Source organism: Gopherus flavomarginatus, chromosome 5, assembly GCF_025201925.1.
Source record: "Gopherus flavomarginatus isolate rGopFla2 chromosome 5, rGopFla2.mat.asm, whole genome shotgun sequence".
NCBI classification, from domain to species: domain Eukaryota; kingdom Metazoa; phylum Chordata; order Testudines; family Testudinidae; genus Gopherus; species Gopherus flavomarginatus.
Window position 1 is genome coordinate 38,588,295 of NC_066621.1, and position 64,560 is coordinate 38,652,854.

General features: G+C 49.1%; 2 protein-coding genes and 1 long non-coding RNA gene across 4 annotated transcripts in view; 2 read left to right on the plus strand and 1 right to left on the minus strand.

The window, feature by feature from the left end:
- The first annotated feature begins 369 nt into the window (after positions 1 to 369).
- Positions 370 to 27,258, plus strand: CD6 (CD6 molecule). The gene is made up of 13 exons (XM_050956169.1): positions 370 to 595; positions 15,190 to 15,267; positions 16,148 to 16,504; positions 17,150 to 17,458; positions 18,007 to 18,306; positions 18,739 to 18,807; positions 19,462 to 19,602; positions 20,504 to 20,623; positions 22,249 to 22,353; positions 23,002 to 23,127; positions 23,500 to 23,661; positions 24,236 to 24,337; positions 25,866 to 27,258. Exons 1-13 carry the CDS (start codon positions 373 to 375, stop codon positions 25,961 to 25,963), a joined length of 2,190 nt encoding a protein of 729 aa, XP_050812126.1. The 5' UTR covers positions 370 to 372; the 3' UTR covers positions 25,964 to 27,258.
- An 11,189-nt stretch (positions 27,259 to 38,447) lies between these two features.
- Positions 38,448 to 50,182, minus strand: LOC127052674 (uncharacterized). Its single transcript, XR_007774855.1, has 3 exons — positions 50,056 to 50,182; positions 40,304 to 40,374; positions 38,448 to 39,311 (listed from the first exon to the last, which is right to left on the minus strand). It is a non-coding gene; the product is annotated as an uncharacterized LOC127052674 (long non-coding RNA).
- A 3,131-nt stretch (positions 50,183 to 53,313) lies between these two features.
- Positions 53,314 to 64,560, plus strand: part of CD5 (CD5 molecule) — a 32,621-nt gene continuing 21,374 nt past the window's right edge. For both annotated transcript variants that reach the window (XM_050956273.1, XM_050956274.1), the window contains exon 1: positions 53,314 to 53,465. In XM_050956273.1, coding sequence (XP_050812230.1) covers positions 53,414 to 53,465 — 52 coding nt within the window. In that variant the 5' untranslated portion in view covers positions 53,314 to 53,413. The remainder of the gene's footprint in view (positions 53,466 to 64,560) is intronic.

Consider the following 64,560-nt stretch of genomic DNA (forward strand, 5'->3'; position numbering starts at 1 on the left):
CTGACAAGCAGCCTGTAAGGGAGTCCCTGGGCATCCCGGGGCCAATCCAGACACATAATCTGGGCGCAGGGTCTTTGGGGATCCTAGTTCAAATTCTGGGCATGGGTCTTTGGGGATGCTGGTGCGAATCTTGGTGCACAGCCTGTGTGGGGAATCCCTGGGGATCCAGACTGATCCTGACATGTGGTCTGGGTATTAGGTCCCTGCGAATCCTGGGGTCAGCTCCTGACACGCGGCCTGCAACCCATTTCCACTAGCTAGTTTTGCTTTTGCCCGGCCCAATTGCTTTCAGGCTTGCTGTACTTTGCAGAGGTGTCGGCCGCCGCTGCTGCCTTTCAGCACCAGGCTGGGGGCTCCTTCCCCACCCCTGAGATGCTGAGTTGGCTTCCTGGAGACTGCAACCACAAGCCAGAAAACAAGAGCGAGAGATTCTTGTGTGGGAGCCACACAGCAGATAGAGAGAGAGCGAAGGAGTCTGGTTTTGGCCCTCCCTTCCCAGCTTACAATGCAATCACGCTGCAGCCTGTGCCAGTGACAGCGATGGACATGCTGTGGGTATCCCTGTTGGCTGTTTTCCTGATGGCGCCCAGACAAGGTACCCAGCCCTCTCTCCATCCCCCCTTCATTCCCTTCTCTCTGGGCCAGGATCCCCGTGGGTTGAGCCTCTCGGCCGAGCTCTCCAGTCAAAGCACTGTTGTAGGATCCAGCCCTTCCTCTCAGCCTTCTGCATTGCACACTCTCTGGACCAGGCCCTCAGCTGGGTTAGGTCTGGGGACTGAAGTCTTCCCTTCTCCCACATCATGGGCACAGCGGGGAGAAGGTCTCTAAGCTGCCGTCAGGTGGGCAAGATGCGAGGCCCCATCTCTTCTTCTTCACCCACTTCCTCATCCCCTCCGCCCCCTCCCAGGACACATGGCATGCTGCAGAGCCAGCCCTCTCATCCCTTCCCAGCAAACACCCCAGCAAGGGCTGGTAGGAGGGAAGAGACCTGGTCGGGGACGTTCTGTTCTCTCCCGCCTGCAGAAATGCTGTCCAGCCCAGCTTAGCGTGTTACTTAACCCTGACCCGTGTAGGGCAGCCAGTCCAGATAAGCTCCTGTCCCGCCCCCATTCCTGGAGACAGAGCTGGGATAGGGAAGAGTGACCATGGGGTCCTGAGGTGAAACGGGGGGGATCCGTCTGGCACAGAGGGAGGTGAGACTGAATGTAGAGCCATGCCAGAGAGGCTAAGAGCCCGGGCATGGTTACCCGGGCAGAGGGACAGGCTTGGAGTGGGGATTGCCAGAGAGATGTGGCTCTAGAAATGACCGTTCTTATGCAGAGGGACACTTTCCAGAGGACTCGGGCAAGGTGCAGAGGTGTTACGTTAGTGCTATGCTCTGCTGTGGGGGTCTCCCTATCAATATCAGAGCAGCCCCGGGAACAGCCATCGCCCTTTCTTCTCCAGACACCACCTAAGCTTAGAACAGCAGCCCCCCCCCTTCCCCGTAGCGCAATCCAGTGAGGACAAGGCACCTGAGCGATTTCTACTGGGGGTCCCAGTGCAGAGCTGATTGCTTCAGGGAAGCCCTTCCTGCTCCCACACATTGCAGTCCCTTTGGGCATCCTTCAGGCCGAGAGGATGAAGGGTTTTCCAGATGAAGGGCCAGGCACGCAGCTGATGTAAATCAGCATAGCTCTATCGAAGAGCTGGCACCACGGCCATTTACGCTAGCTGGGGATCTGGCCCCTAATTAAATTAATCAAAGCACCATATAGCACCAGCGTCATCATTTATTGTTCACCCAGCCCCACAAATGCGTGTGGCACTTTATACAAAACAGATCTCCGCCCAACCAGCATATAAATCCGCTTGTTCTGACTGTTATTATTGACTGACCTATTATTGTGGTACCGTTTGTTTCCTGTGTAACTGTGACAGCTGCCACGGCCTGTTTATTTCTCAATCGGTTTCTTGGCTGCTCGCTGCAGCCCTGTGTGTAATTGGGGGCATGGTGCCTTTTCTTAGAGCAGTCTCCTCTTAAAGTGATCTGCAGGCAGGGCCCTGGGAAATGAATGTTGATGATGATTTTATGTGAAATGAAATTTATTTTTTTTGGACGGGGGGCAGAGGGAGAGTCTCATCTGACTTCTCAGTGAGACGATTTCCATTTCACAACCTACTCCCCTCTTGCCCCATCACAACTGCTGCTGGTTGTCCCCCTCGGTCAGTAGGGAGAGACCTAGGATGGAAAGAAGCCTGGACTTCCATAGCCCTAAAGATCAGCACTGAGCCCTATTGCTGGTCTCTACAGCCATCCTTCCTGAACCTTCATAACTAGACAAATTCAGTCTCCAGGACTGTCCATTTAGAGCCTTTTCCCAGCACTGAATTCACAATTAATTAATTATTATTAATAGCCCAACTTTAACCCCCACCCCAGATCACCATGTGCCTGTTGAGTTCTGTCCTTTATTCTTAATCACTTAATCACTGGAGACCATTCAGAAGAAAACAATGCGGGAAATTGTTGCTAGAATCCAGTCCTATTGTTATTTCTTAACTATCCTGCAATGGCTTTATTGATGCAGTAAAGTCTCAAGGGACCAAATCCTCTTACGGTGTAAACTGATCTCACTCCATTGAGTGTGTTGATTTACACCTGCTAAGGATCAAGCTCGTTATACTGTCTCAGCAAAGCTATGATCGGATATTTAAGAACTAATAATAGGACTCAGTTCTGGCAACACTTCCCTCATTATTTTCTTCTGATCATCCGTTTCCATGAAATCATCTCAGAGTAAGAACCTGCTGGCCATGTCTGACCTATTGACTTTGGCGCACTCGATGAAGGTATCCCGATGTAAACATGGCATCACTCATTTAACAAAATCAATACATCAACAATTGGATTAATAAGCGCTTCGGGGCAGGGATATTCGTCATATAAAACTCCTGCGCTGTGGAAAAGATTAGCAGCAATAATACTTGCTCTCTTTCCTCAAATCATTATTAAACTAAATATGACACCGTGAGATTAACGCCAGACGTGATGTCCATTTTAGTCATTTGTAGAAAAATCACCTACCCTCTCCTGTTTCTGTGTAATTGATGTTGTTGAGTTGGGTATTATATTTGGCAAGAGAAGGATTAATTCTATCTTTTAAATGCATTTTATATCCCTAACAACATACACTTGGTAACACGCAGGGCTAGGTTTTTATGGTGTTTAAGCACCTAATTCCCATGGACCTTAGCCTTATTACATCCTCTTCAAAGTGCTTAGAAACAATGACTAATAACAAATATCATATTATAAAACAATACTATGTAGCTATATTTCAATATATATTGGTCTATATGGAAAGGCTCTTGCATTCTGGAATACAGTTAGTACATAATGCATTTTCTGCACAATCTCTCAAATTAACAGCAGGTTATAGAAACCTCTTGAAGTCAACAGTTGTACCAGGGATCCAGTTTTTCTTTGACCTTTACATGCAATAGCTTGCTGTTCTTGACGATTGCGTTATGAAAACGTTCCCTCTAATCCGTCCATTGGTGCCATCTTAGCACGAGAGCAGAAATATGTCACCATATTATACAGAAGGTGCTGAATGCTGAATGTGTTCCTCTGGCTGACAGTTAGGGTGACCAGATGTCCCGATTTTATAGGGACAGTCCCAATTTTTGAGTCTTTTTCTTATATAGGCTCCTATTACCCCCCACCCCTGTCCTGATTTTTGACATTTGCTGTTTGGTTACCCTAATGACAGTTACAGGGAAGGTGGATTAAATATGTATATATGGCTCTCATCACCATAGCATCTGGATACTTCACTATCATTAATATATTTATTCCCACAGACACCTCAGGAAGTAGGGATGTGCTATTGTACCCATTTTGCAGAGGGGAATGGAGAGTCAAAGTGACCTATTCCAGGTTATTGAGGGAGCTTGTGGCAGAATAAGAAATTGAACCAGTGTTTCTTAAGTCACAGGCTAGTAGCCTAAGCCCTGGGCCATCCTGACATGGGTAACATGGAGTGGTAATAAGGGGATAAGTATCAGATCAGATTTGCTGTGTGCATTCCATTTCAGACACTGGGCATGGGCAGGCAATTCTTCTGCGTTGTGTTCTTTCCCTGGCCAAAGAAAACCCTTTCATTCCCCGTCGCAGTGGAATTACCCTGACTTTAGCCATCAACCTACATCCCCTGCAGTGAGGAGGTAGAATAATTAATTCAGACAGCGTAGAATTTCTAGTGATAAACATCAAAGCATTCACAGGCAGAGAGTCTGCAGCTCAGCCAGACTGTCTTCTCCCTGCTAAAAACCCTCCATAAAATGCTCGGTTGGTATATGTTATATCAACAAAGATCCTGGGAAAGCCAGCAAGGTTAGAGTGAAGGAAACAAAACTAAAATGATACAAGGCCCCAGGGGCATAGCTTACCCAGAGGGAATGAGATAAGAGTGTTTAGCCTAAAATAAAGCGATGTTAACAATGAGATCTATTAAGCTGTGGCATTGCCTCCCAGGGGGAAGTCCTGTTGCTTGGAATAATTGGAGTGAACAGAGCACTCAGGGAAGCAGAGGCTAGTCCTGTGCTGTCTAGAAATGGATGAAGTGACCTGATTTTTTAAAACCAGCCTTGCTGGTGGCGCTGTCAGTTTTTCATGCACCATCAGTTGCAGGCACGAATTAGAGCAGCTGCCTGCAAACCAAAAGGCAACTGGGCATCCTCCTGCCATTTTCTAAGGGCACAGTCTGTCGGCATCGGTGTATTTAATAATTAGGTGCGCAAGGGCTCTTCCATCTCTGATTCTGACAGCTGCAGAAGTGGCTGCTACATACTCTGTTTTTGGGCACCCAGCTGGGCGCCTCTTAGGCCTGTTGTTTGGAACTGTTGAGCCCAGACGACCCTTGGAGCTATGGCGGCTAAGACACAGCCTTACACTGGGCACTCAGTGTCAGTGGCTGCTTTTGAAATTTTGTGTCTATGGGCCAGATCGTCAGCTGGTATGAACTGAACTTTGCTTGAGGGGTAACTGCAAAGTCGAACAGATCTCGCCTGCAGCAGGCAATTTCCTGCTCGCTAGCCTAGCTTTTGCTTTGCTGTGTTTGGTCCCGTCTCACCTGGTTACAACCAAAGCCCCTGCTTGCATCCCAGGGTTCCGCTGTCCCGGCATTCACCCCATTGCTCCAGAATCACGGCTGGCATTTAAAAAGAAGAGTGTTTCTAACCCTTCAAGTCATGAGAATAACACCAGCGATGGGAACTGAGTGTCACCAGTGCTGAAATTCCTGCCTGAGGGTACGTCTACACTGCAAAAAAAGACCCGAGGCAACTGACTCAGGCTCACAGGGCTCAACACTACATGGTCAACTGATTTGGAATTATGCTTCAGGGCTAAAAATTGGCATGTGGACATTCCCGCTTGGGCTGGAATCCAGGCTCTGAAACCCAGAGAGGAGGGAGGTTCTCAAAGCCTGGGATGCAGCCCGAAGTGGAACATTTACACTGCAATTTTTAGCCCCCTAACGTGAGACCAACTCAGTTGACCTGAGCTCTGAGACTTGTGGCTGCTGGGGTTTTTTGCAGTGTGACGTACTCACTACAGTTACTGCACAGATGGACATTACTGTCTGGTATCCTTTTAGTTCTTCTATCAGTCTGCTTTTGCCAGTCAGTTTCCTTGCTTGACAGTATCTCTTGGGATTCTCTATGGCTGGTGATTGATCCCCTCCACTGCTCTGTCATCTGAGGCTACTGGCAACAGCTTAAGTCAGAACTAAAGACTGGATGGCTCTGGAGAAAAGAAACGGCATATGAAGGCTTTACCTGAGTGTACCGAGAGCCTGAAAAAATAGCTCTGCGAGGTGTGAGCTGCCCTGTCCTTCTCAGCCCGGCCTTGGGGATTCTGGAGTTCAGCATTTCCTCTGTGCTGTCGGCCATTTTGTTGCAGCCATGCACCCGGCATTTTGTTTTCTGGCTCCCTGACCAGCTGGGACCTGCCAGCAGCTACCTGTTGCTCGGCAGCTCTCCCAACAAGGGGGAATTAACTGGGTGACAGGATGGGATCCATGGAGCCAAGCAGCAGGGGGTCAGAGATCCAGAGTCCAGGAGTAGCCAGGGAGAGGGGCAGCCAGAAGTATAGGTCAGAGACCATGATGTCTCTCTGTGTGGGGGCAGGGAATGGGAACCCCAGGTGTCCCATGGTGGTCGACTACATTAATATTGCTGCAGGGCACAGAGGTTGTTGCCACAGGTTCTGGTCCTTTTGTGTGAGGAGCAAATGTGACACTGATTATACCCCCCTGGATCCATGTCCGAAATGCCTCTCCTCCTGGAAACCCGTCGGCAGACAGAGCTGGGTCTTTGCACCTGATGCTGGGTAGGATGGGAGTCAGAGGAGGGAGTGGATAACCTAGGCAGTCTCTGACTGATGTGGGCCACTGGGGTAACCCCCTCTGTGCTTGGTCAGCTGGTTAGTTGCACTGCCCAGCTGACCTCACCATTCTAAAGTCTGTTTTGCTTTTATAGCCGTAGCTGCAATGTCTCCTTTCTCAATGGCAGGCCGTAACTCCTTGTCTTAGCACAGCTGACTTCTGGAAGCAATCTCTCCCACTCCCTCATCTCCCATCCACGGGACCCCTTGTCCATCCTTCCAAACTCTTATCGCGTCATTAGCCCATATCTAAGACAATGTCCCTGAACAGGGGGGCCAGGCTACACAGGACTGTGCCACTACCCCATTTGGGACTGTCACCCGAGGGCGTTTTAAATGAGGGGCGCCTGGCTGCCCAGTTCACTCTTCAGCCCTGGCTGCGGTGGCACGAGGAGCTTGCATCGCTTACTGACATGTTTGTGTCACTGGGTTATTGTAGCCACTCTCCCTGATGAGTGACTCACTGGGTTAGTGCTTGTGATTCCCCGAGGAGGAGGACTAAACTGAACTCACTGGAGAGTCTCACTCTGCTTCCCAGCAGGGGCTCCAGTGTGGTTCCAGAATGTGTCTGTAGCCTGGTGCACAAATTGCCTTGTGTGGATGCAATCCATGCAGCCCCCATGCTGGGTTATTGGAGCCCCTCCATGTGGCTTTGCCTGCGTGGGCCAGAGCTGCAGCTGGTGTAAACCAAAGAAAGCTGATGCACACCAGCGGAAGATGAGGCCCCTAAATACCTTGGGAGTTTGGTTGATGCGAATTAGGAACCTAAATACCTGTTTTCTTTGTCCTCCCCCTGGCAAACACACTCTGAGCATGAAGGGCAATTCAGTCACAACGAACCAGGCACCAATTCTGCAAACACTTAGGCACTCGCTTAACTTTAAGCTTGTGAGTTGTCCCATGTTTAATGTGAAGCCCATACCTAAGTGTTTGTGGGATCAGGGCCTGTGGCGTGTCAGTTATTTGATCACTTTTATTACACAGGGCAGTAGAGCAGAGAAAATGCAAGGAACCCCAACACCTAGTCTATATAGTGATGGTCCAAGTGTAGCTATCTGCATGCCAGGGCAGCTTACCACCAGATGCAGAGGTTCTCCGCCTGTGAGACACCCTCCGGAAGTGGGTCATGGTCCATCCTAACTGGGTTGGGGCTAGAACTGAGTGGAAAATTCTGATTTTGACAAAAGATGGATGAGTGCTGGTCGGAAAATGGAGACACTGTCCCTGCTTGGAAATTTTCAACAGTTCGATGAAAGACGGAAGAAAGTCATCCATGGATTCCCCCTTCCCCAACATCTCTAGTGGCATTTAAGTGAAAGGAATTGACAACCTAACGAATATATGTAAGGTCAGATCCTCAGATGGTTTTCACCAACTTCAACAGAGCTATGCATATCAACACCACAACAGAGGATCTGACCCAATGTGCCTCGTCGACATGAATAAATTCAGGCCAGAATTTAGAAGGTTTCTGACCATCAGAGGGGTATTGTTCGGAACAGCCTCCCCATTGGAGTTGTGGGGGCAAACCTCTTAATTCATTTTAAGAGAGAGATGGCCTAATGTATGAGTGTGATTGTTTGACAGGGTTGCCTGTGGTTGAGGGGACTGGGCTCCAGAGCTCCGGCTCTCACTTCAGTTTATGTCTTTTCCTACTAAAACTCATGCTTCAGGGTTTCAGCCAGCCACCTACAGGGGACAGAAAGGATCCCACCACAGTGTGTTCTGGAAGGTTTTGTATCTCCTTCCTCTGAAGCATTTGGGATGGTCATAGCTGGAGATGGAACGTTGGGTTCAGAGAGATATGAGCTGTGGCACCTACCATTCTCTCTCTCAAGTGCATGGCTGGCTCGTGCTTGCTCATGTGCTCAGGGTCTGACTGATCACCACCTGTGGGTTTGGGAATGAGTCTTCCTCCAGGTCAGATTGGCAGTGATGTGGAGATTTCAACTTCTTCTGCAACACGTGGGTGGGGGTCACTTGCCAGGATTATCTGGGTGTATCTCACTTCATCATTTCCCTGCCACTGCGGGGGCCTTGGACACTGGGGCACCTTGGTCCTTCCTATTCTCTGCCTGTGGCACATAACAGTCTAGTCTCCGGTGAGCTGTAAGACTTTGGTCCAATTCCAGTTGCTGGGTTTAATGTGCAAGTGGTAGGGGTGATGGTGGCTTGTGATCCACAGGAGGACAGACTAGATAATCTGGTGGTCCCTTCTGGCCTTAAACTCTATGGTTCTAGTGAGGTTGTCAGTTCTCATGATTTGATTGCCAGTCTTGCAAAATTAGTTGTTTTTCTTCAACTCTGAGCTCCTAGAGTCATGTTATTTGGGGAGAATCTCAGCTTTCATTCCAAAATAAGTTGCTAATGCTCACAGTTGAGGAGAAAAGCTTGAAAATGTGACCAAAAATTAATAAATGAGATAGCAAATCTAGAGAACCTAAAATGGATTTTTTTTTGAATCTCATGATTTTTATGCCAATTTCATGATGTGTGTGGGGAGGTGTTAATTTTTGAACACTTGCATTGGCCATGCTGCACCTATGGTTTGGTTAAAATCCAAGTCACAATCACTTTTGAAACACGGATTAATTTTCAGCTGTTTGGTGGGTCACAGATGCCGACCTCCCAAAAAAAAAATTTAATTTAGAGTTGCTGGTCTGGCATATCGAACAGGGACTGGATATCCAGAGTTCTTGATTCTGAACTCTGCCACTAATCTCTATGAGTCCTTGAGCAAGTCATTTAATCTCTGAACCTCTGTGTGCTCACCCATAAGAGTCAACTTCTACAGATGCTCCTGGCCCTACTCCCTCCCACCCTAAGTAAGACCCCTATTTGCCCCTGAATTGTGGAGCAGGTGGTTCTTTGCCACTGGGGGTTTCAGCACACTAGATAACTCTCCTAGCTTCTCCTTTAGGGCAAGTTCTGGCTTCTTTGCCTTGTCTGAACAGCACAGAGAAAAGGCCAGGGATCTGGCTCACAGCGTTCTAAACTGCTTGAGATGATAGTGCCACCATAAGCCAAAAATCATGAGGAGGAGTGGAGAGGTTATTTTACCTTTGTACTTAGTACTGGTGTGACCACTGCTGGAATGCTGTGCCCAGTTCATGTATCCACAATTCAAGAAGGATGTTGAAAAATTGGAGACAGTTCAGGGAAGAGCCACGAGAATGATTTAAGGATTAAAAAACATGCCTTACAGTGATACATTCAAGGAGCTCAATCTATTTAACTTAACAAAGAGAAGGTTAACAGGTGACTTGATCACAGTCTATAACAACAAATATTTAATAACAGACTCTTCAGTCTAGCAGAGAAAGCTAGAACACGGTCCAATGGCTGGAATTTGAAGCTTGGTAAATTGAGACTAGAACTAAGATGTTAATTTTTAACAGTGAGAGTAATTAACCATTGGAACAATTTACCAAGGGTCATGGTGGATTCTCCAGCACTGACAATTCTTTAGTCTAGGTTGGTTGTTTTGCTAAAAACTCTGCTCTAGGAATGATTTTGGGGAAGTTCTATGGCCTGTGTTACACAGGAGGTCGGACTAGACCATCATATTGGTCCCTTCTGGCCTTGGAGTCTACGAATCTATGAAATTTTCCCATGGAAAACTTTGATTTTTGTCAAAAAATGGAAAAATGGGTTTCGGCCAAAAAATAACAGTTTTCTGATGAAAAAATATTTTTTTTTTTAAAAAAAGGAAAGCAGAGACTTTCCATGCACACACAAATTAATCAGTCAGAAACCAAGATTTCCATTTGAAAAACATTTCGGTGGAAAATTTTCAATCGTCTGCAATAATAATAATAAATTATCATAATAATAATACAAAAATCTCAAAGCAATACACTAGCCTTAAGTGAAAAGGGTTATAGATGTGAGGCTAATGATGATAATGATCTGTTAGCTCCATGGGGCATATGCTGTAAACACGTCCACCCCTGCAGATGTTCGTCTGTGTGTGTCTATTTCGCTGACTTTTCTCTGGCAGTCATCAGATCCAAGCACATCATGAACATTAATGAATTAAGATCCCTTTTTTTCCATTCCCTGGACCTCTGTTTAGTCCACATCCCGCCTCCCACATCTGATCATGGGTCAAAGCCAAGCCGTGGTTTTTCTATGCCTGGCCCTGCTCCAGCTCCTGTAGATTCCTCTCAAAAGGGAGCCACTGTCTGTGCCTAGCTGATCTGTCACACAGAGCTCGAGGGGCCGTTATGCAGAGATGCAGGTGCAGAGAGATGAAGGCTTTGGAGAACTGAGGTGATATGGGGGAGGGCAGGGAAGTCAGCAGGAAACAGGATCCACTCTGGGCTGTGCTGCTAAGCTACAGAAAACAGGTAGCGTCTCATAGACTTACTCATGCTGAGTAGCACCTGTCTGCAGTCCTGTGGGCCAGATCCCCAGCTGATGCAAAGCTGTGTCACTCCATGGGAGTCAGTGGGCCAGATCCCAGCTGGTGCAAATGCTCCTTCAGTCCTCAGACTCTGCTGAGACGCCTTTCAGCACAAGGAGAAGCAGAATGGTCTGAATGAAAGCCCAGGCTTGGGAGTCAGGCTCGCTTGCAGTCAGGCCTTGGAATGATGGTCCTATGCTCGCTGGAGTCAATGGAAAGGCTCCCACTGACTGTAGTGAGCTTTGGAACGGGCCTTTAACCTCTCCACGCTTGTCTTCACGGCACAGTCAAAGTTCCCCTGAGCCAATGGCTCATCAGCCTGACCCAGTTAAAGCATGTCAATTTCACACACAAAGGAGTGATCACATCCAATTACCTTTGGCTGCCTTAACCCAATGGGCCAACCACCCATTTTGCAGCTCGGTGAACCGGAGGTGGCCTCTTGGAGTGAGATCAAGTGAGACTCGAACCCACATCCTTCAGGGTTGTAATCAAGCGCCTTAACCACTCAGTCTTGGCTTCTCTTAATTATTAACCAGTTAGTTAATTAGTGAGTTTATGTTCTTGTACCTGGCCTCCTGCCTGGGGATAATGACACTCATCTTAGCACGTGGAAGGACTTTATGCATTTGCGTTCTTAAAGATCTCTGCGTGATGAAAGTCCTAGCAAGGGAAAGTCTTGTTACGGGTGGGAATAACAAGGAGGGAAAGAAAATGAAAGACCCAGTACCCCCAGAATAAGCTAAGTGGAGCTGAAAAGAGAGATCAGTCGTCCCCAGCTATGAGGATTCAGGAAATTCTTGTGTGTGCAATGAATCGTCAGGCCTGGCGTGCGGAGAAAAAGAAGGCCAAGAATAGTTGTGCGCTCTATTTCCAAATTCTGCCCAAAGGGACACAGACAGACGAAGCCAATGCAAGGTCTCGGTTCCTCATCAGCGGAATCAGAACAATTTCCCGAGTCGCTGCCGTCTTTGTCCTCCTCTCCCCCCTGAGGTGAGGCACTAGGAGAGCCCTGCTTTTGTTTTAATTCTCAGAGATGTATTGGTGCTCACTCCCCTTTGCCGTGTGTGCACGCAACCCCCTGTTGAGTGCAGAGCCTTTCCCTGGAGGCAGGAGCAGATTCTGTTCCGTGCTGCAGAGTCAACTCAGAGAGGTCGGGAATCTCAAAGATTCAGAGATGATCATTTCCGCCTGGGTCGCTCGGGCTGCATTTGTGCAGGAACGATTCTTGTTCTATACAGGGCTGTTGAGTGAATGCAGTTCATGCCTTGCTGCCAGGAAACTCACTGCGTGATGCCAGGAAGCTGTATAATACGTTGCTGTTAGTTTTTGTGTTCTGTATCACCATTGTGTTCCTGCCCTGAAGAACTGACAGACTAGATGGGGAAAGGAAGGTTTTTATCCTCGTATTCCATCCTTTCTTCTCTAATAACAGTGTTCCTTAGAATGGTTTTCAGTGTCCTGAGCGCTGGTTTCCCAGAGCCTTTATCGTTAGTATGGTGGGGGAAGGAAGCACTTTCAGCTAAGAGATGATGCAGTGGAGAGTTACAAGAAAGCTGGCAGCAGATGCAAAGAAGAAGGCTCTCACTCTGAGATTGTGGGAGAGAAAATGAGGCATCCTGAACAGAGAGAACAAGCAGGGAAATGAAGCTACAGAATGTGGATGCAATTTAGAAATAAGGAAGATAACTTTGGCCCCGATTTTTAAACAAACAGAGTGCCAGAGCATTGAGATGGGAGAAAGGGGTAGAGGAACATAATTAAAATGCTAGAAATCAGGGAGAAGTCCTTCACAGGAAACTGAGTGTAATAGCAATAGATGCCAAACAGGAAGGCACGGACTGGATTTCCAGTCAGTGTGAAGATGGATTATTTCCCATAAACCCCAGAGCTCACCCACTACTTCATCTCCCTGGTACTTTTGCATCCTTTAAAGTCTAAACCCAGTTTGTCAGAAGGATTGTCTGAGGCAGAACAGCATCTGCAGTGCTGCTTGCTAGGATGAAATGATTTGAGGAGTGGGTCTCCATCCTCATGCTCCAGGGCACACACTGGTGACCAGCAGGGGTCAGGAACATAACTGGGTGAAATTATTCATCAGCAACTTTTTCTGGCATACAATGAAAATTCGGTAACTCCAAAACCTTTCATGAGTTCATGTTATTTTCACCAAATTGTTTTCAGTCAGGAAAAAAGTACGTTTTAAAAATTCAGAGAAAATTGAAACATTTCAATTTTGTGGTTCAAAATGACTTTTTCTTCCAACTTTCCTTTAATTTTATGTTTTTGAAAAAATATCAAAACCATTTGTAAATGATGCAGACATTTCATTCTACCCCAAACTGGCATTGTGTAAATCAAGATTGGATTATTTTTATTAATTATTATTACTATTATTATTATTATTTTATTTTAAATGCTCTAGGAATTATTTTAGGGCAGTTCTCTGGCCTGCATTACACAGGAGGTCAGACTAGATAATCATTGTGGTCTCCTCTGGCCTTGGAATCTATGAATCTATGAAAAATAGTTCTGTGTGAACACTTCGATTTGCAGAATATTTTTATTTTTGGTTCCAATTGAATCAACTCCCTTCCCGCCACCCCCTGCACCCAATTATTCAGAATTTCCAGCAAATCAAAAAATCCATTATTTGCCCACATCTGATTAAGAAGGCCCCTCCCTCCATGCTATAATTATTGTTATTTTGATTATTATTTGTGTTACCAGCACATAGGGGCCCTAATCATAGACCAGGTACCCATTGTGGTAGGTGCAGTACAAACAGGAGCAGGTGGACACTATCAGAGGTGGGGCAGCAAAAACAGATAACAAGGAGATGCTCTGCAGATCAGGAAATAGTCTGAAAAGGAAAGACTCTACCAGATTGTCTGTCATTGCATCGTCATAAAGTGGGCTGTTATGCTGATGGGATATTGACAGTTGCAGTTATTCCTCATGTTGCTTTCTTGCTGTGCAAGGCCCTTTCCAGACATGGCATGATCCCAACTCCAGAAAGCTTACAACTGAAATGGACAAAATTCAAATGGTTGGAGTGGATGGAGGAATGAAGGGATGGAATATCAAAGCAAAGGATTGGGTCCTGATGCCCTTACTCCCACTGGGACACTCTTGGTTCTACACGTTGTCAATGGGCCATCCAAGGTATGGCTCAGTGAGAATAAAGGGTACCACAGCCTGGTCTGAGATGTGGGGGTTGACAGGAGGTTTGCTAGAGCTGATATAGGGAGGAATCCCATTGTCCATTCACATGAACAGGTTTGTTTATGGTGAGATCACACCGGGAGCTCAGTCAAAGGGTGATGAGAGGAGTGAGGAGGATGGTGAGTGAGGGATGGGGCCAAAGGGAGAGGACTGGGAAGGGGGATTTGAAGGAGACCTTGGCTGCTGGGTGCATTGGAAAGGAGGAGGCTGTCCCAGCTGGAGGGAGCTATAAGGGGAAAGGGATGCCATGCCAAGTCCTCGTCTGGTGTGAATCATGACTGCTCTAGCGAAGTCCATGGCACTACGTTGATTTACACTGGCTTGGTGCCATCGGAGCGCAAGGGCAGAGGTGTAGATGTGTGGGCTGTGTCAGCACAGGGCTCGCTGTAGCATTTCTCAGGGAAGCCACATCGACCGACGTTTAGTGACTGAGTCTTTTCCGGGAGCTGGTTGCCATGTCACTACCCCTGTACCCCGGCCTGTGCCATTCGACTGCCGTGACTTTCCCAGCAGCTCAGAGCCTCAGTTGGGCTTTGTTGTTTTTTTCACCAACTCCCTACAACACATGCACAGAGGTGAGCCCTAACCAAGCTAACTCCCGTTACCAAGCTAAAGGATAGCCCAGGACTGACTTCATTAGCTTCAGAGAGCTCTGCTCTAGTGGAGCTTGGGAGCTTATCCATAGTTCTATGGAGTTTAGGAGCTCCTCAGGTGATCTGATCCCCATGTTCATCTGACGGCTTCAGATGTCCTCCAAGACCTTCAGCTAAAGGGGACTCATCAGACTGATGGATTCCGCCACAGTATTATCGGATCTTGATGTGTTTGGTTGTGTGGGACCTTCACATCTAACAAGAAAGAAACGATCAGCCTCTGAAAACATACATCAACATAGCTAAGACAGCGTTAGATCAATGGAAGAATTCTTCCATCAACCCAGCTATCACCTCTCCGGTAGGTGGATTAACTATAGCGACGGGAGAACCCTCCCACTGGCGTAGTGAGTGTTTACTCTAAAGCACTATGGTTGTGTATACCCTCAGACTGGCTCCACATTTGCAGCAATCTATTCTATCGCACTTGATTCTGTCTGTCCAGCCCATTCTAATAGTTTCCATGTTTGTTCCAGTCCAGGCAAATGCAACATCTTCTGCCATCCCCTGGAACATCACGCATAGTGGACATGGAAACACGTCTGCAGAGCCAGGTGAGGACACAGCGGGCAGGCTGGGGGAAGCCTCCTTTTGTTCAGTGTGTCCCTCTCCATATGGAAAGGACAGGACTTGGGGCAGCAGACAACAAGGGGCGGGGTCCTTACTCAAGGTGATAGACACAAAGATTCTGTAGTCTCCTGGATCTCTAGCACCCAGGCTGGGTCTGCCAAAGGAGAGATTGCTGACTCCATCATAGCGAGGAGATGGAGCAAAAGCTGTGATGGGTGAGCGGCTTCAGCAGCACTGGGAGATGGGGGTGCCCAAGTTAGGACATGCAGTAGCACAGTGACCCCCCTGATATTAAGGGAAAGCGGGGAGGTGAGGGTACCCAGGTTATGCATGACAGCCACCCAGCACTCCTTGTGCCTCGGTGGGTCTCCTCATTGCTGAGACCAGCTGGCCTGTAGGCGTAGCTCAGAGTTGTTTTTTTGAGGTCACCGTGGGGCGCTCACGCACTCATCTGTGACATTTGGGTTGAAGAGGAAGGAAGCAGCGTGGGCGGCAGCGTGTGGTGCACCTATCCCACCTGTAAAGAATTCAGTATCGCTTGTAAAGGGTGCGGGGTTAGTCATGTGGCTTAGTCCAGCCAACACCCTCTGCCGGAGCTGGGGATTTTTGCACCAGCTTCCACAGCGCTGCCCCATACCAGGCCCTTATGGGCTCCACGCCCAGCCCTTATGGGCTTCCCCCTTGCACTGCCTCACACCCAGCCTTTATGCCCCCCCGAGCGCTGCCCCATGCCTTTATGGGCAGCCAGCCCTCTGTCCCCCCCCCATTATAGGCAGCCACCCCGCTATGCAGGATCCCATATGGCTCTGACCCATCTTGCCCATCCCATGGATTATCTCTGAAATAACATGTGCTGCCCTGCAGGCCCCTCAGGAGAGGGATCCGTCCGTTTGGTGAATGGCAGCAGCCGCTGCAGTGGTGCCGTGGAGGTCCATCATCGTGGGCGGTGGATGCCAGTCTGCCAGGAAATGTGGGACAAGGAGGCCTCCCACGTGGTCTGCAGACAGCTGCACTGTGGGGAGGCAAAGGAGACAGCAGCTGAACCCACCCCCAGCCTTGTGTGCCCGCCCAGGTCAACACCCACAAAGGAAGCCACTCTGTCCTTTCAGAACCTCTGCCCTTCCCTGCACATCCACTGTGCGGGTCTGGAGAGCACTTGGAAGCAGTGCAATGTGTCAGAGCTGTGCTGTAAAGGGAAGCTGGCCAGCGTCACCTGCACAGGTAAGAAACAGATCCATCCCGTGTCTTGCAGAGCCCCGGTTAGCCATCAGCAGCTTCCAATGGGAAACCATCCATGCATGCTGGCTGCTCTCCTCTCACTGCTGCTGCCCTATCCCCATCAGCCATCCATACTCCATGGTGAGGCCAGTCCATCTCTCCCTGCCCATTGGCCAAACCCCAGCCCTCCTAGCTGCCGGTTTCTGGCCCATGAGGGAGTCTTGCCCCTCCACACCTTTCAGGTTAGAAAATTGAGGGGGCCAGCAGGTCCTTCCGCCTGTGAGCTCCATTGCAGCATGAGTGAGGTGAGTGCCCCTGAATGCTACGCTCCTGATATATAATTAAATGGCTGATGGAGCTGAGACCAGATCCATCCACCCATTCACTGAAACCAGCTCCCTGGATCCATCCATCCACCTCCGCATTCATTGACACCAGCTCCATCCATCCATCTATTGACACCAGCTCCATCCATCCATCCCCATACATAACCTATGATCCACTGAGAGCAGATCCATCCTCTATACACACCTCTTCATCCATCCATCCATCCTTTCTCTTTCTCCTTCTCTGTGCCTATCTCTCTCTCTGCCATTCCCAGAACCCCTCTCTGAGCTGTGCTCACTCCCACTTTGCCCTCTCTGCCAGGTTCCCATTCTGTGCGCCTGGTTGGCGGGGGAAGTTGCTGTGAGGGCCGTGTGGAAGTCGAGGCGGACGGTGTATGGGGCACAGTGTGTGACGACGCCTGGGACCTGGATGATGCCGGGGTGGTATGTCAGCAGCTGAAATGCGGCTGGGCCATCCAGGCTCCAGTGGCCTCCTCCTTCCACAAAGGGATGGGACCCATCCACCTGGATGAGGTGAGCTGTGCTGGGAACGAATCCCAACTGTGGGACTGTCCGGCTAAGAGGAGCCATGACTGCGGCCACAAGGAAGATGCTGGTGTGGTGTGCTCAGGTCTGTTCCTCTATCCGGAAGAGTGCACTTGTCCTTCTGTCTGTCTGGTGGAACATTACTGTCCATCTCTGTCCAGTGGAGGATTCCTGTCTGTCTGATGGAGAGCATCAGTCTGTCCACATGTCCATCTGAAGGAGTGCTCCTGTCTGTCTGTCAATCCACTGGAGAGCTCTTGTCTGTCTGTCTGTATGGTAGAATGCTCCTGTCTATCTGTGTGTCCATTGGAGAGCTCCTGTCTGTCTGTCAGAATACTCTTGTGTGTTTGTCCATCCAGTGGAGAGGGCCTCTCTGTCTGCCCACTACAGCACTCCTGTATGTCCATCTATCTGGTGGATTGTTCCTGTCTCTCTCTGTCTGGGATGGGCAGTGAAATTAGACTCTGGCAGCTTGGGGAAGAGGTAAATCCCTCCTGCCTCCAGCAGGCTCCAGATGTAGCAGGGTCTAAACTTCCATCGTGGGCAGCAACTTAATGTCTGTGTTGCATCAGAGTGGGGACCCCAGGCTGTTCCCTCTTTGCTGACCTGCTGCCCCTCCCCATTCCCGCACAGAGCACCAGAAGTGGCGCCTGTCGGGGGGCAAGGATGCCTGCGCCGGCCGCGTAGAAGTTTATTACCGGGGCGTGTGGAACACGGTGTGCGACGGGATCTGGTATGAGGAGGAGATGGGCGTGCTGTGCCGGTGGTTGGGGTGCAGCCCCTCTGGCAAGAAGCTGAGCTTCAACTACACACAAGAGGGCAGGATGAGCTACCTGTGCTCAGGGACCGAGGCCTCACTGTCCTGGTGCCAATGGCACTACAACAACTCTAATCTGTGCCACCAGTCCCAGGCTGCCGGCGTGATCTGCAACGGTAATGCTGCCTCATCACATACTGAACTCCCACCCAGACAGGCCCAAGCAGGGATCGAACCAGCAACTCTCAGGAGAAAAAAAACACACACTGCTAAGGCTTGAGCTAGAAAGAACAGAGTCACATTGCATTGTAATCTTTGAGACCGAGAGGGAGACATGTCCATACGTATGCCAGCGGCGCAGCAGGAAAGGGAGAAGAAAGCAGACATGAGGGGCGATAGAGGGGATGGATGGGGCAGTAGGACGGGGCAAAAGAGGTGGATGTGGGGGGTGATCCAGGGGACATGAGCAGGGTGGTAGGAGAGGGGAGGGAAGGAGGCGATCCAGGGTACGGGTGAGGTGATGAGAGAGGGGAGGGTCTCCACCCCAGAATGGGTCTGGCCCTCCAGCTTGCTGACTGTTCTTCTCCCTCTGTCTGTGGTGCCCCCAGGCTCACTGGGCTTGCTGAACATGTCTGACGTGCTCCCCACGCAGATGACGACTCCAGACTCCAGGAGAAGTGAGTGTCTGGGGGGCAGACCCTCCCCGCCCTCCTGCAGTGCCTCTCTCCGGATCCGAGGCAAGCTCTCCCCCACTGGAGCAGGAGGGGATGTTTGCCAGCCCTGCCTGTAGTGCATACCTCTCCCGGATCATTGCACCATGGGCAGCTTTCTTCTGGCGGCACCCATTCCCCAGAGGGGACAGCTAAAGAGGCCTCCGTCCCCTCAGCAGGATCCCCCCCAAGAGCCGGGAACTTGGCTTTGAGCTCCTCCTGTGTTCCTGCTGTCAGGGCACCAGGCGTTCTGCCCCACCCAGCACCCCCACCCCAGGCAGAGCCCTACACGGCATGCACTCTGAGACCTCCCCCCGCTACGGCAGAGCCGGCAAGGTCAGGGCTGCAGGGAGAGCTTCAAGGAGCTGGCCCTTCCACCCCCCTGTGACCTCCCCCATGCCAAGTTTGGGGAGCTAGGAAAGGGCTCATGAGTCAGCCCATGGCCTGCCTCAGAGAGCTTCCAAGCTAGGGGCCTGCACGATGCTGGGAACACCCCTGACATCAGCAGGGATGGAGCCCTATGCCAGGCCCTAGTGACAGTTCCCCTGTGTCGTGTGCCTCTCTGACTGTCTGTCTGTCCATCTGTCTGTCCCTCCCTCTCTCCCGCCACCCCATTGCCAGACACAGCTGAGCCACTGTGCTGGGAAGCCAAGGCCCTCTCGAACTGGACTCTCCTCCTCCTCTGTGTCGTCCTGGGCCTTCTCCTCTTGGTCACCGTGCTGGCCTTCACCGCCGCCCTTCTGAGGATGAGGAGGAAACACGGTATCTTTGCTGCTTGGGGCTTTGTCAGAGTGAGACTGGGCACTTGCGGGGCCAGGCAGAGCCATGGCCTGCTGTGAAGAGCCATCAGACAGGCCCTTCTGCATGGGGGAGTGACATCACGGGGGCTGCAGTGGGCCAAAGCACGGGTCCAGGGTGGGGCCATTGGCAGTACCTAGCAATGGGGTGACAGAAACAGGGCCAGATCCCTCGTTGGTGTCAATCGGTCATAACTCCATTGGTGTCCATGCACTGGTGTCAATTGGCTGTAGCTCCATTGGAATCAGTGGAGCTGCTCTGATCTACACCAGGATCTGGCCCTGGTTACCCACTCAGGGGCTCAGGATTGGTTCGCTGTGGTTGCTGTCCTGTCCCTGAATGCACAGGCAGCTCGCAAGGTGCCACGCATGCTCTGCAGAACAGTTCCCCAGAGCAATGGCAGCCTGCAGCATGAAAGGGGGAGCGAGCCCAGCAGGGCCGGCTCCAGGCCCCAGCATGCCAAACGCGTGCTTGGAGCGGCATGCCACAGGGGGCGCTCTGCCGGTTGCCGGGAGGGCGGCAGACGGCTCCGGTGGACCTCCCATAGGCATGCCTGTGGAGAGTCCGCTGGTCCCACGGCTCCGGTGGAGCATCTGCAGGCACGCCTGCGGGAGGTCCACTGGAGCTGCGGGACCGGCGAGCGGCAGAGCGCTCCCCACGGCGTGCCGCCGTGCTTGGGGCGGTGAAATGGCTAGAGCCGGCCCTGGAGCCCAGCACCAGAGCATAGGGCTAGATGGGACTGGCGGGGCATGCAGGACTAGTGCGGATCACCTCCCAGCCTAGGGTGGGCCCTGGCCTGGCTGTGCCAGGCCCTGTATGGCCTCACAGAGCAACCCGTCTCCTTTCTCTCCCTCTCTGTTTGCAGCCCACGCAGTGTCCTCTTCCTCATTAGCCACCCCAGTCCTGGTGAATCATAGTGCGCAGGGCCCAGAGACGCCTGCAGGGGGTGCCAATGACTACAGGAAAGCCCCCTCCAAAGCAGAAGGTATCAGCTGTTGCTTGGCCTGCCCCCACTGCCCCTCCTCCACAACCAACCTCTTTGCCCCCCACCTCCTCCATACCCTACTTCTCTGCCCCCACCCCACCTTCCCCTCTCCTCGCAGACCCTCCCATACACTCTGCCCCTCTCCCTCTGCTTCTCTGCCTGCCTCCCCTTCCCCTCCCATACTCCCTGCTCCTCTCCCAACACCCCTCCCTGCCTACCCCACATCCTGATTCTCCCCTACAACCTGACTTTCTCTGCCCCTCCCCTACACCACACCTCTCTCTGCTCCCTGCCTCTCAGCCCTTCCTGGTAGGGTTGTCAACTTTTTAATTGCACAAAATTGAACACCCTAGCCCCGCCCCTTCCCTGAGGCCCCTCCCCCATGCATTACATTTCCCCCTCGCTTGGTGGCTTCCCCCACCCTCAGTCACTTTCACTGGGCTGGGGCAGGGGATTGAGGTGAAGGAGGGGGTGAGGGCTCTTAATGGGGGTGTGGGCTCTGGGGTGGAGCCAGAAATGAGGGGTTCAGGGTATGGGATGGAGCTCCAGGATGGGGCAGGGAGTTGGGATGTGGGAGGGTGAGGGCTCTGTGCTGGGCGGTGCTGGCTCTGGGGTTGGGCAGAGGATGAGGAGTTTGGTTGCAGGAGGGGGCTCCAGGCTGGGAGGGTGGGGCCGAGGGATTTGGAGTGTGGGAGGGGGCTGCGGGTTGAGGCAGGGGTTTGGGGTGCAGGAGAGGGTGAGGGCTATGTGGTGGGGCCAGGGATGAGGGGTTCAGGGTGAGGGGGGGCTCTGGGCTGGGGCAGAGGGTTGGAGTGTGGGGGTGGATGAGGGCTTTGGGTTGTGGGTGCAGGCTCTCGTGTGCAGCAGGGGGCTCCGGGTTTGGGAGGTGTCAGGATTGCGGCATGGGCTTACCTCAGGCAGCTCCTGGTCAGGGCACAGCAGGGCTAAGGCAGGCTAGTCCCTACCTGTCTTAGGGCACTGCATTGTGCCCTGGAAGCAACCAGCAGATCCGGGTCTCAGGTGGGCAGAGTAGGAGGCTTCACAGCTCGCACTGCTCTCATCCATAGGCACCGCCCCTACAACTTCCATTGGCCAGTTCCCAGCCAATGGGAGTGCGGAGCCAGTGCTCGGGCAGTGCGTGAAGCCCTGTAGCCACCCCGCTTAGGAGCCGGACCTGCTGGCTGCTTCCGGGACACAGCAGAGTGCCCCAGAACAGGTAGGGACTAATCTGCCTTAGCACTGCCAACCGGGCTTTTAACTGCCCAGTTGGCAGTGCTGACCAGAGCCACCAAGGTCACCTGGTTGAAAATCAGACATCTGGTCACCCTATTTCCTGGCCACCGTCTCCCATCCTGGCTGAGTATTCGACTCACAGGCTCCCGATCCTTGGTCCATGGGGCACTTGCTGGTGGGCCAGGAGAGCTGACTGCTTACATGGCACCGGCCCCATCCCAGCACTGTTCCCAGTTGCTCCATTACACCCGAAGGCACTGAGGGCTCTGCGCTGGGAGCAATGGCTGTGTGGCCCCAGGGGGTTCTAGGAGGGCAGGCAGGCACTGCCCCACACTTGGCAAGCCCTGGTCCAGACAGGTCCCCTGGTAACCATTCCTTTCATGCCCCCCTAGCAGAGCCGCTGGCCGTGCCTGCTCCTGGCTCCGAGGACTCCGATTCCGACTATGAACACTATGATTTCAGCAGCAAGCCACCTGTGGCACTCTCCACCTTCTACAGTGAGCGACCCCCCCACCTGCACCATGAGGGCTCTTCGCAGCCTGGGGCTTCTGCCTCCCCACGGGGCCCTGCCTTCCCTCACACTGCCCTGTACTAGACGGGCTGCCTCCGCACACACAGCTCTGCCAATGCCCCCCATCCCAACCCGCAGGCACCGCTGCTCCAGCCCTGGGCTTCCCCCCACCCCCCAGATCTGCCAATGCTTCCCCATCCTGACCTGCAGCCCCTGCTGTCCCAGCCCTGAGATACCCACTCCACAGCTCTGCCAGTGCGCTTCCATCCTGATCCACAGCCCTTCTGCCCCAGCCTTGGGATCTCCACCCCACAGCTCCCCCAGAGCCCCTCAATCCTGACTAACAAGGATTGGGGACAGGGATGTATGGGGGTCGGGTCAGAGAGGGATCCGGGGGTGGGTGGGTAGCGGTCACAGGGGTTGGTTGGAGTCAGGAGGATTGCGGGGTCAGTGGGTACAGGGGTTGATTGGGCTCAGAGGGGCTCCAGGGATCAGGGAGTATGGGGTTGGCTGGGGTCGAGGGGAACTGGGGGAGGTCAGGTCAAGGGGTACTGTTAGTGGTGATCTGCCAGCTCACCCTGCTGTGATGCTGGGCCAGGCAAGGTTTGCTGGAACCCTTTGCCTCTGGTTGCAGATTCGCTTCGGCACCGAGCAGCGGACGAGACCCTCCCCGCGGGCGGCTTCCCCCCAGCACCTGGCCAGGAGGTGCTGAATGAGGGCCCGCAGCCCTGGGGCCAGCCACAGCAAAGGCCCTACGAGGGTGAGAGCTGGTGCTAATGACTGGGCGAGTGACAGAGATGGGAAGCACAGTACCAGGAACGGGGGCCCAAAGCCCCAGCTCCCCTGGTGTTCGCCTATCTGTCCTCAGTCCCCATCTGTCTGTCTATTCCAGCACATGGGGTGGAGCAGAGTTTGTGCTGATAGGCCCTCACTGGGGCAGAGCAAGGGTAGGCCATTTCCCAGCTCTCCCCACACCCCTGGCACTGGGGCTAGATCAGGCAGTGCTGCAAACCCTCCATCTAGCCAAGGGATTCTCTGTAGATTTGTAGCCCTTCTGGGTGGGGCAGGCTCGGGCATTGCCAGCACTGGCTGGTAGAAGGCTGCGCTGACGGAGAGGCCACTTCTCTTGCAGAGCCCCCTGCTGAGTCCAGCTCATCCTCAGAGGACAACTACTACAATAGCGGCAACACCAGGCAGCAACAGTGGGGCAACCCAGCCCCTCCTCCCACCAGCTGCTTCTTAATGCCAGCACCTCCTCCCCATGGCAACAGCGGCTCCCAGCTCTCCTTCCAAGGTTAGCAAGATGGACCAGCACCCGCTGGCTCTGATGGCCGGTGGGACCATCTCTGAGCATTGGCCCTTGAGGAGCAACCTCCCAGCACGTCCTCTCCTGCCCCAGGAGAGGGAAGGGGAGGGAAGTCTGGGCTGGACCCAAGGTTCAAGGCTGGAGAATCCAACCCCTTGTGTTTTTGGAAGGGAAAATCATCCCAGGAGCAATGATTCTGCCCCAACCTGCCCAGCAAGGCCTCCAAGTGCGCTGGGCCCTGGCCATCCCTCACAATCTCCACAGAGTAAGGCCTCCATGGACCCTCCAGTCTTTTCTCTGTGCATCGGTGGGACAGGGAAAGGTCATCCATGGGCCATTAAGTCTCTGACAATGCCCTGACCTGCGGGGCGGGGAACCTCGTCTCTGGGGATATCAGGGCTGATGACCTGGTCTGGACTGAGATAGCTGATGGGAGGCAACCTTTGTCCCCTTCCTGCTGGATTCCCAGTATGGATAGTCACTCCATCTCCCCTAACAGGAGCCTGGAAATGCTCCTCACCTTCTGCACCAGAAGGGTGAGCATGTCCGGGGTTGTCTCCAGCAGGGCCCGATGGAGCCGACAGCTCCAGCACCTCATCCGGAGAATGGTATGAAAACTTCCACAGCACAGCACACCAGGGAGACCAGCCGGGGAACATGCCGGGTGAGGAGAGCAGAGAATGGAGGGAGCATGGGGAGGGAGCTGCAGACCTACTGCTTGGGGAGCAGGCAGTGGCCCTGTGTTCCCAACAGTGCTGAGCCTAATTATGGGGGCTCATGGGAGATAAACTGATTCAGATCAGGTTACAGTCCACTCAGAAAGACAGAGAAAGAGACTGTAAAAGGGGAATGGGAAAGGGAATGGCTAGAGATCAATGGGGGATGGGAGATGGAAAAAGAGAGAGAGAGTGAGTAACCAAGGGAGGGAGAGATGCATGACTATGGGGATGGAGGGAGGGGTGAGAGGTGGTTGTGGGGAGGGAGGGAAGGAGGGAGGATGAGAGGTGGTTGTGGGAGTGGAGGGAGGGAGGGATGAGAGGTGGCTGTGGGGAGAGCGGGAAGGATGAGAGGTGGCTGTGGGGATGCAAGGAAGCAGGGATGATTGGTGGCTGTGGGGATATAGGGAGGAATGAGATGTGGCTGTGGGGATAGAGGGAGGGAGGAGAGGTGGTTGTGGGGGTGGAGGGAAGGAGGGCTGAGAGGGGGCTGAGGGGATAGAGAGAGGGAGGAGAAGTGGCTGTGGGGGTGGAGGGAAGGAGGGATGAGAGGTGGCTGTGGGAGTGGAGGGAAGGAGGGACGAGAGGTGGCTGTGGGGAGGGACAGAGGGAGAGAGGGTTGGGAGGAAGCTGTGGGAATGGAGGAGGGAAGGATGAGAGGTGGCTGTGGGGAGGTAGGGAAGGATGAGAGGTGGCTGTGGGGATGGATGGAGGGAGGGATGTGAGGTGGCTGTGGGGATAGAGGGAGGGAAGGATGAGAGGTGACTCGGAGTGAAGGGAGGGAGGGGTGAGAGATGGCTGTGGGGATGGAGGAGGCAGGGATGAGAGGTGGCTGTGGGGAGGGAGGGATGAGAGATGGCTCTGGGGATGCAGGGATGGAGGGATGAGAGGTGGCTGGGAGGAGGGAGGGAGGGAGGAATGAGAGGTGGATGTGGAGATGCAGGAAGGGAAGGATGGGAGGTGGCTCTGGGGATGGAGGAGGGAGGGATGAGAGGTAGCAGTGGGGATGCAGGGAAGGAGGGATGAGAAGTGGCTGTGGGGATGGAGGAGGGAGGGATGAGAGGTAGCTGTGGGGAGGGAGGAGGGAGGAATGAGAGGTGGCTTTGGGAGGGAGGGAGGCAGGGAGAGATGAGAGGTGGCTGTGAGTGTGGAGGGAGGGAGGAATGAGAGGTAGCTATGGGGATAGAAGGAGGGAGGGATGAAATGTAGCTGTGGGGAGGTAGGAGGGAGGGATGAGAGGTGGCTGTGGGGAGGTAGAAGGGAGGGATGAGAGGTGGCTGTGGGTATTGAAGGAGGGAGGGATGAGAGGTGGCTTTGGGGAGGGAAGGAGGGAGGGATGAGAGGTGGCTGTGGGGAGGTAGGAGGGAGGGATGAGAGGTGGCTGTGGGGAGGGAGGGAGGGAAGGATGAGAGGTGGCTGTGGGAATGGAAGGAGGCAGGGATGAACTATGGGAGTTGACGGGATCCGTTATTTCAGAGTGGCCGGCTCTCTCCCAGCCGTTGGGGAGCTGTGAGCCTGGGAGAGACGACTCGGAAGGCAGCGATTACGATGATGTCCAAGGCCTGGCGTACTAGGGCAGGGGCGTCACTGCAAATCTGTGCCTCCAACCTGCCCTCCTGCCTTCAACACAGTGACAGCAAATCAGTGGGTGATACCTGACCCCTCACGTCGTTGCCCTGAATGTGTTTGATTAGCACAAGGTCAAGCATGGGGGGAAGATTTGTCAGCAGGTCCCAGAGCCAGCCCTGGACTAACCAGTATTTCCCAGTGCAGACCCTGTGGCTCTGGAAGGGGCTGCACTCCTCTACCAACTGACAGCTCTGACCCTGAGAAATCCACTGAGACTTCCCAAGAACATCCCCTTCCCAGCCCATGTTCTCCGCTAATGCCCAGCTAGCCCTGACCACTCAGGCCCATAAGTGAACCCCCAGTGTTTGGGGTGTGTCTGGAACTCCATCCTCAGTGCTCAGGATACAGGCCAAGCTCTCCAGGATGGCTGCCAGGGCCATAAGCTCTATTCCCAGCCCGGAAAGGGGCTTGGACACATGATGATGGGAGCAGCACAGAGACCTAGCTGGAGCCCTAGGGATGGTAAGCTGGAGGTCAGAAGTCCTAGGGAAGCAGCCAGACTGCTTGGCTCCCTTTCCAACAGTGACTTAGGGGGCTGGGTTCAATCCTTGGTATGTAGATTCCCCATGGCAATAACCAGTCCCCAGTGATTAGCCTGCAGACAGGAACTAGGGTGCTCAGATTCAATGCACAGGAGGTAGCTCCTCCCTCAGGCCTTTGGCTTCATCCCCACTGGGCAGAAGCAGCTAGGAGGGGATATTCCATAGCTGGGTTCCAGCAATGGCTATCTCCTGTTGGGAGAGGGTCTGTACATCACAGGCCAAGCTGCCTATGAGATCCAAGCCCCTGACTTTGAGGGGAAGGTCAGCCTGTGGTTGAGGCAGTGCCTGACACTCAGGAGGGCTGGTTTGCATTCCCGGCCTTGCTGCTACCTCACTATTGGAGTGCGGCCAAGTCACCTCCCCTGTCCCTCAGTTTCCCTGTTGGAGATGGGGATCATGGTGCCCCGTGCAAGTCTGCATTAATGGAACGGCTTTGAGATCCTGAGATCTGAAGAACTGTGGGTGATGGATGAGGCCATGGAAGATGGTTCTTCCCTCTCCCCCAAGCAAGGGGCTGCTTGCAGTGCCAGCGGATTCATAGCTGCTGCCCATGCTGTACCCACCTGCAAAGCTGTCACTGGAGAGAAAAGGCTGGCTCCAACCTTCTAGGAAGGCTAAGGCTTTTAGGGATTTTTTTTCCCTTGGAAAGTGTAGGTGAAAACGGAAAAAAAAAATATTTCATTGACATTTTTCCCTGAGATCTTCCTGGGGTTTCATTGAACAGAATCATTATCTTTCCCCCCACAAAACCCCAAAACCTTTCAACAGAAGTGGCCTCTGCTGGGGTAAAGCCCTTTTTGCATCAAAAGAAACAAGCTGACAGGAGACTTCTGAGCAGCTGTAAGAGTGAGAATGAGAGGCCCTGGGATGCTTTCACTGGGGAACCCCGAGCGGCCAGAACTGTAAAGTTTCCCCACAGTCACTCATTGATCCTCCCCACGGCCCTGCCAGGTGGCTGAGGATTCCGATCTCCATTCTACACATGGGGAAATTGAGGCACAGCTAAATGAAATAACTTGATCAAGGCCACCCACCGAGTCAGTTGCAGCTCCTAGCCCTATGCTTGTTCCTCCAGCCCCCTGGGACACTGCTCCTGTGGCTTGCTCAGGGGGCATTTTATTTAGCTAACGATTCCCTACAACATGGACCTAGGACCCTGAACTGGAACCTTCCCCTTCGGTCTTGGAGCGGGGGCGGGGCAGGGTGGGGGGAGAGGAGGGCTGCATGGAAGGATGGCAATAATGAATGTATTTCCAGGATCTGGGAGCACAAGCACTGTGTAAATAGTGGAGCAGCATGTGTCTGCCGCATAGGGCTGTTCCCTCGCTCTCCCATGTGGTGGCACCATTGTGAGATTAAAAGGCTTTGACTAGAGGGGCTGGAAGGAGAATCTCTTTATTTAAGCTTTTAAGAATGGTGGCTGTGGGGTCAGAGTAAAATTCCAGGCCAGATCCCAGCTAGTGTAAACTGGGGTCTCTCCATTGGAATCCATGGGGCCAGATCCCCACATGAGCAGTGTTAATTGCCACCAGTGGAGGATCTGGCCCTTAGTGTGTTTGTGAGAGAGAGAAGCCTAATTTGTAGCCAGGCTGCCTGTCAGCCTGTGATACCCCAGGATCCTCACCCTGCACCAGACCCTGAAGCTCCTCCCAGATTCACTCTGGGTCAGCCCCCTGGGCCTGTGTCACTTTAGCATTGGGCTGTTAGATCATTGCACCAGGGATCGGGGTCGCAGAATGTAACTTTCATTCCTGAGCTGCACCCTGTCTGAGCAGGACTGGGACTGGGTAAGCTCTACCTCAGGGAAGATGCTCTTGTTTGCCATCCAATCACTCCAGGCTAAATCCACATCCCATTGGGAACAGGGCTTGATCTGTAAAAATAGCCTGTAGGGAGTAACAGAAAGGAGGGACTGTTATCCTAAAAGAGGCCCTTCAGCTCACCCAAGAAGCAACTCCCTTATCACCCCCTGCCTGACAGCAAATCCAGCAGTGACTAATACCAATGAGGTCATTCTGAAGTGCATCGGTTAATACTGAGCTTAGAATAAACACCAGATCCCACAGCTTCTCTCTGCTAATGGAGGCATCGGTGGTCCCACTAGCGTCACCAACTCTCAGGACTTCAGCCTCAGTCTCACAATATGTGTGTTTTCCTCCAAGCTCCTCGTGGACACAGGATTTTGGGGAGAGTCCCAGCTTTTCTTTACAAATAAAAGTAGGTATCTGGCCCTCATTGGTGTGGGGAAAACCTTAGAGGAATCCCACAGGCTCAGAAAGCAGAAGGCAAAGAAAAAGAAGCCAACATTTAATAGATTTTCTTTTAGATTTCATGATTTTTAAGCCAATCTTGTGATTATTTTTGGAGCCTGCCTCATGATGTGCTGAACACTTGGAGTTGGCCATGCTGTCTCTGCCAGAGGGAGATCTTGGCTTATCAAAGTTAAGGATTAAATAGTCCTGCTCATCATTATACACATTGTAGAGATATCCACTTGGGAACATCTGCTAGCTCTTACTTAGAGGTGGCCAGATGCCGACTCAGGTAATTACAGCTCTGCCTTGTTAATTTCTCCCTAGTGGTTTGAGCTACAGCAGTTGAACTCCTCCTGGGTGTATAGCCAACTCTCCCTAAAGAGAGAGAGAGAAAGAGGCCAAATATTCAAGTCCTTTCCTAAGCTCTCTGATTTGATCTGCTGCTTTAGCATCCTCAGGGAAGAATGATCCCTTCACAGGCAATATCCAGGCTACCAGATGTGCAGCTTTAGAAGTCTGCTAGAACAGGGAAAGTTTGCAAGCAAGATAGAAACCCAGTTTGCAGAGCTCACTCCCATCTCCTTTCCTCTCAATGTTGAGCCTCTGCAAAATAAATGTAAGAAGAGACTTCACCTTAGGTATAAATGATGTGACATGGGGACCCAGAGAAAGGGGTTTTAACAAACATGGGCTATCCTGCCACATGGGGCGTAGATCTCATCAATATGAACGTACCGTTTTTACATCATTGCTTCACAACAGAACTGCAAATCAAGTCACCTAGCAGAGAAAGCCCAGGCTCCAGGGGAGTGTCTACATGGGGCCAGACTGATATCGTACAGTACATCTCTCGCTTGTAGGACTTGTGCTGAATGTCAGCCAAAGGGGCTGTCCATCAGTTGAGTATGTTCAGCTGATGTGTGGGCAGGATCTGAATCTCTCCTATTCAGAATGAAGTACAGCAATGTGTGTGCAACAATGAGCCACACAATTAGAATTGGGTGTGGGGTTTTTTACAGGCTTTTTTTCAGCAAAAACACACATTTTTCAGGGTCCAAAACTATTCTTCAAATTCAACGAAAAGTTTCGACTGGGGAAGTTTCTTTTTGAATGCGTTGAAATGTTTTGTTTCACTCTTTTTGTGTTGAAACGACATTTCCAGTGTACAGTCAGCCAGTTTAAAAAAATAAAACTCAGAAAGGCTGACAAACATCTTGTGATATGGGTAATGGGGCCTAGGGGTTGCTCCACTCCCATGATAGAGAGTGGTCCTTTAAGATTTTGGGAGGTTTAAGGTAGACAAGGACCTAAGAGCTATTGATAGAGAGAAAGTAGTGTTTGGAAGGCAGGGTTGCTGCCTCTGAGGCACAGAAAAACTGGCCACTGGGTCTGCCCCACTTCCCCAGCCTGACCTCTCAGGCTCTGCCCCCCAGCAGTCTGACCATTCTTGCCCATGAACCCCTACACCCATCCCTGTCTCAGACTCAGTCCTTGAGGAAACCCCCCTACCATCCCTTCTCAGGAACCCCTGTGTTCTACAACACTCTCCGCCAGCAGGGAGAGCCTTGCCCATTTCCCAACTGATCCCCAACGCCAAGAGGCCTGGCATGCTGCACACATGGGCCGCCCAGAGGATTCAGGGGGTCTGGGGCAAAGCAATTTTGGGGGCCCCTTCCCTAAAAAAAATTTGCAATACTATAGAATACTATATTCTCCTGGGGGCCCCTGTGGGGCCTGGGACAAATTGCCCCACTTCCCCCCCCCCGGCCTTTAGGCAGCCCTGGCGTACGCAGAATGAGACCCAGGTGCTGGCTGGGCCAGGGCATGCCCCCAGCCATGACATGCATAGCCAATGGTTAAGACCACTGAGCACATGCCCACATGCACTCAGCAAGAAAACCAGCGCATTATATCTTTTGACTAGTGTGACATACCAGGATGCAATCCAGACTAATAAATTGCGGCGTTACACTTACCCTCTAGCCTGGAGTGCCCTTTACAATGCTTTACTGCAGTAGCCTCCATCTTGGACTGCTCACAAACAGCCTCCCTCATGCAAGTCACTCCAGCTATGGCTGTGTGTGTGCTACAGCCAACCAGTCACACCTTGGCTCTTACCAGCCTGGGTTATACTGCAGGGTGACCTCTAACTCATTCCCGGTCTTAGATTTCCCCCCAGTTGTATGTCCTGCACTGCCCAACCCTCTCCTGGACAATACAAGTTTATATAAGATTACATCTTGTTACAGCAAATAGAATTTCCCAAACACTTCAGTTTAAACACACTGGATTAGCTAAAACAATAAAACAAGTTTATTAACTACAAAGAGAGATTTTAAGTGAATATAAGTAATCAGGCATCAAAGTCAGAAATGGTTACATGAAAAATAAAGATGAAATGCAACAAATTATGTTAAACTCAAAGTAAAGTTTTCTTACCACATGCTCTGAGCTGTCTTACTGACCAAACTTCTTAGGAACTTCTCAGGACTCCTTCCTCAATTCAATGGCTGCTTTCTTTGCCACTTCTCGTGCCATGAATGCAATGGACAGGAAGAGAGATAAGGGATGTCTTGAGGTGTTTGTTCCTCCTTTTTATAGTGTCTGTCGAGTTTTAAAAAACATTTCCAGCTGAGTTTCAGGAGACAAAGAGTCTATAGGGAAGGATGTTCCCTGCTGCTTTTCCTCACCTGTTGGAGCATCTTGTTTCCCTTCCTGCTTGATTATTCTGTGTACTGCTTAAATACAAATTAAGCAGAGCACACTGTTTGAGACAGGCTTGTTTGCCAATCTCAGTTTGGAACGTGTTAAGAGCATCATCAAGTGGAATACTATAACTTCATGTACAATGTTGCCCTATACATTTTATGAGGACAATAATCACCAGCAAATTGTGAGTTTTCAAATGATACCTCATAAGGCATACTTTGTACGAATATTGTTACAATAGTGTGTAGGGTGGGGACACAGGGATACATTCTCTCACAACCAGAAACCATCAAAGCAGTTAAAAAACATCCAAGCTGGTCAAAAACTGGCCAGGTGGCACCCCTTTTAGCAGGAAATCCTGTTACTATTTCTTTAAGGGTCCAGGACCTTTCAGAGTGGGAGGGGCATAGCACCCCTCTCTCCCAGCCAATTGGAATGAGCTTTGGGAAAGGGACCAACATGTATGCTGCCTCTTCCCTTATACAGCAGGGGAGACACTGGCAGGAGATGGGTGGTGTGCTGGACCTCACAAGCCTGAAGGGGAAAGGGCCAATGAAAGGGCCAGCTGGAGGAGAAGCTGGCTGAGGGCTTGCATCTGGCCTCAGTGAGAATCCAGCTCTAGCAGGAGGGTTGGAGGGACTTTATGATCTAAGGAGAGAGCTCATATCTGCATGAAGTGCAGCCCAGCTGCTGGAGAGGCTGGGAGTGGACTTGAAGATACTCCTCAGCAGCTGGTTGGGAAGAAGCTGTGTGAGGAGACAGCTCCAGGGCAGGAGCCTGCAGCCTGCAAGAGATACCGACAAGCAGGGAGAAGGTAAGAGCACAATACTGATACTAATGTATTATCACATTTACACATCAAACCCTAGACGAATTCCAACAAAAACAACAATATTCAGCAGGTGGAATTATGGGTAAGATGATATCATAGATGCAAATGAAGCTGGACAGCAATGAAGCTGGATTCCCCCTCCCCTGTGCCCCCTGCCCCAGAGGAAGCAGTGAGTTGCTTGTAAACATTCACACTCTGATTTCCTTGGGGCCGGCATTTTCTTTGAGGCTATTGGAAAAAATAGTGTGCTATTATTAAATTATTGGATGGGGAGGAAGGGAGGTATTCACTTTCCCCAGATGTTCCTACTAGAAAAATAAAAAATGACTTATTCTAGCTTCAAACTTGTCTTGCCTTAGAGATCTCATGGAGAAAGGAAAACAATCCAAGTTGGAAGGAAATCAGCAGCTTTAAAGTTCTGAGATGAACTGCTTGGGACTTTTTCTTTTTGATAGATTCCAAGGCCAGGAAGGACCATTGTAATAATCTAGTCTGACCTCCTGAATAACACAGGCTATAGAAGTTCTCCAAAATGATTTCTAGAGCAGATCTGTTAGAAAAACATACCACCTTGATTTAAAAATTGTCAGTGATGGAGAATCCACCCCAGCCCTTGCTAAATTGTTCTAGTGGTTGATTTCTAATTGTTAAAAATTTACATCTTATTTCCAGTTTGAATTTATTCAGCTTCAGCTTCCAGCCATCAGATCATGTTATACTTTTATCTGCTAGACTGAATAGGCCATTATTAAATATTAGTTCCACATGTAGATACTTGTAGTCTGTAATCAAGTCACTCCTTAACTCTTTGTTAAGCTAAATAGATTGACTCAAGGAGCTTAATCGCTATAAGACAGGTTTTCTAATTCTTTAATCATCCTTGTGGCTTGTCTCTGCACCTTCTCCAATTTATCAATATCTGTCTTGAATTGTGGGCACCAGAACTGGATCCATTATTCCAGCAACAGTTGGACAGTGCCAGCTACAGAAGTGAAATAACCTCACTACTCCTATTGGACATTTTTGGTTTATGGTGGCACCATTATCCAAAGCTGTTTGGAATGCTATGAGCCAGATTGCTGGCCCTTTGCGCTGCTCAGACAAGGCAAAGAAGCCAGAAACTGCCTTAAAGGAGGAGCTAGGGATACATGTACTATAAGGAAAACCCCAGGTGGCAAAGTATCAACCATGCCAGCTCCTCTCCACCTGATCCCCATGTTAGAGGTACGGAGCGGTCTTGATAGCAATAGGAGACAGTAGGACCAGTAGCCTCTGTAGAGGACCATTTTTACTGGCAGAGCCGTCCCTAGGGTATGGCAAATCAGGGCAACAGCCCTGGGCCCCATGCTTTGTGGGGGCCCGTGCTTTGTAAGGAGGTGGGCAGGGAGGTGAGGTGGGAGACAGGCAGGTGAGGGGGGAGACTGAGGAGGAGCCTCTCTACCAGCCTCCCCTTCCTCCTAGTGCCTCCTGCCCGCCTGCGGGACCCATCAATCAGCACCTCCTCTCCCTCCCAGCGCCTACCACCAATCAGCTGTTTTGTGGCAACTGGAGGTGCTAGGGGTGGGAGATGAGCAAGGGCACAGTCCACTCGAGGGAGGGGGTGGAACTTGGTGGGAAGAGGCATGGCAGGGGTGGAGACTTGGGGGAAGGCATGGAAGGGGGGCAAGGCCTGGGTGGAGCCAGGGGGAGCACCCCTCAGCAGATAGAACCTCAGCGCCTATATCCTGGGCCCCGCAGCCCCATAGGGACAGCCCTGCTTACTGATGTCATTTAGAGCAGCCCTTATGCTGCTCCAAGCTACACAAGGGGCTTAAACAACCCCCCACAACCAGCAGCTGGTCCCAGGATCACTGGAGCGGAAAGATGGCTTAGAGCCACCTTTTCTTATCCCTCCACCCAATAGTGCTGTGCATAGCTCAGCCATCACCAGAGATCTGGCCTAGGATGTGCACAGCAAAGGTTGCCTGAGTTAAGAATACCATGGTTAAGGACAGAAGGACTTTGTTCATGGTGGACTGTTACTAAATTGATTGATAGCACTCAGGTTGTTCCCAAGCATTTAACCATGGTTTTCTTTTTCCTCAAATTCCATCCCCCTCACCCCACGGAAATGAAATACCAAAATGAGTGTTAAATGACAAGGAACCAGAAGATGGGTCCCAATTCAACAAACAAGGACTCGTTGCCAACACACAGATCCATTTCTAGCCTTTCCCTTTATTAAATGCAAAGCATAGGTGCAGTATTACAGGGGAAAACATAGGTTATCAGAGAGCAGAGTCACCTTTACCAGCGATGCACTGAACATTTAGGAGACAATGAAATGTGCACTGCTGGTTTTTACCTTGTCTCTATCCCCCTCCACATAGACACACAAAGCCCCCCCCTCTCCCCAGTCATTGTGTAACCGTCACAGGATGCGGTTTCCCCTTTCACTGTCGCCCGCCGGCCAGCGTGTATAATCGTGTGCTGTGCTGTGCTGTGCTGTGCCATGCAGAAGCTTGGTCGATTCTGTGCCTGACTAGGGACAATAAGGAGACCCAGACTCTCATGTTGATCAGCGGATGGATCATCTTAGCACCTCCAGGGTCCAAACAAGCAAGGTGCGTGGGCTGCTGAGCCCTCTCATCTCTCTCTGGGACCCATGGGAATTGAGGGCACTCAACACTTCAAAGGGTTAACCCCCTGGTTGGCATTGCTCTGGCTCTACCATGAGTCTACAGAACTAACCCTGCCCTGGAGGGGTCCCCTCCTCCCCAGCTCCTAGGTGATCTCGCTGCACATTTCTGGAGTTAGCAACTTAGGGGCTGATCTAAAGCCCATTGAACTCAGTGGGAGTCTATCCAATCAACTTCAAAGGGATAGGATCAAGGCCTCTCAGAAGAAGCATGAAAGTCAGAAATTCCCTCAGCTGTTCCTGCCATCTACAGGCCAAGCTAAGAAAAAGCAACATCCCTTTTCTGCTTTCACACCCTAAGGCTGAGCCTAGATTGGCATTGTACCCTTAACCTCCTATCACTGCTGTTCTGCCAGGTGTGAGCTCCGTTCCCCTCCCCTATCCGTTGGTGCTTTAACCCCATGGTGTCTATCTGCCCCAAGCAGGATTGAAGGACATGGCAAAAAGGCCAGCAGTTGAACTGATACTTGCAGAGGCTGTAAGAAATATGTCAGTGCAGCCTCAGCCCTTTGCTTGTAGCCATGCTGTTTAAAATCCTTCCAGTCCACATGTAGAAACCTAATCTCATTCCTTTCCAAACTTTACTAGCCGGGGAAGCAAGCAGAACTGCAATACAATGCAGTGCACTACAGCCTGCCACAATACACGTTAAAAGCACCTAGTGTACTGCATTATAATGGATTATGATCAAAAGCATCGCAATACACTGCAGCATAGTGCAAGCCAATGAACTGAAAAGTTATGTTGCACAGTAATGTGTTCTATTGCACCACATTCTAGTGTTCTAATCCAGGGCAGAGGGTGAATATGTTTTCCCATATATACCATCAAACGCACTGATCTACAAGACAGTACCCTGTAATACAGGATCCAGTACAGAAAACTGCATTACATGGCAAAGCTATACCAACATGAAGGTTCAGTGTGTAACCTTAACTCTGACCACCCCCACCTCTCCTCACATGCATCTGCCACATTAGAGCATGGCCTGTATTTCCAGGATCACAGACTAGTTCTCACATTGTGTAGGGTTAGGATGCCTGTGGGCAAGAGCAGCACGTGGAGCCTCCTGACCCCCCTGCCTAGGAACCAGACCTGCTGGCTGCTTCCAGGGCATGCACAGCACGGTGCTAGGACAGGCAGGCAGCCTGCCTTATCCCACCCCGCTGCGCTGACCTCCCGTATAACACAGACATTCCCCCAAAATAATCCCTAGAGCAGATCTTATAGACAAACATCCAATTTTCATTTACAAATTGTCAGTGATGGAGAATCCACCCCGACCCTTAGCGAATTGTTCCAGTGGCTAATTACTCTCACTTTAAAATGAATTCCTTAATCGCAATCTGAATTTGTCTAGCTTCACCTTCCAGATAGTGGATCATGTTCTATCTTTCTCTGTTCCCTGCTATTAGGGGGGACGGTGTCACTTGCTGCTCCCTTTATAAGCATATAAGTTAACGCCCCTTGACACCTGTGGGGCTCTCACTGAAGACATCTACTGTACAGGAGTAGTTAGGATTAATCAGGGGTTAGAATGGAAACTGTTCTGCAGCCTTAACTATGACAGGTGGCACACAAAGCCCCTTGATAGCAACACCATATTCGCCTTAAGGCGGTGCATGTTAGTGCACTGCAGTCAAGTGCAATACAGCAAAGTACCATGCAGTGCATTAGAATCAGTGACCAGCTCGCTCTCTGTCCAGGATTCTCCACCAGCCCCATCACCATGGCATCTGAGCACATGACACTACACACCCAGCAGAATACATCACAGTGCAGCAGGCCAAGGGAGCTGTTTCCACTGGAAACCTAAGCCCTGATATGGATCTCCCCTCTCCATGCCCTCAGCTCTTTTATCAGCGCCATCTGTGGGTTTCCATTTCCGTCCCCGGTGGTACCATCCCCCTGTTGCGTGTGCTGGGAGAGGAGTTCATTTCCTCTTGCTTAGACCCTTCTCCCCGTCAAGCTGTTTTGAAGCACTGACACTCACTGGGGTTGCTCTGCAGGGCGGGAGCGGAGGGGGATGGGAAGAGGCGATGTGGAGGGTAAACGAGGGAGACCTACCTTGACGGGACCAGTTCAAACCAGCCTTAGTGGAAAATTCACTCTCTGCCACATCCTTCAGCTGTTTACCAACGCAAAGAGGGTCTGGCAGCCCCAGAACAAAGGAGATTTTGCCCTACACCGCAAAGCTAGAGGAAGCACCAGAATAGCAACAAAGCTGAAGCAGCCTGCAGTGAAGAAAAAGAAAAAGAAAGAAAGAATGGCAGGGTGGATGGGGTGAATAGGTAGGATGGATGGATGGACAGATGAGATCAAATGGAATGATCAGCTGGACTGGGAAGGGATGGGTGGATGAAATGACATGGGGTGGAACAGATGGATGGATGAATTGCTGGATAGGCTGAGGGTGAGGGGAAGGATAGATGAGATTAAATGGGATATGCAGTGATGTTGTAGCCGTGTTGGTCCCAAGATATTAGAGAGACAAGGTGGGTGAGGTAATACCTTTCATTGGAGCAACTTCTGTAGTTGAGAGAGACAAGCTTTTGAGCTTACAAGAAGACCTACCTCCCCCACCTTGTCTCATGAAATGGGATAGACGGGATGGAGTGGGATGGGTGGATGAGATGGGATGGATGGATGGCAAAATTCTCCTCAAACCCTTGAAATTGTGGTGCTTATTTGTGGCAAAGATTTAGAAAGATCCCAGTTTGTCAGGTGCTTAGAGGACAGAGGCTGAGACCTTGTTGGTGACAAAGGAGGCAAACTCTCCCTCCCCAGGCCATGCTCTGACCTTTCTCCTGTACCTGTTAGTACATTTTATTGGATGATGATTTAATAGCCATTGATCCCATACAGACACCAACACAGTCAGGTAACGTTTGCCTTGCTATCTGCATAACAGTCATCTAACTGTAATCCTAACCTTAACCCCAACCCGAACTTTGATCATGGGGCTGATTCTCCTCTCATTCACAGTGATGTAAATCGGGAGTTAAATGCTGAATCAGATGGATATACAAATAATAAAAAATACTAACACCACTCAATATTTAGCTGTGGCAGAATTCCTTTTTTTGTTTATAATTTTGACAGATAACATCGATGCTCATTTCTAAGAATTTTTTCTGACTTATTCATTTAAAATTTTCACACTTGCAGAAAATAATGGGGGATTCAGACAATGGGGGGTCACATAATTATTTATGACAGTAGATGTTTAGATTCAAAAAGCTAAAGGTTTATAATAGGGTTGTCAATTAATCACAGTTAACTCATGATTAATGCAAAACAAATTAACTAGCTTAAAAAATAGTCACAATTAATAGCACTACTAATAATAGAATACCAGTTCATATTTATTATAAATATTTTTGGATGTTTTTCTACATTTTTAAATATATTGATTTCAATTACAACACAGAATACATAGTGTACAGTGCTGAATTTATATTACAACAGTGCCATGCGAATGCCTGTTCTCACTTTTAGGTAACATTGTAAATAAGAAGTGGGCAGCATTATCTCCTGTAAATGTAAACAAACTTGTTTGTCTTAGAAATTGGCTGAACAAGAAGTATGACTGAGTGGACTCGTAGGCTCTGAAGTTTTACATTTTTTGCTTTTGAGTGCAGTTATGTAACAAAAAATAATTCTACATTTATAAGTCACACTTTCACAATGGAGATTGCACTATGGTACTTGTAGGAAGTGAATTGAAAAATACTATTTCTTCTTTTTTTACAGTGCAAATATTTGTCTCTTTCACCAACAGAAGTTGGTCTAATAAAAAATATTACCTCTCCCACCTTGTTTCTCTGTCACCATTTACAAATGAAATATGCCCCAATAAGTTTTCAAGCAGCATTTTCTTTACTTTGCTTATCTGCCCGTTTGTTATTATCAATTAAAATATTTTTTCATTGGTGTGTGTGTGTGCAGTGAAATCAGTGTTTACTGACTTTTACCAATAAATGTCAAATTTTTCCAATCATAAAATCAACACACACATTTGTTAGCACCAACGTCATTACGTCCCCATTTCAGAGAAGCACTGAAAGCATCATCAAACCTAAATCTCAGGCCAGATCCCCAGCTGGGGTAAACCCATATATCTCCATTGACTTTAATAGAGCTGCACTAATTTATACTAGCTGAAGATGTGGTCTCAGACTGCTCTTTGAAGAGGGGATCCAAATTCCGCTGTGACTGGAATCAACTCGCCAGCTCCCTAGTCTACGTAGCTCTTCAAGCCCAGGTCGGATTCAGGTTCTGAAAGAGAGACATCAAGACCAAAATCTATTTTACCGTTGCTCCCAGGCACCAGGAGAAATGTAGTGATCACAACTAATGGGCCTCATTCCTATTTACACTAAGGTTGCTCTTCACTCACTTTAAGGCCTCTTTATGTGGCAAGAGCAGTATAAAGTTGCCTTCGTGTAAATGAGGAGCAGGCTCAACAAAGATATAACAATAATATCACATAATGCATAAGTGCACCATTCACCCGAAGAAATAAAAGGCTACGCTGATCTGCATTTCAAACCCAGTTGAAAGGGACACTGTAACATTCAAACCCATATAAGGTAAAACCTTATCCAAACCCTGGTTAACTGGATTTCAGCTCACCTAACGTTTGTATTAACTCTCCAACTCTGAAATTCATATCCAAAGTGAATTTTGTTCACCTGGGCCCGGATCCACAAAGGTATTCAAGCTCCTAACTTCCAGTGGTTTGTGGAACTCCAAATATTCCAGGTTTCAGAGGTCCCCTCAGACATTTACAGAATGAGTTGTTTAAATATTTCTGGGGCCAGAGCCCCAGCTGGTGTAAACTGACATACCTTTATGGAAATCAATGGAGCTGGTTTGTTACACCATCTGAAAATCTGGCCCATTTCCTTACTAGGATCTTGCATTATTCCAACTACAGACATTTAAAATATTCAGTTCATTATTCACCTTTTAGTCTGTTGGTTTAATTTTTGCTTTTCACTCTGTTTACCATGAAAAGAGGACATCAGTTTTTCATTGATTTCACTGTGCATTTGGCATAGCTAGTATATCACGCTGTTTAGGCTGGTTGAAAACACTGCTGGGGAAAGTTAAGGCAAAAATATCCTGTTTTCAATGAAGTGGTTTGTTTTGGTTCTTTTTGCCTTGTGAGAACATTGCTATTAATACAGGGGTTTGCAAAACACTTATTCTGAACCAAAGCTGAATTTTGGACTTAAACTACTTGAACTGCACAACTGAACACAAACCTTTTCAGTGTTGACTTGAAAACTGTAACAGATCCAGCTTTCAGACGGTCCATAAAAAGGCAATGCCATAGCTGCAGGGTATAAATACAGAAAATATGTGTTTCCAGCATTTCTAGATGATAATTAGGGCAAACCAATAATTCAAGCGTCACTGACGCAGAGTGGAGCACAAGAAAAAAAGCAAGCAATTCTTTTGGTCTGGGCATGCTCCGTGTGACTAGCACTGAAAATTATTAATGACTTTGAAAGGACATTTCGATTTGACCTTTTAGTACAAACATTTGCTCACTCTAGCTTTATCGATTGCTTGTAATATAGAGTGACTGATATACTTACAGCCATCTCTAACACATGCTACTCATATCTCTAATATGCTTATGGGATCTATTAAGTATTTAATTGTATAAACTATTTATGAATGTCCCCTTATTATAAAGTAGGAACAACATTAAAATGTTAGAGTTTTGCTAGCTCCAATAGTTACCAAACGAGTGTTTCACTTGAATTTTCAAGTATCCACCCCAAGTGTATATAACTATTCCAATAACAGAGAAATTGGGAATTACTTAGGATTTTGTGGTTAGTAATGTACTCTGAACTAACCAATAAGGGATCAGAAAGGATAAACATGGTTTGACTATGTAACTAGAAAATGAAACAATTTTCTTCAGGAAAAATCACCATTCAAATTTGTTTCAAATGAAAACATTTTGGGTTTTCCACAGGAATTTACATTTAGACTCAAAACTACTGTTTATGGAAATAGAAAGATTTTTATTTCCATTTCATATTTGAGGATTTGGGGGTATATTTTCCCACTTTCTTTTCCTTTTTTATTTTTCACCCTTTTTTCCACTGGAAAAATTTGAAATAGTAAGAACATGAAAAGTAGCGGGAAACCTACTTTCTTAGTGTTTGCCAATTTTTTCCAGGTGGAAAATAGTAAAAAAGAAAAGGTGTGAAAAATTGACTTTCCCCCATTTTCACACACATTCTTACCCTTTACTCCTTATTACAGGGGTGAAGCTGGGATAAAATAGAGGGTCAAAGGGGGGGAATAACCCTGAAAACCCCACAATTGGAAATAACGCTCCCCAAAAATTTTGTTTCCAAAAACTGAAGCAAAACTACATATTAAGTTGCAGCTAAATTTGAGTCAAATCCACCTTTCAAAATGAATTTTTTTCAGTTTGAATCAACATATCAAAAATGAAAAATTCATTTAATCTTGAAATGGTGATTCAAAATGAATTCTTTCATTTTGATTTTCCCTATCAGAAAATCAAAAAAATCACATCTGAACTGACATCTTCCCGTGGAAGACATTAATTTCAACACAACCATATTTTCTGATGGGGGAAGAGGGATAAACTCAGCTGAAAAATGTTGATCAGGTGTTTATATAGGCATCTAAATGTATGAAACTCACCTTTGTGCAGGGCTGAAGTGAGACATCGATGTATAAGCCTGGTGCTAAAGGGTTAATTATCCCTCACATAGGTGGGTGTAAGTTTTACTCCTTTTGAATCTTTGCAATGCTCATTTCACCTGCAGTCTGAGGCTTGTTTGCTGAAGACACTCATGAATGAGATTGGAGCTAATAAGCACCTCTGAGAATTTCACCATCTATCTGCAGAAAACTGTGAACAGGAAAATAGGCAAAAATCATTGAAGAAGTTGTTACAAATTATTTATCCAGCTCTAATCTGGACCAAGAGGCTCAATGCATAAATAAACAAAGGAATTGTAAACGAGACATAGTTGTGCAGTCCTTACTCAGGCAAAAGACCCACTGGCTTTGATGGGCTGGTACCCAAATCAGTACAAAATTCGGAGGGTAACAGCTCTATCAGAGTAAGATGATCAAATGATCTAAACACAGTAAAGAGACAAGGAGAGTGAGCTTATATCTTTTACTGGTGAAAAGGACATGCTTTTGAGCTTATGCTGAGTTCTTCTTCAGGGCTAGGAAAGGTACTCAGAGTGTCACAGCTAAATACCAGGTGGGACAGATTGTTTAGCACAAGTAGTTAATACCTTGTAAGAGACCATTCAAGGTGACCTCTGCAGTTTCAGGACAAAGCAGGATTAGGAGGTTACAGATTGTTATAATGAGCCATAAATCCAGTATCTTGAGTGTGTCTGTAATTTTTAGTGTCCAGCAAAATTATGAATTTAAGCTTCCAAGTTTGAGATTAGGCTTTCACTAAACCTATTAAAAATTCAGAGAACAGCATTTGTGAATCAATCACCCACGCAGCCTGTTATCAAAATAAGAATAAGGACTCTTATTCTGGACTCAGTCCAACTGAAGTCAATGAGTCCAATGTGTGAGCTCAGTTATACTAGTATAAATCTGGAGTAAGGCTGTTGGCATCAGTGGGCCAGATCCCCAGCTGATGTATGTCATTGTCGCATGTCGCTCTGTTGATTTAAATGGGGCTCTGCCGATTTACACCAGCTGGGGAGTTGACCCAGTCATGCCAATCTGGCTTTACACCAACTAAGCTCAGAATCAGGCCCTCCTGTCCTGCATTGGTGTAAGTGAGAGCAAAGTCCAACTTATTGAGCTTGCTCACATGAGTAAGGGCTGCCAGCCGAGCGTCTCAGAGAGCAGCTAGATACAGTGTGAGTCTGGCAGTCTATTGTATGACTCCAGTTTCACACTGGATTCCATGGTGTTACCCCAGTGTAAAAGTGGTGGACCGCAGGGCAAAATCAGGCCCTGGACGTTCACTCACTTGCACCAGCTTCTCATTGGTGCAAATTACTCTGGCTTTACACCAGTTACTCCCATTTTACACCAAAATAGGCAAGAGGAGAATTAGGGCCATCGTGATTAGGTGTCTGTCCGTTTTGTTGTTGGATCAGGCTCTGAGGAGCACTTGGATACATCAGCATTTCTGGAACTGACCTGCCTTCTTACAAAACCCCTGATAGATTTAGGGCCAGATCCCTGGCTGGTTCAAATTATCATAAATCCATTGGAGTCAGTGGGCCAGATCCTTGGCTGGCATAAATGGGTGCAGGTCCACCGATTTTGGTGGCGTTACCAGGTGTACAACTGAAGTACAGAGGATCAAACCAGCCTGGCTGTATATATATCTACCCCATAACACCTATGGATTTCCACAGAGCTGTGTCAGTTTACATCTGCTGAGGATCTAATTTTTTTTCTTTTTCCAGCAAACACTTTCCCCTTCAGAGTAATTTAACTCTAGAACCGCCAAAGCACTGGATGAGCGCGGGAACAAACCCATTGATTCTGGTGGGTAGACAAACTCACCCCAGAGGATCTATTCCCCGTCTTTCTAAGTTCGGTGACTCTGTCACTCAGCCGGGCTTGAAGAAAGAGCTGAGGGGAAAGGGGAGCAAGCGTGGGTGGGGGGAAATCTGTCCCCAATTCTGCAGGCTTTGCATCGTTAAAAACCTCTTGCAGCTTGGGTTTGTCATGAGCCACTTCCTGCGGCAAAGCAGTTGCTGCTGCAAAGAATCAATCCCCGCACGCCCACCGCCCACAGGCGTGCAAAAACAGCAGCATCCCCGAAGCACACTGCTGCTGCAAACTCCTTTGGGGTCAGTGGCGTTACTAACACCCGTCAGTCATTATGTGAATAGCTTAGGCATGACTGTGCAGTAACAACTCCTCTCTGTTTAATACTCGAAGGGCCCGATCCCAACACGTGTCGATCACCGGCACCTGCCTTTAAAGTCAAGGAAGCCCTGACTCCCTCAGGATCGGGCCCTAACTTCAGTGTTCTATACGGTCCTGATACGAAGGTGGGAGGTTTTCTCTCATTTCGCTTCTAATAGGTCAGGCTGGTGTACAAACCCTTGACTTCAATGTTGATTTACACCAGTCAGGGATCCTCCCCATGAATCCGTTTCCACTGAACACATGAAAAACAAATCAGGATGGAGCTTGGCTTATTCTCAGTGGTGGCAGATGGCAGAACAAGGAGCAATGGTCTCAAGTTGCAGTGGGAGAGGTCTAGGTTGGATATTAGGAAAAACTTTTTCATTAGGAGGGTGGTGAAGCACTGGAATGGGTTTCCTAGGGAGGTGGTGGAATCTCCTTCCTTAGAGGTTTTTAAGGCCCGGCTTGACAAAGCCCTGGCTGGGATGATTTAGTTGGTGTTGGTCATTAATAAAGGATTTATTACTAGAATTGGTTTGATAACTGCTAAGCTGGGTGTGTGCAGGAATAGGTTCATTAGCATCTGGAGCAGAGATTCCCACGATGCAGTGTTTCCCTGCTTTTTCTAGTCCCAGAGTTCAGTGTGGTTCTCTGTTCTCCATTCTGTATGTAAATTGAGATGTCTCCCTGTCCCATCTCTCAGGCAGATGAGGCTAGGGGAGTTGTCTTTGCTCTCCATGCTAATAGAGATGTCTTAATCTTGTCACCCTTGTCAGGAGGGGTCTACGTGTGTTTCCCAATGCTTTTCACTGCTCTCCACAAGGCCTTTTTTATTTTTTTCCTCTGATGGGTTTTGGTTTAAGCAGAGGCTGGGGAGGGGGGTGTCTTTCGTGAGTTAGGCTGGATACTGCACCCTGGTTCAGCAAGAACACAGAGGTGTCTGGTATCACGTTGATGGGGTGCTTGCGCTGAGCGAGTATCCCCATCACCTCCTTCCTCCATGGTACTGGGTCTGATCTTCCGTTCATTGCATCAGTCATTGTATCCAACAAACCAGCAGGGGGCTGGACTAGATGGCCTCCTGAGGTCTCTTCCAACCCTAATCTTCCATGATTCCATGATTCTATGACCCAAATAAAAAAGCATCTCCTCCATGTCCTGTGAGGATCAACTTTTAGCATCAGCTCTTGGAGTTTCCTTCGGCCCTGATTTTCTGGACTAATAGAATTAATCCATTCATATTCCCCAGAGCTAGAACTTTCACCTCCACCCCATTTACTGAGGCTAAAGCCCAGCTTACCAAGGTCATTTCCACAGTGTCAAGGGATCTGGCAACAACTAACAATGTGATGTGCATCCGATTGGACCAGCCCATGTTTTAACTGTGCTCCCTGGTCTCCTTGCAGCCAGACAAAGGTCTTAAGAGTCAAATTTGGAACTGTGGCTGTATAGAAACTGCCAGATCCCAACTTCAAAAGAGCTGAATAAAGGGTCCCAATCCTGCAGCCTTTCCCACTGAAGTCAGTGGGCTTCAGGCTGTGGCACCGAGCCCTGTGTTGTGCTGTCTTGGATTTTTGCTGATTTGATTTGTTGGTAGGATGATTTGTGAGCAGCCATCACCCCAGCAACCCCACTGGATTTCATTAGAGTGGCTGCAGCTGCTGCTATATTTAGACCCAGCCAAGGAAGTGGGAGCGAAAGATTTGTTTGGAGATTTCTGCAGCTGTCATTAACTATTTCATTTATTAGGAAAAGGGGTGTGTGAGAAGGACGAGAATGACACAGCAGGCAGGCTAAGATGCTTCATGCATTGCAGAGATCAAAGGGTTTGAGCCCAATTGTGACGGTTTTCTGTTTCTTCATAAAAGGCAGTTCAGCAACAGATCAGATAGAGATAGCAGCAATGCAGTGAGAACATTAGGGCAGAAAACAGCCTCTGCCTTCCCTCGAAGGAACTAAAGCTGCGTCCCATTGGAACGTGGCACTAATTTTACAGGGATGGATCCCCAAATGGTTTAAATTGGCCACAGCTCCATTGGGATCAATGGGCCAGATCCCCAGCTGGTGTCAATCCAGCATAGCTCCATTGGGATCAATGGGCCAGATCCCCAGTTGATCCAAATTGACTGACATCAATAGAGTGACACTGATTTACACTAGCTCAGTATCTGTCCCACAGAGGCAAATTCTGCTGTCCTTTACATGCAAACCCCACTGAAGCTACTTCCACCAGATCTGAGTTTGGCCCATGGGTGCTGTTTCATTGTTTTACCATTCTTCCACTCTGGTGTGTGTTGTCCCTTAGGAGGGAAGAAAGAAAGATGGATTACAACATCTGTCGTACAGCTATGATGGTGATGGATGGGCATACGTACAAACACAGATAGCTCGATTTCACAAGACCGCAATCACTTTGCTTGAACGTTACATCCCCTTCCTCTCTCCCTTCATCTGTTGCTGGCTATTTAGCATGTACACTCTTAGGGGCAGGGCCTGTGTCTTCATATATAATGATGGCAAACAGACAGGCAGGGAGGTGAAACAATTTCCCAAGGCCACCAGGGGAGTAAGGCGTAGGTCTCAGCCCTATTCTGGAGGGCCACAGATAAGGAGCCAGAGGGGAGTTGGGTCTCCACGGCCCATTACAGTGGCTTCATGGAGCTTCACCCATTGACCCCAAGAATCTGGCCCAGTGTGGGAGACAAGCCTGCACCAGACCCCAAGGGATTGCATTGAAGATAACAGATTGTTTCCATCTCTAGGGCCTGGGCTACACCTAAAAGTTAGGGCAACCTAGCTATGTTGCTCAGGGATTTGAAAAATTCACACCCTGAGCAACATAGTTAAGCCGACCTAAATCCCTGTCTAAACACTGGGAGGTTTCTTCTGCTAGTCTAGCTACTGCCTCTCAAGGGGGCTGGATTTACTACAGCGATGGAAAATCCCCTTCTAAGCAAGTGTCTCTAAGTACAGCAGTGCCACCATAGCACTTGTAGTGTAGACAAACCTTAGTAGGACTCCACAGAGTTAGATGTGTTTTGAGACTTTCTCTTAACTTCAAACAAGGCCCTGAGCTCCAGAGAGCTAGAAACGGAAGCGGGAGAGAGTGGATCATGTTCTTGGTTGCCCTGGTGTAAACCAAGAGTAACCCCATTGATGTCAATGCAGTTAATCTGGATTTACTCTGTGTTCACATGGCAGTGAGAGCAGGATCTGTCCCGTTTCAGCAGACATTGAAATACAGACACTGGGCTGAACGCAGAGCAAGTTTGAGAAAGTCTCAGGTCAGTCTAGAAGGCGTGACAATGGGTGACACACACACCTTCCCCTCGGACTTGGGGTTCAGTTCCTGGCTCTGCCCCAGACTCTCTGTGTGACCCAGGGCAAATCATTAAGTCTCTCTGGGCCTCCATTTCCCATGTGGGGATAACAACGCTTCCTTTGTCTTGTCCAGTTAGAATGTCGGTGCTTCAGGGCAGGGACCGTCTCTTAGTGTGTATGTGTGCGCGCAGCGCCTAGGACAACAGGCCCCGGATTTCTCATGGGTTTTTTTGGCACTACAGGAAATAATAACAATCGCTAATCATGTTATTAGACTCTCTGAGACAAAACTCTGCCCAGGGTAACTCCACTGACTTCAGGGAAGTTACCCCGAGGAATGGATTTGGTCCTATCCCACTTAGATTCATCCCCTCTAACACAATCTTCCCCAGTCCAGGGGCTTGCTGGTGCTGAAGAACTGGGACAGAGGAGTGCCCCAGCCAGGGGAAGCCTCTCCCATGTGGGGGCAAGGCCGAGCAGCCTGCTCCCTGCTTTCAGTTGCACTTTTGTCTGTTTCCTTGGCGTGGAAGTGCTGCGCCCTCACACACAATCTCAATCAGGTCTGAGGGGAGACTGTGGAGTGCAGGGGGTCTGCCTTACACCATCTCACATGTGCATGGCCCCTGGGCTTTTATTCTGGCGGGGATGGACTCGAATGAACGCCAGCGCTGAGTGTGCAATCAGTTACAGAAGCCAGTGGGGGCGGTTGGGGCTGTAGCACCTCTGACCGCATGGCCACTTATTTAGATCCCTAAATACAGGGGTGAAGGGGAACACAGCTCCCTGTCCTCTCCCTAGGCCTCCACTCTCCCCCTCCTCCTTGGGCTGATGGGGCAGGAACTCCCTCTCCCACTCCAGTCTGCTTTAACTTCTTCCTGGACTGGGGGTTACCTGCTAACTGCCAGCCCTAACTGACTTGTCCGAGGGCGGCAGGGGTAGATCTATCTTGTCCCCTCATTCACACTGCAGGAAGCCCCGGGCTCCCAGCCTGGGATCAGACCTCCCGACTGCTCCCTTCTCTCTCCATGCTGCTCATACCCAGTGTGTTTGGCACAGGTTTTTTCACTCAATTCCAGCTCAGATAACACCGGAGGCCCAGGTCGCACATGCCCGTGCAGAAGCAGCAAAGAGTCCTGTGGCACCTTATAGATGAAGTGGGTATTCACCCACGAAAGCTCATGCTCCAATATGTCTGTTAGTCTATAAGGTGCCACAAGGCTCTTTACTGCTTTTACAGATCCAGACTAACATGGCTACCCCTCTGATACTCTATGCCCGTGCAGAACGAGCCATGCACAGACGGGACAGGCGGGCTGGCGGAGGGTCAGAAAGGGATGGGGATTGCTCCCAATATACCCAGGAGGTTTCACGGGAGGGAGGGAGCTCTGCAGCTTCTAAGACTTGGAGAAGGGAGGGGTTCTGCTAAGGTAGATTGGCACAGGTCGTCGTGTCTAGGCTATAGAATTGCCCCGTGCGATGGCCCGGTCTGCAGAGCCCTAGGGAGGGAAGCTCCTGCTTTTTATCTCGTCTGTCCCATGTAGCAATAACAACTGCAGTCAAAGCATGGTCAGGCTGCACTGGTAACCTTCACCCTTCTGCCTTGTGCTTCTATGGCATTGCAATATGGCCTAGCCTAGACTCTCTGCTCTGGCCCAGCTGCCCTCAGCCCAGGCCCAGCCTGGGGGCCAAAGGTGGATTTAAAGTGCACAACTGGTGAACCCTACAAAGGGTTTTAATGGGACTTAGGCGCCTACCCTGCTTTGGGGCTTTTGGCAATCCCACAGGCATCCAGCTGCATCTTTAGGGGCCTAAATTGCTTGGCAAAGCTGGCCTTCCATCCGCTAGCTCCAGCAGCAGCCTGTTCTGCAGTGCTGGGCTGGCAGCTGGTGCTTTCAAACTTGATCTCCGACCAGTGAGCACCCAAGAACCCTGCCCATCTGTAACCAAGCTGCAGCCATCGTCCGAGCTGCACTCTGCTGGTTGTTCATTGAAACTGGAGGCTGAAGGTCTGTGACCAAAGGAAATCGCTTCCTATCCACAGAGCGGTTACACTTTTTAGCTCCCCAGACTAAACTCGGAACATCCATGTCAACCTGAGCAAAGCTACATTCTGCATAGAGCTAGACACAAAGGCAACAGGCTTTTCTCTGTGATCTTCCACTACTTGTGAAATTACCCCTCAGATTTTATATTTCCGTCTTTTGTAGGCTGGCACCAATCTGGCCCTCAGTATGGCCGCTCTAATGTATGTTCAGATGCCCATTGCTGAAGCTGGGAATAGCCCGAGTACAGCTGTACCTCAGCCACACCTTCCATGCTGGAGCGGAGCAACCCAGCTGCAGGACGGATGGGGTGGGGAGACCGGAATTGCCCCGCAGTCATGAAGCAGCGGATGTAGTCAGCAACATCCGGCTTAGGTGCTCTGCAGCCATTCTACTTGGGACTGGGCAGGAGCAGTGCTAGACCGGGACAGCCCCTCGGCGCCGGTGTCCCAGCCCTCTATGCAGATAGCCCCAGAATCGAACCACGAGGGATATCCCCCGTGGCCCTTCTGACGCCGGTGGGGCTGGAGAGCCTGGGTCACACCGCAGGCCAGCACTCCCTACCATTCCTGGGAACAGGATGTTTCTGGGCCTACATAGCTGCCAGGCTGGACAATCTCCTCCCTGTCCCCACCCCGGCAGGTTTTTCCCAGGCTGTGGGGTGGCAGGGCCTGGCTCTGCTTTCTGAGGAGATCCGGGTAGGGGAGAGAAGCAAAAGGAGCAGAGAGGCATAAGCTCAAAATGTTATTTACCTCGCTGGAACCTCTCCAAGGTGCCACTTCACATCTGCTTTGGCCTCAGGAGCCGGAGGCACTGAGCAGGGCTGTGCCTCCTGCAGCTCCATATCAAGCTCTCTCTGTCCTCCTCCTCCAAACCCCAGCTTGTTACCTTGCTGGCTGACAGGCATGTACTGCACACCCAGCCCGTGCAAGCAAACTTCCTCTTGTGTCATGGAAAATCTTTAGCCTGTCAATAGTTGTGACTGCAGGAAATGCCCGAAAGGGATGAAGCATGTGGTGAGAGCAGGGCACCCGGGACACATATTGGAGCACTGCCACCAGGATGTCATGGAGGTGGGGGATTGTGGGTACACCCTTGTGCCCTTCAAGGGGTCAGATCTGCAGCTGGTGTAAATTACTGTCGCTCCATTGAAGCTTGGGGGAGGGGGGTTATGCCCATTTATACCCAATGAGGATCTGGTCCCATATGCTTGATTCTTAATCCCACGTTTACCATTGAAAATCCAGTCCCCTGCACATGAGAAAAGCTGCTGTGCAAGCAGAATCATGCCCTATCTGTGCATACAAGATCAGAATCGGGCCCATTGGGCCCACTCCTTCCCTGTGGTAAGGGCATTGATTTCAGCCCTGCTCAGCATGCCTAGATCTCTGTATCATGGGGGCGAAGGAATTGGAGCCTGCACTGGAAGCAGGATCAGGGCAGAGGGAAGTGGGGCAAGAGCTGTGAAGGCAAAGGAGCTAGGAGAGGAGACAATTAAAACAGACACTGCCTGGGGTCATATCCTGCTCTCTCCAGCCAGGGCGCAATGCCCACGCCAGTTGATGAGGGGTGTCCTCTGAGAACCTGGAACACACCCCAGTGGCCTTAGCACCCAGGAATGGATGGGCAATTCTCCCTGCAGTGGAAGTGCTGGCTGGTGGATGGGAAATGACCTCCTTTATTAACGTACTTGAGCTGAATTCCAGAAAATTAATTAGGGGATGATTGATCGCCCTCCCCCAACTCCACTCTCCTTACAGGCAATAGCAATCTGTGCCCTTCTCAGGGTGCGGGGGCAGAGGGGTGTCTCTGGGGTGATCTGTGCCCTGGGGAGTGTGTGGTAGAATGGATCGGCCCAATGCCCATGTCACAGCGTGAGTCAGAAGAGCTGCCCCTGGGATTGCAGTGTGAATGGGAGACCGAGGTTTGTACCTGCAGGATGCATTCCCCCAATGACCCCATGTGAAATTAACCGGGAGACCCAGTGCAGGTCCATGGCGGGCAGGCCGGGCCAGAGTCAATGGACAGAATCCCACTGGCCCCAACGGCCTTTGATCAAGCCCAAAGCCAGCTGTTAGCAACCTTCTCAGAGAAGCCAAGGGCTGAACAGGCCCTGGAGACTGAGCTTCTGTCTCAGTCCTGGGGGCCTTGGCAGCATGGGTGCCAGCTGGTGTAAATCAGCCATAGCCTCACTGGAGTCAATAGGTCACATCCTCAGCTGGTGTAAATCAGCCATAGGCTCATTGGAGTCAAAGGGCCAGATCCCAGCTGGGGTAAATCAGCCATAGCCTCATTGGTGTCAATGGGCCAGATCCCCAGCTTCGTGTAAAAAAACACCTCTACATTGAATCAATGGGCCAGATCTGCAGTCAGGGTAAATCAGCCATAGCTCCACTGGAGTCCACGGCCAGAGCCTCAGCTGGCATAAATCAACATTGCTTAATTTGTGTCAATGCTGATTTACACCAGCAAGGACCTGGCCCCTGTGTTTAGCCCCAGGCTATAGAAATCATGGACACATGAACCGGATTCCGTGTGAGTCTCGGACGTCTCCAGGAACTGCCCGACTTGCCCCGCTGGGGTTCACTTCTCATTTAACACAGGGCAGGAATTCTGCGTGCCCGTTTCTCAGAAGCTGCCATTTGAAAGCCAGTTCCTGGTGCCAGTCGAGGCGGCGCAGGTAAGCAACGCCTCAGTGACCTTTGGCAGTGCACAGGGGAGGGGACTGGTGCGCAATCATCAAGATGAAGCTAAACTGCCGCCGTGCGTCAGTTGCTGCAGTGGCCCTGTGCAGATAACGGTGCTGGTTTTCATGCATGTGCCTGCAGGGTCCTGTCCCCGCCGAGTGTCTCCGCTGTGCAGATAGCAGCGAGCCGGCACTGAGCAGTGGGGGCGCCGTTCACTCCCCGCTCTGGGACTTTTGCTGCACCGCGCGTTTGGCTGCAAATTTCCTGCCACTGAGCAGAAAACTTTCTCACCTCAAACGGCGACCACAGGCGGAGATAAGAGAGTAAATATAGCAGGGAGAAAAAAACACACCGCCTCAGGGACAAGGGGAGGTTATTATTGAAATGGATAGGGTTATTTCTGTCGGGGCTGGGCGTTACGTAAAAACCACATCAGTATCTCCTCAGCCATGGCTCTTCCACTGACAACAAGGGCCAGATCCTTAACAGGGGCGATGCTGGTATACACTTTTGCAAGATGTGGAGCATAGACTCCAATAGAGCGACACTGATTTACACCAGCTGGCCCCTTTTACTCTGAGAGTGCAAGGCTGATTTATACCAGCTGAGGAGCTGGCTTACTGACTCCCATAGAGTAACACTGATTTACACCCAATGGGGATCTGGCCCTTTGATTCCAATGGAGCTAAAGCTGATTGACGCCAGCTGGGGATCTGGCACTTTTAAATCTTTAGTCTCCCCTGGCACCCATAGTCCCTTCCTCACCCCCATATCTGGGTGTCCCCCCTCTGTATTCCCTGCTCAGTGGAATCCCACCACTGTCCCTCAGTTCTGAGAGGAATTCAATCTCCATGGTGATTCAGTTGGGGGGGCTCGGGGCTCCTACACTGATCACTCCAGTGGGACCCCAGTCCCTGACCTCGGACAGAGTCCCCATCTCCTAGAGTGAGAGGAGGATTCTTCCCCTAGGTTTATTCAGCCCTGGACTGTGTTGTGCCCTGCTCCCCTCCAATGGGAGCCCAGCCTCTTATTGTGGGACCGTTCCCTGATGCTCAGAGGGGCGTGTGTGCTCCTCAGATACACAGTCTACACTCGTGACACACACAGTGCTCCCCCTGCCCTGGGAATTCATGTGCTCGGGCCTTGGGGGTACCGGCTCTGAGGAGGCATGAGCATGAACCTTACTGCGAGACCTCTGAGCCTCTCTTGTGCTCGATAGGCTCTGTTAAGGAAGCTGGCAGGCTGGGCTTCAACTCAGCGCCGTGACGCAGAGAACCACAGAGGGAGGAAAAGCAGCCTCTTCCTCCCGGCCCCCTCCCCTTCCCCGTGCCAGGTAGCAGAGCCGGTTGGGGTGCAAACGCCCGCTTGCTCAGCCTCAAGCTCGCAGATTCAGACGGGGTGGAGGAGGGAGAGACCCGGCCCGATGGGACTCCAGCAACCAGCATTCACCTCGTTGATCTTGGTGGGGATGTGGGGTGAGTACTCAGAACTGGCCTCTGCCATTCAGGGACTCAGCATGGCTGCCCCGATCTACAGAGGGGTCCCAGTGTGTGTGAGCGCCTTTCCCTCTGCAGTCAGGGCATGCGGCAATCACACATCTTCTTGCCGCTGCAGGTGTCCAGCCAGGGGAACCAGGGCAGGATAGATGAGGCCCTACTGAACTGGTGCAGAGATGCAGAGATCTCCTAGGTGGTGTGGTAGATTTCACCCTGTCCTAGCTTTGGTTTTCAGGAATTTAAAACAACGGGATAGAGCTCCAACTGTGTTAAACTGGCATCACTCCATTGGTATCAATGGGCCCAATCCCTAACCGGTATAAATCAGCTTTGCTCCATTGGCAGAGCCCCATAAATGAAATCAGCCTGCTATTTAGCACTGCACCTTTTGAATAAAGCAGGGCTCTAAACCAGGAAGAAATGTGAGGCCGAGCCTCAGCAGGTATAAAAGGACATTGGCTTCAATGGGGTTCCAGTCGATGTGCACTACCTGGGGATCTGGCCCATTGACTGCAATGGAGCTATGCAAAGTTACACCGCCTGAGAATCAGGTGCAAAAAGCAGTTATGCCATGGCTCCATCTTGTGCAACTGCTGGCTCCTCCATCCCTCCTATTTGTCTATTTATCCACCAGTTGCATCTTGTTGTAATCCTAGATCAGAAGCTCTCTGGGGCAGGAACTAGTCTCTCTCTCTGTTTATTTGTTCAGCACTGAATACAACAGGCTTTAGTCACTGACTGGGCCCTGTAGCCCCTTCGGCAATACAAATAAGAAGCATAACAACATGCAGAGTGGTAATTTTGTGAGCCCTGTAAAGAGGGTGCGAGCAAGGACTCGAACTAAGGGAAAGCAGCATCAGTTTCTCTTGAGTCATTTCAAACGGGATGGGCGAGCTCCAGTTGGTCAGGAGATTTTCGCCGAAGTGGCGCTTCACAGGAGAATGCTGATTCGTCAAAACTGAATATTTACGTGGGAAAGGAAACATTCTTTGAGATGGTTGCTCAGGTCCAGGATGGAATGTTTGTCAAAGTGAGAGACAGGGCCCCACCAGGGCGTAGCCAATAGCCTTCCGGTTTGGGCACTTCCCTGCAATGCGATACAACTGATTTCAACTCCTTTATCTGAATGAGGCAGAGCAGGGATTTAAACCAGTGCCTCTCATACACTGGCTGAACACCCTAACCACTGGCTTATTCTGAGGTCTCTCTCCCTGTATATTTTCTGAAAAAATTTGAAAAGACCTCAGCTTTGTCCCAGTGCATCACAGGAGCTTTTTTTGAAATCTCAAACACTGTTGCAGGACAGGAAAACCATTTCCCGCCCAGCTCTGTTGAGCACGTACTGATGCACGTGTCCCAAACACAAGGCGGGCTGGATGGTTGCCCCTCTGTCTCCCTGACTGGTCTCTCTGAGTGCACCTACAGCAGGTTTTGGACCTCTTGCCCTCATCTCAGGGTGGGATCTTGCAATTCTTCCACTCTTAGGTCAGGAGCTAGGAACACTGTGCTGCTTACACAAACCACTTCCCATCCTGCAGGCCCCACTGGGCTTGGGGAACCTATGACCAGGTATAGCGGCCAACAGCCACCTTAAACATAGGATTTTTTATTTAGCAGCTGGAACAAAGCATGAGAGAAAAAGGGATTTGAAATCAACAGCCAGCCTTCGTGCGTGTCTAATTTAGAGCTTACAAGGAGCTATTCAGGAATTCCACCTCAAATTCACACCCTACCTTATTAATCCAGAATAACTCTCACGTGTGGACGAGCCCTTATCTAAGTTCTGCCATCCCACTATGGGTGACCAAAGCAGGTCCTATTTCCTCAAACACCCCACAGGCTCAATCTGGTTCCCTCACGCACCCCTTTTTAAACCTTGCCAAGGTTTTCTGCTCCTCAGAAGGTTTATTCCAGGGTTGGTGGGTTTTGGCCTCTCCTGGCTAAACTAGTCCTGAAGGCTCAAAGGAGATCAAGCAAGAGCAACTGGAGCTAATCGCTCGGCATTGTCCCATAATGACTTTTAAGTGGGAGTGATAGTGACCATCACAAGCCACCTCCTCCTTCCTGCCTGACCCGTGTGAGAAACGCTCAGATCAAAATGTCCATGCAGAAAACACCATCCCAATAACCAGGCTAATATATAATCGCTACAGGGTACGCCATATTCGCCACAGTGCCACTGGGAAACCAGCCCTCCCGTTCCCCAGACAGTCCATGGCTTGGGTCCAGATTGCATGCTTGGTCTAACTGAAGTCGTAAGCACCTTAGGGTGAGGAGTGCATATTCTGGAGGCATTGCGCAGAGCCTGCTGTGCTGTCAGTGCTAAGCAAATGCATTACAAACCTCATTGATAACAACACCTCGGGGACTAATCCTACCCTGGCCCAGGCTGGGGGACCCAGAGGTGACTCGAGAAGAGGTAAATGTCTACTTCTTTTCCATCTCTTCTCTCTCTGGGACAACCTGGCTCTAGGTCTTTATTCAGTCCCTGTTAGGGCGAAATTTGTGCTGGGCTAGCACAGAACCAGTCAGGATGTAGTCCATCAACTTCAATGGGCATTTGGCCTGAATAGTAATTTAAGACCTGTAATAAGCCCCCCTCCCCATCCCCGAACACCAGCCAATGAAGAAACAGAGGAGGGACTCTGGAAGAGCAAGGGAAGCAGGGAGACACAGGACTTGGTAAATTAGACTGCTGTACTGAACCAGCTTCTCAGTCCAGCCAGTCTGCAGCTGAGACTCGATGCCTGGGAGGAAGGCAAACTGCTTTCCCCTACAGAACGCATCTGTCTGCCAATCACCATGGCATCTAGGCATGAAATACAAGATCTAAAGGCCTCAGCCTGGCTCAAGAAGGGCTGTGCCAGAAACAGGGGCCAAACCCACCCAGACAAAGGCATGCATTAGTAGGAGCATTGCCAGCAGGCCAAGAAAAGTCATTATTCTCCTCTATTCGGCACCGGTGAGGCCACATATGGAGTACTGTGTCCAGCTTTGGGCCCCCCACTGCAGAAATGATGGGGACAAATTGGAGAGAGTCCAGCGGAGGGCAATGAAAACGATAATGGAGCTGGAGCACATGTCTTATGAGGAGAGGCTGAGGGAACTGGGCTTATTTAGTCTGCAGAACAGAAGAGTGAGAGAGGGATTTGATAGCAGCCTTCAACTACCTGAAGGGGGTTTTTAAAGAGGATGGAGCTAGGCTGTTCTCAGTGGCGGCAGATGACAGAACAAAGAGCAATGGTCTCAAGTTGCAGTGTGGGAGATCTAGGTTGGATATTAGGAAAAACTTTCTCACTAGGAGGGTGGTGAAGCACTGGAATTGGTTACCTAGGGAGGTGGTGGAATCTCCATCCTTAGAGGTTTTTAAGGCCCAGCTTGACAAAGCCCTGGCTGGGATGGTTTAGTTGGGGTTGGTCCTGCTTCGAGCAGGGGGTTGGACTAGATGACCTCCTGAGGTCCCTTCCAACCCTGATATTCTATGATTCTATGATGAAGGAGGGATGTTAGAATCATAGAACTGTAGAGCTGGAAGGGACATTGAGACATCATTGACTCTAGGTTCCTGTACTGTATCAGAGGGGTAGCTGTGTTAGTCTGGATCTGTGAAAAGCGACAGAGAGTCCTGTGGCACCTTATAGACTAACAGAAGTTTTGGAGCATAAGCTTTTGTGGGTGAATACTCACTTTATCAGATGACATGCATCTGACAAAGTGGGTATTCACCCACGAAAACTTATGCTCCAAAATTTCTGTTAGTCTATAAGGTGTCACAGGACTCTTTGTTGCTTCTGTACTGTGGCAGGACCAAGTAAGCCTAGGGCTCAGTCCATTTTACCCCTTGCCCCCATTTATCTGATACACCTTAGGCCCCTCCCCCTCAAATTTGTCTCCCACTGGTGCTCAACTACCCTGGAGGCAGCAATCTCTTCGCATGGGACCATACGTTGCCTGCTTTACTCTCCCTAGAGGTGCCCAAAGGGGTCAGTGGGGCTCTGCGTGTGCCAGTGATGCAAGCCAATTTGGGTTCCAAAGCTTGTCGAGTAGCTAAGCCAGCCTTGCAAAAAAACATCAGGCACATTTGCCAACCCAAACACAAAATCTGCTCACGGCCCTGAGCGATGAGAAAGAGAAATCTAACTCTGTCGGACTCACTCCTCAGAAAAATAAAATAAAACCCACAATTGTTGGCACCGGGAGAGTTGAAATCTGTGAGGCTGCATTAATAAAACACAGTCCTGGCCATTGGAGGCCACTTTGTCCTCTCCACCAGTTGTCTGTTCACGCTCCTGCTGTGTGTCATGGATCAGGGCACCGCTGTGCTAGGCATTGTACAGATGTTGCATGACAAACAAATAGCCCCTGCCTAAAGGCCTGGACTACAGACAGCTTCTGTACTGGTCTATCTATTTCATTTAGAGGTGTGATTTTTACCAGCACAACCCCCAGTGTGGACACAGCTATACCAAGCAACAACGAGTCCTGTGGCACCTTATAGACTAACAGATGTATTGGAGCATGAGCTTTCATGGGTGAATACCCACTTCGTCAGCTCATGCTCCAATATGTCTGTTAGTCTATAAGGTGCCACAGGATTCTTTGCTGCTTTTACAGATCCAGACTAACACGGCTACCCCTCTGATACTTGACAGCTATACCAATATCAAGTTATCTTAGCAGTTTGTACTTTATTCCCCTTCTCATAAGGGAATAAGCTATGCCGGTAAAAGCACAGTTATGCCGATATAACTATGTCCACACTAGAGGAATTGTGTCCCTTTTAACTACATTGGTATTGTTAAAGTGATACAATTTTCTAGTGTAGACAAGGTTAAATATTGTCTAAATCCTAGACTGTGAGCATTCTGGGGCAACGGCTGCTTTTGTATTGTTTCTACTGAGCCTAGAACAATGGGGTCTTGATCCCTGACTGGGATCTGGAAGTGCTATAGCAGCCACACACAATAATAAAACAAAATTAGATGCCTTAAAACTACATTCTACCTCAACCACAAGATATGGGCTTGATGCAGGAATCACTGGGTGAATCCCATGGTCTCTGTTATATTGGATGATTATAATGGCAAAATTCATGATAATGATGAAATAAATAAAGAGAATCAAATAATAATAAATAGTGCTGCAATTAAAAATACCTGGGTTCTAGTCCCAGTTCTACCACTGGTCTGCTGAGTGACACAGGGCACGTCACTGCTCTATGCCTCAGTTTCCCCACCTGTAAAATGGGGATAATGATACTGACCTCCTTTGTGAAGCACTTTGAGCTCTACAGATAAAAAAGCACTAGATAGGAGCTAGAGATTGCTATTATCATGTAGCACTTACAGAGCATTCTGCGTTTCCAAAGGACTGCGCAAACTAGTTCATCTTTTTTGCCTTCTCTGGACTTTTTCCACCTCATTTTTGCCTTTCTTACAATGAGGCAGCCAAAGCTGGACACTATTCCCAGATGACTGCAATACTGTCTATGAAATATGTTCAGTCTTCTTTGCTCTGCCTCCTATTCTTAAACGTTGTATCCATGGGTTTTCTTGACATTAACAAAGTATCAAGTGAGGGATCATAAAGTCAAACCAGTGTGATGTTGGCATCAGATAGCAGAAAGTGCGGGTGGAGGGGGAACCTCACTGACTTAGAGCTTCCCAGAGAGGAATTTAACTTGTTGGACAAAATTTGCAAAGTGATTTTTGGATGCCGTGATTTTTGGCTGACCAACTTGAGACACCAGAAAAGGGATCTGATTGCAAGAGGATGGGTGTTCAGCCCTTTCCAAAAATCAGTTCCTTTAAGATATCTCAAATTGGCCACTCAAAATCATTAGTCGTTCCTGAAAATCTTGGCCATCAAGTTAAAAACAGTAAATCATTTCAGAGCTGCCCTTCATTGAAATAGTCCCATTCACAGAGCTCTTCAGGTTAAAATTCCTAAAGTTAGACATTTTAAAATCAGCAGGTCCAGATAACTTGCATCCAGGAGTTTAAAAGAGCTGGCTGAGGAGTTTGCTGGATGATTAATGCTTGTTTTTCAGTATGTCTTAGAATACAGGGACGGTTCGAGAAGACTAGAAGAAAGCTAATGTTGTGTCAACGTTTTAAAAGATAAGCGGGAACCACGTAATTATAGGCCTGTCAGTATGACATCGATCCCAAGTAAGATAATGGAGGGGCTGATACAGGACTCAGTTAATAAAGAATTAAAAGGAGGTGATATAATTAATACCAATCAACATGGGTTTATGGAAAATGGATCTTGTCAAACTAGCTGGATATCTTTTTTTTTTTTTGATGAGATTACAAGTTTGGTTGATAAAGGTAATTGGGTTGATATAATATACTTAGACTTCTGTAAGGCATTTGACTTGGCTCTAGGCACCAACATTCCAAGCATGTGCTTGGGGCGGCACTTTTCAAGGGGCCGTACTCTGGCTTTTTCGTTTGTTTGTTTGGCAGCGGCACTCCAGCCCCTGTTTTTAATTTATTTTTTATTTTATTTTATTATTTTTTTTGCTTGGGGCTGCAAAAAACCTGGAGCTGGCCCTGCTTGGTATCGCATGACATTTTGATTAAAAATCTAGAAAGAGGTCAAATTAACATGGCACGCATTAAATGGATTAAAAGCTGGCAAATGAGAGGTCTCAAAATACATGCGTCTGACGAAGTGGGTATTCACCCACGAAAGCCCATGCTCCAATACATCTGTTAGTCTGTAAGGTGCCACAGGACTCTTTGTTGCTTTTTACAGGTCTCAAAATGTAACTGTAAACAGGGAATCGTCATCCAATGGATGTGTTTCTAGTGGGGTCCCACAGGATCAGTTATTGGCCCTATGCTACCAACATTTTTATGAATGACCTGGAAGAAAATGTAGAATCATCACTGATAACATTTGCAGATGACATAAAAATCCAGGAGTGGTAAATAATGATGCAGAGCAATCTGGATCACTTGGTAAACTGGGGGCAAGCAGACAATATGTGTTTTAATATGGCTAAATGTAAATGTATACACCTGGGAACAAAGGTAGAAGGCCATCCTTACAGAATGGGGGACTCTATCCTGGGAAGCAGTGATTCTGAAACACATTTGGGGGTTATGGTGGATAATCAGCTGAACAGGAGCTCCCATGCGATGCTGTGGCCAGAAGGGTAATGCTATCCTGAGATGCTTAGCTGGAAATCTCAAATAGGAGTAGAGAGATTATTTTTACCCCTGTATTTGGCACTGGCATGATCGCTGCTGGAATCCTGTGTCCAGTTCTGGTGTCCATCATTCAAGAAAGATGTTCATAAATCGGAGAGGGTTCAGAGAGGAGCCTCAAGAATGATTAAAGAATTAAAACCCAGGCCTTATAGTGATAGACTCAAAGAGCTCAATCTATTTCACTTAAAAAGAGAAGGTTAAAGGGTGAGTTGATTACAGTCCCTACATGAAGGACAAATATTTAATAATGGGTATTATGTTGTCTGGGGTAGCTCATGATTATGACTGCCCAGTTTGGGGTAGACTGCCAAAAACGGGGCAGACACCCCACACTGGTGATACGTTCTATCATTAGATTTCACCAACCCAGTACCAGAGTACTACAATAGTCTTATAATGGATTCACAGACAAACCTCTTAGACTCTCCAGTCTGTCTTGCCACCCAGGCAAGCTGGAATATGTGGCAAATGGTCCCTTACACCAAAATATAAATAAACAAATAAATAAATAAATAAATTACAAAATATTCATGTTACCTCTGGTCCCAAGAGACCAATCACTCACCCAGATCAATTTGTGTCCTAGATCTCACATCAAAGAGAGTGCTCGTGGCCAATTCTATAGTAAACTAACTAAAGGTTTATTAGCTAAGAAAAAGGAATGACAGTTACTGAGAAGTTAAAGCAGATGAAAATATCAGTTGTCTATTACTACGGAGATGTAGTAGTCTGTCAGTTTCCCAAAAGTTTCTCAGGGCTACCCAGAATAACTCTGGGGATCTCCATCTTCTTGTTCAGTTATTCTGCCCTGTTAGAATCTAAACAGTCCAGAGATGAAGAATTTTTCCTTGTGTCCATACTTATAGCTTCTCACAGAAACCAAGCTGACACTTGGGCTCTTTCTTTGATGCCAGAGAGTGAGGAGCACACTTAAGAGTCTTTGATCTCCAATCATCACACTCAGTGAGCACTTGCTTTGAAATTAGCACTTTCCTGTTAAAGTTCTTCATTTGCATTCCACACGGTTTCTTTCTCATTTGAAGTGTTATTCATAAGATTGTCAATTAATCATAGTTAATTCACACGATTACCTCAAAAAAAATTAATCATGTTTAATCACAGTTTTAATCGCACTGTTAAACAATAGAATACCAATTGAAATGTATTAAATATTTTGGATGTTTTTCTACATTTTCATATAGATTGTATTCTGTGTTGTAACTGAAATCAAAAAGTGTGCAAAAACAAAACAATGTAAAACTTCAGAGCTTACAAGTCCACTCACTTCTTCTTGTTCAGCCAATCGCTAAGATAAACAAGTTTGTTTACATTTACAGGAGATAATGCTGCCCTCTTCTTAGAATCATAGAAGATTTGGGTTGGAAGAGACCTCAGGAGGTCATCTAGTCCAACCCCCTGCTCAAAGCAGGACCAACCTCAACTAAATCATCCCAGCCAGGGCTTTGTCAAGCCAGGCCTTAAAAACCTCTAAAGATGGAGATTTCACCACCTCCCTAGGTAACCCATTCCAGTACTTCACCACCATTCTAGTGAAATAGTTTTTTCTAATATCCAACCTAGACATCCCCCACTGCAACTTGAGACCATTGCTCCTTGTTCTGTCATCTGCCGCCACTGAGAACAGCCTAGCTCCATCCTCTTTAAAAAACCCCTTCAGGTAGTTGAAGGCTGCTGTCAAATCCCTCCCTCACTCTTCTCTTCTGCAGACTAAATAGGTCCAGTTTCCTCAGCCTCTCCTCGTAAGACATGTACTCCAGGTCCCTAATCATTTTCATTGCCCTCCACTGGACTCTCTCCAATTTATCCACATCCCTTCTGTAGGGGAGGGACTGAAACTGGACACAATACTCTAGGTGTGGCCCCACCAGTGCCAAACAGAGGGGAATAATCACTTCCCTTGATCTGCTGGCAACACTCCTACTTTTGTAGCTGGCATTGCAAGGTCGTTACATGCCAGCTATGCTAAACATTCGTTTGCGCCTTTGTGCTTCAGCCACCATTCCAGAGGACATGCTTCCATGCTGATGACGCTCGTTAAAAAAATAATGTGTTAATTAAATTTGTGACTGAACTCCTTGGGGGAAAATTGTATGTCCCCTGCTCTACTTTACCCGCATTCTGCCATATATTATAGCAGTCTCAGATGATGACCCAGCACATGTGGTTCATTTTAAGAACACTTTCACTGCAGATTTGACAAAACACAGTGAAGGTACCAATGTGAGATTTCTAAAGATACCTACAGCACTCAACCCAAGATTTAAGTATCTCAAGTGCCTTCCAAAATCTGATCAGGACAGGGTGTGGAGCATGCTTTCAGAAGTCTTAAAAGAGCAACACTCCGATGCAGAAACTATAGAACCTGAACCACCAAACAGAAAATAAACCTTCTGCTGGTGGCATCTGACTCAGATAATGAAAATGAACATGCATCAGCCCACACTGCTTTGGATTCTTATTGAGTAGAACCAGGACCGGTGCTAGGGTTTCTCGTGCCCTAGGCGCACGGTCATTTCACCGCCCCCGGCGCTGGTCCCGTGGCTCCGGTGGACCTGCCGCAGTCATTCCTGCGGAGGGTCCTTTGGTCCGTGGTTCTGGTGGAGCTGCCGCAGGTATGACTGCAGCAGCTCCACCGGAGCCGCCTGCCGTCCCCCCGGCAAAATGCCGCCCCCTCGAATAATCCTGGCACCCTAGGCGATTGCCTAGGCTGCCTAAATGATAGTGCCGGCCCTGAGTAGAACCCCTCATCATCATGGGGCCTAGAATGGTGGTTGAAGCATGAAGGGACATATGAATCTTCAGCGTATCTGGCATGTAAATATGTTGCGACGCTGGCTATGACAGTGCCATGAGAATGCCTGTTCTCACTCTCAGGTGATATTGTAAAGAAGAAGTGGGCAGCATTATCTCCTGCATATGTAAACAAACTTGTTTGTCTGAGCGATTGGCTGAACAAGTAGGACTGAGTGGATTTGCAGACTCTCAAATTTTACATTATTTTATTTTTGAATGCAGTTTATTTTGCACATATTTCTATATTTGCAATTTCAACTTTCATGATAAAGAGATTGCACTACAGTACTTGAATTAAGTGAATTGCAAAATACTATGTCTTGTTTTTTTACAGTGCAAGTATTTGTAATCAAAAACAGATATTAAGCGAGCACTGTGTTGGGTCTAAACTTTTGGTGAACTTTGGGGAGCCAAAACACACCCAGACTGACTGTCTCTGCATAATCCTTCCTGAACCCTTTTGAACAAAGCACTGACCTGCAAACTACTCATGACACCCCCTTTCCCTAGTAGCCATTAGCCTTTATCTCTATGCATTTACTTGTTAACTTGCTTTTCCTGTAAAATCTTGATTAATTATGCATGAGCATTATCTTTTGTTAATCACTTTGTTTACTTCTGTGTATAAATATTGATGCTCACCCCTAATAAAGGGGCCACACTTAATCTAAAGCTTTTTAGAGCTAAGGATAGTGTGAGCCCGTTGATCAACGCAAAAAAAAAAAAAAAAAAAAAAAAATTGTTAGGTAATAAAGCAAGTCCTCACTCACCTCTCCAGCACCCGAGTTCGTGCGGAGTTGGTATGGGGCACACAATTCTGTCAGAGACCAGACACCAATGCGTTGATCAACGGGCTCACACTATCCTTAGCTCTAAAAAGCTTTAGATTAAGTGTGGCCCCTTTATTAGGGGTGAGCATCAATATTTATACACAGAAGTAAACAAAGTGATTAACAAAAGATAATGCTCATGCATAATTAATCAAGATTTTACAGGAAAAGCAAGTTAACAAGTAAATGCATAGAGATAAAGGCTAATGG

What these genes read in the sequence shown, in the direction of transcription:
- CD6 (XM_050956169.1), top strand. Translation starts at nt 373, where the DNA reads ATGCTGAGTTGGCTTCCTGGAGACTGCAACCACAAGCCAGAAAACAAG. An exon ending in AAACACGTCTGCAGAGCCAG is followed by an intron (nt 15,268 to 16,147) that starts GTGAGGACACAG and finishes GCTGCCCTGCAG; the next exon opens with GCCCCTCAGGAGAGGGATCC. An exon ending in CCAGCCGGGGAACATGCCGG is followed by an intron (nt 24,338 to 25,865) that starts GTGAGGAGAGCA and finishes CCGTTATTTCAG; the next exon opens with AGTGGCCGGCTCTCTCCCAG.